The sequence below is a fragment of the Nelusetta ayraudi genome, unplaced genomic scaffold (assembly GCF_046127955.1).
Source record: "Nelusetta ayraudi isolate G7.1 ecotype Tasmania unplaced genomic scaffold, CSIRO-AGI_Nayr_v1 ptg000160l, whole genome shotgun sequence".
NCBI lineage: Eukaryota > Metazoa > Chordata > Actinopteri > Tetraodontiformes > Monacanthidae > Nelusetta > Nelusetta ayraudi.
The window spans coordinates 1,080,933-1,144,911 of record NW_027466210.1 but is presented as its reverse complement, the minus strand read 5'-3'; the positions used below and the strand labels follow the sequence as shown (position 1 = coordinate 1,144,911).

The following is a 63,979-nucleotide window of genomic DNA, read 5'->3' as shown; positions in this document are numbered from 1 at the left end:
AACGTGGGAACACATCCAGTGGCTGTCAGGAGGAAAACAGTTTTGATGGGCTGTGTTGTTGTTGTTGTTGTTGTTTTTCTTTTTTTTTCGCAGGATATTTCATGAGCTAATTTCACTCATACGGCCATGGAAATATTTTCCATTGTGCAGCTTTATGAAGGAGCAAATGAGAGAAAGCGTGGACCCCCGCTGCCACCCTGCTGACTTTCACAAATAAAAATAAATCAAACGGGAGGCACAAAGTATCTGGACGGCTTCACTGCCAGGAGACGACAACGGAGTTATCAGCGTCGCTGACCTTGCAAGTGCGACGCTGACCACCATAGCTCACTGTCAAGCTCAGGAGGGGGAGGGACCGTGTAAGACGCCGTAATGTGAAATGTCACCCCTTGATGTTCCTTCTTCAAAATCTCCAAATATTACACATTTAACCTATACATTAAACCTCAATACAAGACCTCCTTAAAAAAATAGCGATGCAAGATGGAAGCTAACTTGGAGCAAGACCTTTGCTCTATGTATATTCTTATATAAATGAGAACTGTTCTACACTTTTATTCATGTATTTATGGACGGTATGTTAAGCTATTACCAAAATAAAAATCATAATAAAGCCAAATTGTAGAAACTGGGTCTTTAACGGGGGGTTGTCAAGCTCGTAGCAGGCGGCTAATGTGTTGCTCAACGCAAAGCATCCCGTTGACGGGTCGGGAGATTTTTCTCGGTTGTGCTTAATGGGATTTAGACAGGAAGTCCACCCATGTTTGGCATGAAAGGAAACAGGAATATTAAACAAGGTCTTATTCAAGCCCAGTTCCAATGTTTTGTTTTTTACCCATCCCCCCCACCCCCAGGCCTTAGCGCTGAGTCATAAGGGGTTAATGGTTTGACACCCAAGTTACTGTAGGTCACTAGTAGCCTTTATTTTTGAATTTTTTTCCCCTCCGGGTTCAACACGACAACATGAGCTGCGTATACATTGTGCAGCCTGTGTGGGTTGTAGTCGAGTCGGGTTAAAAGGCACCATGTGGGTTTTTGACAACCCAACACAGTCACTAAGTGATCAAACGGTAGCTTTGCCCTTAGCTAGCATCAACCTCATCTCATTTAAACACGTCAAATAAATGATTAAATAATCCGTCTTCATTTTAAAGCTTTCATTCTATTTTATTTCACTGCCGCTCGGCTTCCTGTTGGTTGTGAAACAGGCGAGCCACTGCTACTAGCAAAGGCCGAAACAGGTGGCGACTTTTAGGTTAGCTTCGCCGCCGCCGGACAGATTTGCTGAACGCAGCGACAGCTAACAGGGTTTTTTTTTTTCTCCCCCCCCCCCCTTAGTGGGAAATGGACGGCATTTTTAAATTGAAAGAATGAAGAGTGACACGGAAGCCTTTTCTCAGCGGCCGTGCAGTTTGAACTTTACTCCCGGCCGGCTTTGGAGAGAGTTAAGTGAAACGCGGCGGTGCATTACCGCTCTCCTTTAACAACGGTTTGCTACGGGCTCCTCACCAGATGGGCGATAAATCCACCGGATTTGGGAAACGTTCCGTCGGGCCTTCGCGGGTTGATTGAACAACTTGGAGACTAAAAGAGTCGCAAATCAGGCAAATAAAAGCGGCTTTCCCGAGCGCTGCATCTATAGCAGAAGAAATATTTGTTTTTCGAGCTGAGCCTTGATCTTAACCAACCTTTCTGGGAAAAAAAAAAAAAAAAAAAAAACTCTCACAAACAAACAACTAAATACATCCCTCTGGTATTTTTTTTTTTCTTTCCTGACCATTAAAAAAAAAAAAAAAAAAAAAAAGACGAAAAAAAATGATGAAATATTGAGGAGCTTGTGAGTCAGATGGAGAAACAGAAAAACCTGTGCGGGACACTCTGGGATGCTGCGAATGCACTCCGGGCCACTAAAAGAGTAATACCACATGCACACAATCGTACATTCAATCTGAAACTTTTACATTTCGCTTCTGTGGCTGAATCGAATATTTGCGGAGCAGATCGCAGTCCGTGGGGTAAAAGCCACCATTTGATAATGCGGCTGCACGCTGCACTCCCGTATATCCGCTCTCATCCAACATTCATGGCCGCGGTCATTTTTAGTCCCTTCCTTTTAACAAATAAAATAGTAATAATAGAAGGGATTACCCTAAGCTGTGAGGCTGTATTTAAATGGCGTTTCTTCTTCTTCTTCTTCGTCTTCGTCGTCTTCGTCGTCTTCCTCCTCTTCGTCTTTTTTTTTTTCTTCTTCTTGTTGCGGGAGCAGGTATGCCGCATGCCCAGCGGATTACTTTCTTTGAGTGAGGGGCTTGTGCGTATACATATTTCAGCGTATTTACGTATGACTGGGTGGATCTGCCGGCGCACATTGAAGACACATTTTGAGCACGGTGGCATGCGTGCCTCTGTGATTAGATGCATGTGCTCTTTTAGCAGTGTTTCCCCCCCCCCCGCAAAAAAAAAAAAACAACAACTCAGTTTTGCTCTTTAGGTAAAAGGCCTCTTGTGTCGCCGCCTGTTGTTGAAATTTATTATCATGATGTAATCGCATTTTCATGAATCTGTTGGTGATTTTCCAGCTATTCTTTGGGATCTTGCACCATTTATTTGTGATAAAAAATAAAATATATATATATATATATATACATATATTTATATATATACATATACAACCTGCCTGCTGCTCGTGCACTAAAAACAAAAGAGAGAAAGAAATGTTGGGCTTCATCTTCCAGTTGAAACGAATGCATATTTGTCAATTTAACAAACTTTTCATTCCATCCAAAGACCCCCCCCAAAAAAAAAAAATCTTAAAATAAAGACAGCAAGCATATTTAGCCCTCTGCTTACAGCCTCCTGCTAAAACAAACAAACAAACAAACAAACAAAAAAGCAGGCCTTGCAGCCTCCTATCACACTGATGCCTGGCTCCATTGAGGTAAATGTGTTGGCTCCAGCTCCGGCAGGAAGTTTGTCTCAGGTCAAGTTCCCACTGATTGCCAAGATATTTACGCTCAGCCAGAGTAATTACAGCTTATCCAGCTCAGCCCCGCTTAAGACGCACGGCTGAGCTCTCGCTTGAATCTTATTCAGGTTCACCGTTTGCAGGGAGGACGGAGGAGGACGGCTGCGGAGTTTGATCGTGAAAAAAAAAATAAAAATAAATTAAAAAAAAGCGCAGCGCTGGTTGTGCGACTGTTGGATGTGCAACCAGCCGACGGATCGAAGGAACGAAACATCTGGCTTCCACTGGTTACTTTCAACCACGTCCTGCTGCTCGGTAGAAAAATAAATGCATTTATATGTGATTGATGAGTCATTGCTGATATGTCTATATATATACATATATATATATGTATATATGTATATGATTTTTTTCCCCCAGTGACATCATCAGCATCATCATCTTCTGCCATGTTTTCACCCTACAACAACCTCAACTAAATATAAATAAATATAGTGTGCGAACACACACACACACACACACACACACACACACACGCACGCACACACACACACACACGTACAGAGTTTTTTTTTCTGCGCTTCACTTCTGTGAACCTGCCAGCTGTGGTGCGCAGAGCCCCCGGGTGAGACTCGCACTCAAAGTCGTAAATATTCTGGAAAGTGGCGGCGCGGCCGCCTTCATACTAATGAGAGAAGTGAGTCGCTGGTGGCGACGGACTGTCGGACTGGGTTGCCAAGGAGCCGGCCCCTGGCCACCCGGGTTTTCACGCCACACCTGTTTTCGCAAGTGCCAAAAGTATTGTGCGTGCGTTTTTTTTTTTTCGGACAAAGTCGCGCTGACGCTTTGTGCGGGAGAACGCGTCTGGCGGGTGGTCGCGGTGCTGCGAACGTGGAGGCTGGCGTCGGGACGGCGGGAATAAATGTGAAGCCACGGCGCCCGTGGCGGTGCCCTCCCCCGGGGGCTCCCTCAGAGGGCAGACTGCATCGCCGGTTGCGTCAGGATTCACGCCTTGTTCCGCCTCGCTCGTTTCAATCTCATTCCTTCCTTTTTTTTTTTTTTTCTCTTCTCTTATCTGTACGTCTTGCTGTCCTTCCCTCGCCACCACCCTCCCCCCTTTCCTGCGGGCCCGCCTCTTCCTCGTCCTCCCATTGTGTCGCAGTCCCTCCCTCCCTCCTGTCTGCGGCGGCGGGATCCTCAGCTGTCGCCGCGGCTAAGTATGCTAATGAGGTGGCAAACATATGGCTCATTCCTTATTTAAACCCCGCTGTCAAACACGCAGTAAGCCACTCACTGGGAAAGAGGATACACACCCTCTCTCTCCCCACCCCTCCCCCCACCCCCCCCACCACCACCACTACAGCCGGTTGCATAGCACGGCGCTGATCTCTTAACGAGGCCTGAGCGTTAGCGCGATCGGCTCAACGCACCTGGCGGGATGAGCGAGCAGGCAAGTGTAACGGGATCGCAGCGCCCTGAGGCGTGATATTCTACCCCCCCCTCCCCCGTCCCCTCTCCCCTCAGCTAGCCCAAGGTCACGTGACACTGGGCAGAAAATTCTGAAATGCAGCGTTTCACTCAAGCGTTACTGAGCAGGGGGGGGGGGAACATGCGCTGGCGGTGTTGTGAAATGAACGACCACCTCTGGCGGTCACGAAACAGACTTCAAAGTCATCAAAGGCTTTTTGTGTGAACCTGAACAGCCGACTGACCCCCCCATATTGTTGGTACTCGAGATAAATCATCAGCTGCCGAGTCTGACGTCGATCCGGCCGCTTTGAAAAGTCACGACGCCAGCCGGGCTGGACTCTTCGACAACAGGGGGCGCCAACCGGAACCGAAAGCTACTTTGAGTGACAACTTTTTTTTTTTCAAAGGCCGGGGCCCCCCCCCCCCCAGTCGCGCTCCGCTCCCGTGACGCCGTTATTCATGTGGGACAAAACCTCGGCGTCAATGAAGCGAGCACCGTGAACCACCGGTGGGAAGACTCGGAATCTCGGTGCCTTGACCTGCATCTTCTGTTCACTTTCTGCGAGGAGAAATAAATAAAAAAAAACCAACCCACTGCCGCCAGAGACTCGCATTTATTTCTTTCTTTATGTATTCATTTATTTATTTTAGATCCAGGAGCAATAGCGCTCCCCGAAGTCTTCTCCAGAACAGAGGCAAACAAACTCTCACCCGTAAGCGTGTGTGCGTGCGTGTGTGTGTGTGTGTGTGTGTGTGTGTGTGTGTGTGTTGCTAGCCTTCAAAGTTAAGAATAAAAAAAAAAAAATGAATAGAATAACAAAAGAAAATACATAGAAACCGCAAATAACTTCAAACGGCTCCGCCGTCAACGTTTGTTCACCTCGCTGTCTCTCACTCCCGGAAGACGCCATCGCTTCCAGTCGACGGGCTCACTTAGCCGGCTGTGTTTGCTTTAGCTCGGCCAGACAGTTGACAGATGTTTGATCAAGGGAAAAACACCCGCCGTCCTGATTCACAGAGAAAAAGTAGAAAAATTTGACGCGAGCGAGCGGAGACAAGGACGCGGATGAGTCGAACAAAGGTCAGGCGCTGCCGCCTTTTTGTCGTTTTTCGGAGTTTTTCGCGAGTTTGCAAACAGGGGTTTTTTAATGAGGCGGCGGCGGCACGTTTTAGCCCCCCCCCCACTCCTCCCGCCTGGGTGTCGGCGAGAGCGTCTTGCCGTCAGCCGGCGCGTTTAGAGCTCCATCGGATGCAGCTTTTTTTTTTTTTTTTTTCTTTTTGTTTCTCAGCCTCCGCCTATGCAATTATAATGCCACTTAGCCAACTAGACTAACGGAAAAAAAAAAAAAAAAAACACAGCTCCGTGACTCCCCCCCCCCCCCCCCCCTACTGTCTCCTTGCACCTCTCGGCGCTTTGTTTATCCAGCCTCCTCTGCCTTGAATCACTCGCCTTTAAGTTCTCTCTACCTGTTGTGTGACTAATGTGGCTAATTAGAATGCCCTCTGAATGCTTCAGATAAAAAGGGAGTTGCAAACAGTAAATAATATTAATAATTATAATGGACTGCCTTTTATCAAGTCCTCTTGAGATTTGCTGCAAGACCTCTTCTCACCTTTTTATTTCTGTTTCTGTTTGTTGTTTTTTTTAAACGGGAAGAACACAGACTTCACAGTAGCTTTAGCATTGGCAGTAAGAGAAAAACCAAGAGGGGTAAAAGGGGCTATAATAAAAAAAAAAGGCAAGCTTTGTCCACACTCACATTCGCAGTCCAAGGAGGCTTCCCTTTGATAGTTAACGACTGTGATAATTCATCACTGTTGGTGGCCAAAACAAGCATCCGAATGGTAATAATCAAAACAAAACGGAAGCTGCAGGCGTGAATGAAGTGAAAAGTCCTTCCTTTCAATATGATTCCTCCCAAAATAAATCGTATTGTCCTGGACAAATGAATTTTTCATGTTTTTTCCAGACATTTTTTTTTTTTTTTTTTTTTAATGATAATTGTATTTTGTTGTTTTGTTTTGTGTCTTTTATTCTAATTTTTTCCATTAGCGAGCGTGTTGTTCTTGTTTCTCATGCAAGCTTTCAACTGCGAGTGCTAATATGGTGTTTTTGCAATCAACGGTATGACAGCATTGGCAAATTAGCACCTTTGTCCGCTGCCTGGAAACTTCTCGTCTATGTTTATGTTGATGCAACTTCCGCATTCTTTTTTCCGACTGATTCCTTGGTGGGAGGGCGGTTCTTGTTCAGGGACAAGACGATCCGCATACGAGCAACCCTTCAGGAATATTCTTTCCGGATTAAAAGAAGAAAAAAAAATTACACTTTCTCGGAAAAAAAAATAGAATTTCCGTGAACAACAATAATAACTTGGGAACATGACGGCAAGCCTGTGATTGCAGGAATTGCAGGGTCCTGTGATTACAGCTGCTCTGGGACTCTGTGTGTGTGTGTGTGTGTGTGTGGGGCTGTGAGTGTGCCTTCCGCTGACTCACCGTCCAGCCTCCTCCGTCTGTCGTCATGTCGCAGTAGACCTGGAAGCCTGCAGGGTGGTGCACAGGGAACACAGAGTAGATGCCGTCCTCTCGCTGGCCACTGGCGTACAGATCACCGCAGTCGCGGGGACGGGAGCCTGGGGAGAGGTCAGAATACGGAGGCATTAAATAGATGAGGCGCTGATATGGTTCCGATAAAACGCCGGGGAAGGGCAGGATAAGGGAGGGGAGGGGAGGTAAGGCTCGAAGCCGCGAGCTGAAGTTCTGATAAAATAAGTAAAGCGTGAGACAAGGCTTGCCACATCTGTCATCAGCCAGCAGAGGAGAGATAAAGGAAGACTTCTGTTTATGCGCCATCAAAAGTGTGCGTCTGTTTTCTACAGGGAGAGATACAAGAGTTGGGCCGAACGGCAACGAGGAGATGGAAGTGTGGCAAACACACGCATAGCAACAAAGATAGATTGGCAACAAAAAAAAAACATGAAAGGACTCAGAGAGGAAAAAAAAAAAAAACCTCCAGTCAAAGCATCGGTTTTCTCAAATTGTGCCTTTTTATTTTTGACACTTCACGGATCAGACGACGAGATATTTCCGTCTGTCGCCGCGGTCACTGTGCCGGATTAAGCAATCGCAGCGGCACAAATTCCAGCCCAGACTTGGTCGTGTCCCGTAATGAGGACTGGCAACGGTACAAGCACAAACCCCAACTGATTGGCATTTCACGAGGCCGACAGTTTGTAGGTCGCCGGGTGGCGGGGGAGGGTGGAAGTGGGGTGGGAGGAGGACGGGGGCGGAGCAAAAAGGAAAGTGCCTGAAGGAAGTCTGAGCAGCAACAGGAAGGGTGCCAGGAGCGGCAAAACAGCAAAGAAGATAGTAGCTGTCAGTCAAGGCAGCAGGAGCTCAGAGCTCAGAGCACTCCGCCGTCCTATTGGTCGATGTCAGCACAGAACGTGGAACATTTTTTTTTAGGATTCGCAAAGCGTGTTGGAAAGAATCCCAGAAAATAAAATAAAAAAAAATCAGTTTGTCTCTCCAGATGTTGATAATCCATGTCAATGATGCTGGAAATGTGTGATCGTCTGCCTCAATCAATGCCGTCTTGAGTGTCAATGTAAAGAAAGATAGCAAAAGAATGATTTATCACCTGACTCACTATTATAATTACTGTATGACAACAATAGTATAAAGAATACTTCCTTGGAGCTCCTTGGAGTTGTTGTTCTTGGCATTTCTAACTGACTTTACCGGGCCTGTTGGTTTGATCGCCTGCTCAACACTGCCCCAAAAGGTTGCCAGTGGTTTTGCACTGCCGCTCAGAGCTGCACGCCATCAGACGGAACGGTTTGTACGTTGGTTACTGTCATTCATTTTTGCACGTTAAAATACACAGAGCGTTCAAAACGAGTCGGTGGACGAAAGAGCGTTCAAAGAATGAAGCGGAAGTCGGTCATAATAATCGCCGGGGGGGGGGGGGGATAACGGGCATGAAATTGGACTTCAGGAAGCCGTGTGAAGGTCCAGACTTAAAGCGATACTACGAAGTGTGTTGGCAGGGGGGGGGGGTGGAGAACTAGATGGGGAGCAGACAGTTGGGGAAGCAGGGCGAGGACTCCCTCATAGATTATGCGTGTCTGCCTCCAGCGGGTCAAAGACACCGGAATGCAAAAGAGCCGGGAGGGTTCTTGAACAGGCCATTGAACACTCCCCCCCTGCCCCCTCCCCCCCACACGACACGTCATCCTCACACAGTCGCTCCCTCTCTCCTCCGACTGGAGTCGTGATCACAGGGAAACGGTGGAACGTACCTGTTCGTCCCCGTTCCAGGGTAAGGGTTAGAAAAACATGCGACGGCCAGAGTTAAAGAGTTCATTGAAAAAATAAATAAATAAATAAAAAAAATCTCCACATTACAAGGTCCTTCATGATCCCTGTTTCCACGTTTGTGTTTTGTTTGTTTGTTTCGTGAGGGACCGTAAACACTTTGTCTAACACGAAAAAATATCATGTAATTATGTCGCCCCCCCCCCCAGGTTCTGCTGTGCGTGGCAACGCGCTTGGTATCTTGGCTCGCTGTTTTCCCGCCTGCCCGCACTTGGACAACACATGGGCCCCCGCACCTGCTCCAAATCCTCTGATCATTTCTCCGCCGAGCGTCCGCGGCCGTTTTTATTCCGCTTCCATGCATTGGACCTCATTATCCAAACCCTTTGCACTCCTCTTTCCATTCCGCCTGCCACAACCACCGCGGACTCATTGTTCTCATTTACACCAAAAGGTTTGTACGACATGGCACTTTTTCACTCTGACAGTACCCCCCCCCCCTCCCCACCACCCTTCACCCACCGCACCATCCCATTTGCGTGAGCCGAGCTTGACAACAGGCAAAGGGAGCCTCAGTAGGAGATAATAAGTGCTGAAAATGGTATTCACGGAGGTTTGTAGTTTGGCGTAATGGAGTAGGTTTGGTGCCACGTTTGACCCTTGGTTTTTCACTTCAATGACACGGAGGCAGGCAAAAGACTTTCAGGTTGTTATCTTGGAGGACCAAACAGCTAATTAAACACAAAAAGGTCACAGTGCTCCAGGAAAGCTCCCAGAAAAATGCTTTAGTTTTTCAGATTAGATTTTTTTTTTTTTGTTTCAAATCTTTTAAAAATTCCAATGCTCGAATTAATGTCAACTGTCCACTAGGTTGGGCCTCAATACTGATGCTTTGTTGAGCCTTTCACATGTTTGGGAGGCAACAAAACAAAGCTGTTGAACCATCACCTCGCTGGTTGCTGAATTAAGCAAAGGCGGAGTTATTTCTGGGAAGCCTGCAGCTTTTCTAGAGACACAGATTATAGTCAGAGAACGTCGGTGTACGCCATCGGAGAAAACAAATACAGCCTGCTAATAGTTGATTTAAAGGTCAGGCAGTTAGAAAAGCACTTGTAAAGTGACTTTTCAATAATACAGGACTTTGAATTTAACTTCTCGTGATTCCAGCGTTCAAAACTAGGACGGCATACATGTCATGTCACATTCACGAGCGAAACATCAATTTTGAAAGAAAGTGAAAGGAGCTGAGTGTCTTTCAATGCACCATGTCAATACGTCTCTCTCGCAGTGGCCTCCAACCATTCAGCGTCCTGTATCTACGTTTTATGTATGATATATATATATCTATTTTTTTTTCTCTCTCACTAAATACACCATTGAATTTAATAATGAATGCAAAAGAAGTACAAGTATGACATCCATCAAACGGCACGCAGGCACTCTTGTTGCCGGCGGTAGAAATTGTCTTCGCACTGGTGGCTGCTCGACGAGCTGCAGAACCGCAAAGGTGCAGGGTGGGGAAGTCAAGAAGGTCCAAGAAGAGGGAAAGTCGAGCCTTGCCGGCGGATCCGCCCGGCTCGGAGAGACTCTTCCTGTCAGCGCTGAGAGCAGCTTCCCTGGTGTCAGCTTTGGATTCACTCGCTTTGAGATTCCAACGTCTCTCCTCTGGGAATTCAATGCAAACAGTACAAAGAGGACGACTTCAAATGCTCGAAAGGCCCAGTGGGACCAACTGGCAGGCCCTTTTTTTTTTTTTCCCCTACCCACCCGGTAGCGTGTCGAGCTCCAGCGCAAACACATGGACACACACAGCTGCGCAAACACACTGATGCCCGTATTGACACATGCAAACATTTTGTAGCATTCAGTTTCTATGTAATTTGCCAAAGAAACACCGGGCAGGACGGCGTGAGCAGGTCACTGCTCATCCAATCTATCCAAAAACCATTAACTGCCATTGACTGTAGATCGAGTCGGGAAACAGTTATTTTATTTATTATTTGTTTTTCCTTTTTTTTTTTTTTTTTATCTTGAATGCAGCTTGGACCTCATCAAAATCCACCAACTTCAAGTGAGATATGCTTCTTTAATACCACACTTCCATCAATAGATGGAAGTTCCAGACTCTTCACTGGCAAGTCCAGGGAAGGGTTCTAATCCCTTCTAATCTACTTGCCAGTGACGGGTAAGTCTGCTGACAGGACACTTGTCCAGAAGACAAGGCTGACAGCCTCCACGAGATGGCTGAGCCACAGAAGGTCACTGGCTGTCCCCTGAGTTCTGTATCAAAACATATTCGCAGAGGGCTGACTGGGGAGGGGGGAGGGGGGGGGGGGGGGCTGTGCAGGGAAAAGGTGCACAAGCTGCAGGGAGGACCGCTGTCTTGAGAAGGCTGACAAGCAAAGTTCATTCAAGAACTTGCGGGAGCGTCAAGGGCCACCGCGTACGGACACGGCCCGGGAAAATCGGACGGAATTGTGGCGAAACCTTCCACTCGATGGGAAGGAGAGACACTCACAATCCAAGCTGTTTCCGCTGAAAGCCATTCGGGGCGCGTCACGCGTCCGTCTTGCCCACAAGCTTCGTGGAGATGTTGATTTGCGCCTTCAACAGGACTTGGCTCACTGAGCCGGAACCATACTGCGAACTGCTTTGCTGAACGGAACACTCGATTGGCCTTCTTAACCTGAAATGGAGAATGTAGGAGAAAAGAGGGCTTCTAGGCCAAAAACCAACAGTACAGGTGATCTGAAGGCCGTCGCCAAAGCAACTTGGACTCCTCGACAGGCAGACTGACTCAATGTCAGTATGCAGAAGAAGACGCAAGCAATAGAGAGCGCATCAAACAACGCACTCACCCAAATTGCAATATCCCCTTTTTGGGATGCACCTGTATGTCCAAAGGACCTGGCTGTCTCCGAGGGGACCTCCAGGCTCAGGACCCCGGGGCGTCTGCCTGGTTTAACCCTCTTCCCAGGGAACACAAGCCAGGCATCCGAGGATTCCACAGCAGTGTTTAAAATAATGCAAAACAAAAAGACAATCAACCCACACTGGCAACCTGTGTCTGTGCGTGTCTAAATCAGAATGATCTTTACTCTCTTTCATTGCTAGCCTCCAGTGGATGCGTATGCCTTTGATAAAATGTCACGGCTGTGCTTCACAAAAGCGGCGCCATGCCGCGGGGCTGTGTTGCCTTGGTTTGTCCGCCTGTAGCCGCGAGCCTCGAACAGAAGAAAGACACGTCCATAGGGATGCGACAATATGTGACAGTTTACGACACTCAGCAACAAGGAATCCTTTCCGACCTCATTAGTCACACGTGTTTTCCAAAGTGCCCGCTGCATGCATTTGTTTAGTTAGTTTTATTGAAGCTTCGCGCGGCGCCAAGAGAGAATTTTGCAAAAGTGCTTTCATGTGGATTCCACGCAGGAGAGCTCATGGCAGCAGAGTTTATTAGGTCAGAACGCTTCCGCTGCGAAGAGAAGAGTCTGTGGATTTGAGAATATATGTAATAATGATAAAAAAACAAAAAAAACAAGAGCGAGGCGCTGACTCTGCGTTTAGCAGGCGTTAGTGTCAAGTGTAGCAAATACATATTCACAGGTTTATTTGAGCTGTCGCCTCTTGTTAGGCGCCGAAGAGAAATCAGTCGGGTCGTGAAAGCGGCCGCGTTAAGCGATGGAGTGAAGATGCTCCTGCATCCCCTCGCAGAACTGTCACGGACTATATTAAGTCCAAGCCTCAGCCTAGTTTAGTAAACTGTCAGCAGGTCTGCTTTGGTGTGATGACCAATAAAATATTTTACTCTCTTCTCTTCTTTTTTTTTTGCTTTCACCAGTGTGGGGTAAGAAAAAAAAAAAAAAAAAAGAAAATCTTTAATCCATTTTTTTTTTTTCCCCCTCTGAGCTCTAAGTGAAATTCCTGCTTAATTGGTTTTATCGGAGCTCGCGGGACTTGGCCACCGCGGAAGGGAAGAAACTGCTCATGTAGGGAAAATATGAATAATGAACTGGAATCCTCGAGAGGCGGCCGACTGAAGGAGACACCTGTTTCCAGGAGGCTCGGCGCACCGTAATGAGATCGGGAGCAGCCACTGCAGGGCTGGATGTCATCACGTCACCGTCACCGTCGTCGTCATCCTCATCATCATCATCATCATAAACATCGCCACTGTCACTGTGGTGCATCGGATTGCTGATCGTTGCAGGATTCGTTTTTTAATAACAAGACAAACAAAAAAAACAAAGCCAGTATATCATCACTGTATCTGTGGACACTCAGTCAGACATTAGGATAATATTAAGTGCCGAGGTGTGTGTCCTCTGCACAATGATGTGTTTCAGATAAATAGCCTCAGCTTCAAACTTGACAAATGACTTGCCTTGTATCCTTCGCTTCCCTCCTTAATGGGGACTCGGGGGAGATATTATTCCTGGGTTGAGATTTGATACAAAGAGGCCCTATAGAATGTTGTGATTTATAATTCATAGCTGTCCAGAATTGTTGTGCACTTCAAGACTGTCGTTGCGTCAGATCATGTGGTAAAAGCGCAGGAAGCCGGAACGAGGAGGATTCGTATTGAGAGACATTTGTTTTCAGCACCACGGACAGCTCCTTCACTCCCTCTGACTCAGAGGTTCATTTGCAAAGCAAAATGACTCTTAGGGCTCCCGATTTGGTATTTTCACACCTTTCCACGAGCTCCGTAAAGGTCTTCTGCGCACTGAAATAGGACAACGCAGATCATTAACAGAGGAAAAGAAAAAAAAAAAAGGAAACGAGGTGAAATCGTTGCACTTGGCTCGAGAAGCTGCGTCCTCAGGTTGCACGAGGAGCAGCGCTGAAAGGTGGTGAAGGATGGCGGCTATCGTCGTGAATTCCACTCCGAGAAAGGTCCCTGATGAAAATTCTGGCAGTGCAGAACATTGTTGTCGCAAAAAATTACGCCTGTGGCGTTTCGTATCGATCCATGATGTGCTATAGGTTAGAACTGGGTTGTACAATCTGTACAAAGCAAACCTTCAGTGAACCAATAGGGAAAAGGCCAACGAGACACCGGTGAACAGCACAAGTGACAAAGAAAATTACATGGTCGTGTTCATTCACACGCGCGCTAAATCCAAGTTTCGACTCGCCTTGCACATTTTTATTGACCTACACTGTCCTTGTCCCGGTATTGAAACAAAAAAAAAAAAAGGGGGGGGGGGAATCGATTCCCTGACCAACGCCGCTTCACTCTGCTTGGCTGCCACCGTTAGCGTGTCTCAGTTGGGCTTTTGTCGACTGCATCTGCAGGACCAACTCAAGAAACCCTTCAGACGAATGCGGAGTGACAACAGGCGGAACACCCTGCCACCACGAGCCAATGGGACGAGAGCTGAAGCGAGTGGCAGGTAATTTTTGCATCTTTTGTGGACTCGACCGCCATTCAAGAGCACTCGGGTTTGGATTTTCCCGGTCCATGACTGACACGGCCTTTGTGTTCCACGTGGAGAGCATCCTCCAAATCCTGCAGCCGATTATTTGAGACGCGACAACTGGCTTTCCCTCCGCTGAGCGGGCATGATTCTGTCTCCTCGTCTCCGGCTCCAACATGGGAAATTGTCAAGTCCTTCCCCCGACGCTATGAGCGCGTACCGATTAATTAAGGTCAGAGATATCAGACATCGTCAGACACTTGATGAGAAGTCTGGTTCAGGGCAGGTTGCAAAAAGTCTTGCAGCCATCGCGGGAGCCAGCTGCAGCAGCTTGAAGAGCTCACCCCGATATAGTTTATCTCGCCACTGGGTGAGAGATGGAAGGGAAACAGCTGAGCCACGAGCCCCAGGGAAAGTGGGGGGTTGAAGATTTAAAGAACAAGATAGTTGTGGGTGACAATAAACGAGGATAGGAAATCTGCGCCACCACGAACCATCAGAAGCAGGTGAGCAGAGAACAACGCAGCAGCGACGGCCACGGCACTCCACTGCTGCAGTTAACCTCACAGCGATGTGCAACTGAGCAGAGTAAATATTTAATGCCTTAGTTTAAAGGTACAGTGTGTAAAATTCTGCCGTCTGGTGGTCAGATTAGATGGCCGTACTCATTCGCTAAACCTTCCCTCTCCCAAGCTCGCCTGTGAACTACGGTGGCCTGTGAAAACAAACCTGAGTACCTTGCCCAGCTTCTTCTTCGTTGGTTATTTTGAGAATGGGAGCATTCACCTTAAACATATGGTGGTGCAAGATGGCAACCAACTGGGAGCAAGACCCTTGAGCTATGTATATTATTATACATATACATAAGAACAGTTCTATGGGGAGGAAAAATAAATTACTTTGGATGGTACTGTGAGTATAAACCTTTCTGAATATATTTAAGTAAATAAAGCTTCAACCAATAGAAAAATCCTGTATCAGGCCAAATTATACACACTGGACCTTTGGAAGACATAAATAAAAATGTCTGGTCCACAGAGCAAGCGTAAAACCTTGAAAAGCACTTCTAATTCTACTCCCGCTTTGCGTCCATGTTCCACGTCATGCCTGCGGATGTATGAAACATTTAGAAGGTTTTCCAGTCGCAGGCCAACACATGTAAAAAAAAAAAAAAAAAAGGAAAGAAAAGAAAAAGAAAGAAAGGACGGGAAAAGGAGAAGGCACAGAGGCCCGAGTTCCCCGTCTTAGTTGAGTATGCTTCACACGCCAGCGCCACTCGCTAGGCTCTCCGTGGCTACCTGTGCGAGGCTTGTCCAACAGGGGAATGCCACGGGGTACAGCTTGCCTGCTTGAAAGGCCTCCAATGGGATCATGCCTCGGGGCCGTTTCTCCACCTCTCAGCAAGGCTGCCCGCTGGACCGGCGGGCCACTCCTCCTCTTGTACGGAGGAGAGAAGGAGACGGAGGAGAATCCACACATCTCCGCCAAGGCCACTGCACAATGTGCATAAGACGTAGCAGCCCTGAGACGCGGCGATAACGCGTCCCCCGCGACAATCGATGGCACTTGGAACGGAATTCTATGAGTCACTTCTTCTTCTGTTTCTCACGCAATGTTTTCCAGCCACACTCTGTGTCTCCAGTCTGCCAATAGAACTCCCCGGGCTACACATGCAAGCATCACTTTTAGCTGGAAGCTAAAATAAGGAAAGGCGTAATAAGAATCTCTTTTTATTTATTTTTTGGGATAAATTGATTGCTCGAGTCTTTGGTTTAAAAAAAAAAAAAATATCTGGAATTGGGCAGGACAACGGGCCTTTTGTTAACAGAGGGCTGAATTAGTTTTTTTTTCAGAGAATCTGTAAAGGTTTATGGATATTAAATCACTCCAAGCTACTCCACTAAATCTGAATGAAAAAATAATGACCCGAAAATGTGCAAAATACAGAAACTTTCATTCTGAGACTAATTTGAAGCACATACAAAGGCGAAAAGCAAAAGAAGAGGAATCGTGTCTTACCGTTGGAGCAGCCCTTGAGGCGAGCCCCTCTCACCGGCGCCCTCTGCAGGTCGGCCTTGACCCGCGCCTTCAGGCCCACGTTCTCCTTCTGCATGGCGTTGAGGGCGTCGCTCACCGAGTTCACCACCTTCACCATGTTGATCTGGCTGTCTGACAGCAGCTGCAGGGTGGCCGGAAAGAGCGGAGGAGGATGTCAGCTTGATACGCAGTCACAGCAACACAGTGGAAGCACGGAAGGCTTTATCATCATCATCATCATTATTATTAGCGTTATTATTTTGTGAGACCAGTAGGCAGGTGTTGCTCTCTGTTTTTTCTCCTGGCGCTAGAAAAAGAGTGAACATCTGCCTTTATGGTTGATATTTATGTCCTTCAACTATAAGGGGGTAAATGTGTTTGCAACCGTGCCTTATTGTTCTATAGCGTGCGTTGAATATGTGCGTGGTGGGATTCTGCAAAGTATTGACTTGGAAAAATGAAAAATCAATAGAGTCTCATAACACAGGCAATTCTCCGCACAAGAAAGGCATGTTACCTCTTTTTTAAAAAAACAAAAACAAAACGTAACATCATAATCTTTGACGGCTTTGACGGAAACACATTTACGAAAGATTTATTTATTTTTTTGGGGTGGGGGGGTGGGGGGGCTCCCAACAATAAGAAAATAACATGGTTTGCTCCGTTTAAGGCCACCATTCCCTCTTTTGCACAGGGAACAATACACAGTTTGCAGCAAAGGACATTGCCGCCTGCCTGTTATGTCAATTTCGTCACGTTAGGAATGAACCACGCGGAGACGCCTGTAGGACGACGGCTGTCCTTTTTGGAGGGAGCGGCGCCGCGTCCCCAAAAACCTGAAACGACTCCCCATCTGCATCACAATGCCCATATTTTGGGAATGTAAATTTCTGCGTCGTTAGCTGGTGGGCGGAAATACTTTTTCAGTGGCGCGCGTTGTTGTCAGAGCACCCGTGCACAAGCACACACCGTAGACGGTTCAAAGACAACAATGCGCGCTGCCATAAATGTGCAAGAATTTGCATTTGGAACATTTGCCCAGAAAACTTTTTTTTTTTTTTTTTACGGAAAACGCAAGCGATGGAATAAACTTTCCCTGATTTGCATTAGGTTTCGTTTCGAACGCTTGTCTTGAGGTGGTTCTAGCTCCTCTATCGCTCAGCGACGCTCCCCACCTGTTTCCTCTCCAATGCACGTGGCGCACATTAAGTTCTTGCTGTTGATGGATTGAGCAGAGGTGAGCAGGTGAGCAGAGAACAACGCAGCAGCGACGGCCACGGCACTCCACTGCGGCAGTTAACCTCACAGCGATGTGCAACTGAGCAGAGTAAATATTTAATGCCTTAGTTTAAAGGTACAGTGTGTAAAAATGCTGCCGTCTAGTGGTCAGATTAGATGGCCGTACTCATTCGCTAACCCTTCCCTCTCCCAAGCTCGCCTGTGAACTACGGTGGCCTGTGAACACAAACCTGAGTACCTTGCCCAGCTTCTTCTTCGTTGGCTATTTTGAGAATGGGCGCATTCACCTTAAACATATGGTGGTGCAAGATGGCAACTAACTGGGAGCAAGACCCTTGAGCTATGTATATTATTATACATATACATAAGAACAGTTCTATGACGTTCCTCGCCTGTATCTTCTCCAATGCAGGTTAACGTTAGCGTCGCTTCTAGCATCGATTCTATTTGAGATTTCTATTTTCTTTTGTTATTTAACGCTAAGGATCAGCACTATGGACTTTGTTATCTTATATTTTCTTTTCTTATCTTATTCATCGTCAGTCGACTCTGGATGGCAGTAAACATCACCACAACAGCTGACACATCAGAGCAACCACCCACTGGGCAAACTTCTCTTTTTTTAATCGAAAAAAGTCCGTGGACGAGAGCGAAGTGACATCAGTGCGCCGCTAAGTGCTAGCATGCATCGGTCGCCTAGCAACCGAGCTGGACCTCTGGTGAAGCCACGCGTCACGCGGTTTCAGCAACACTGATGACCACACCTTCTTACGTAAGTGCACTGGAAACACGGCCAAAGAAATTTGACAGAAAGTAACACAAATGATAGTAATAATAAAAACATGCTGGGATGAACTATTTTGAAGGTGAACTAGCCCTTTAAGAACCCAATTACCCTACCCTGAAAATAAAACACACACACACACACACACACACAGGTGCAGTGCCAGCAGAGGGACGAAAACACTGCCCTTCTCCCATGATGCACCCTGGTGCACGCTCAGGGCGCCCTGCGGGCAGGAAGGTGACCAACGCGTGTGATCTCTGATCTCCTGTGGTCACTTCCTGTCCCCGCAGCTCTTTGTGTGCCATACGCTGCGAAAACAAAAAAAGAAGGTCATGTTGATCATCACCCTCGCTGGGCAACACAGCCTAATGTTGGCGCTGCCTGTATAGTGCAAGCACCCGTGTCCATACGCGTCCACTTCCTCAGTTGTGTGTACACATACCGTGCTGGTTTTTGTTTTGTTTTGCTTTGCTTCTTTACAGGCACAGCAGCTGTTCTTGTTCCGCCTCGCGCTCACGGAAATTTTTTTTTTTCCGTTCCACTTTTCTTTTTTTCTCCCCCCCGCCCCCCTTCCCTATCTTGGCTCCGCTCTCTTTCATCAAGTGTGTGTCTTTCTCTCACTCACCGGTGCCTTCATGCGAGCAGCAGCGCTCAAAGCCACATCCATTATAAAGAGGGCCGGGGTCTCCTATCGGAGGTATATCTGTGTAGCCGTATTCAGGTATTAAAACTGCATTAGTCTGAACTGCCGGTGGCCTCCCAGGCACCAGCAGCTGCGCTACAATCCTACGGGACAGGTGGGACGGGGCGATAAGGACGCAGGGGGTCGGGTCTTGTACGACGCAAGGTCATCTTCACGCACACATGCTCAGGGACACAGGAAAAAGCAGCGCGGATGCAAGAGGACCCGCGTGCAAAACCGTGTGCAAGTGAAGGACGTTTACCTTTTTTTTTATTCCCTCATTCGCTGATATTTCAGAACCACTGAATAGTAAATTATTCTTCAGTACAGTCGGCCATGTTGTGGATCAGCTCGGGGCTTGGTGATTTCACCCTGACGTCACAGCTCATCAGAGAACGATATTCGCAGCAGCAGCAGCAGCTGCTGCTGAATCTTACACAGTGGGCCAATTTTTGCTATTTTCCGCTTGTTTCTCCAGTTGCTCCTACGCGATGTGGCAGTTTCTCTGTCACCCGTGGCCCATCTGAAGGTCTCAGTGAGACTCGTTGCCCTTTCCCTACCCTCCTGCGGTACAATCCTTGCAAGTTAAAGAGAAGAATTTAAGCCCCCACAGCACATTAGTTTTATTCCAATTCAGCAATAATGTGCCAGGTATTATTCCCTGATTAATACCTGGGTTACCAAAGGCTTTGAATATTTTATTTAAAAAAAAAAGAGGGATGAAAAAAGAATCATCAAAGAACTGAATTCTGACTGACCCCGACCGACACAGCCTGACTTCAATAGGGTTGCTTAACTTAAAAAAAAAAGAAGCATTGTTTAGGATCAAAACATTTGAAAATGGATAAATCTTGATGTTTGCGAGTTTTCTTCCCGGGAGGTAAAGAGACCCAACACTTTCAAGTTTTAATTGGCTTCCTAGCACCTGAACTTCCCGAGGTGCGAGGGCGATGGAACTGTGAAGGAAACCAAGTCTCCCTGAGCAGAAACGCTTGGATCCTCACAAAAGGGCGGCGGCTGTTTGACGAAAACGCCTGTGATCCCACGCCGCTTCATTCTCACCATTCTGCTCCCTGTTGAACGCATTTAGATTCCAATCTCCCACCACTGTGCAGACTCTGAACAAACTGGCTCTCAATTTTTGGACAATTTTGTCTTAAGACTTGAATGTTTAGCTGTGTACTCCTAATTTACACTGCAAAAAGTGGTCAAATATTTGAAAGAATTGAATCTTTTTCTTTTTTTTTTTTTTTTAGTAACAAACAAGTAGAAGTTCAAAGTGCAGTAAAAAAAACTATGTTATGATAAAATCTCAAATAAACTAGAAATACAGTCAACTCACACTTTGAAGTACAATGAACAAAAAAAGCAAACAAAGAATTCAAATTTCTCGTTAAAAACTGGCAGCGTTTCGGCCTTGAAGACAAGTTCAAAAAAAATGAATTTAGTGAATAAATGCAACCAGCCAAACTGACTGTTGACCTCAACACTGCGCGCTGCCAGTCAACCAGGCCAACTGTTGTATCTGACACAAATGCACATCTTCATCACGCTCGCCAACACAACACTGAGGGTGTGAGATAATTCCCATTCTGTCCGCTGGCTATTTTATTTTTCATCCATTTCCTCGGCGAGAGACTGAGGGCGTAAAAGGAGGCTGGAATCAAGGAAGTGAACCCCGGATTGCGGTTTGAATCACCGAGCACACGACTTTAGTTTCACTGTTGACGAACAGGAGGCCTCCGGAATCAAAGAGCCGGTGAATAAAAGATAAGTTCGCTGACGGACAGGGCGATCGCGCATAAAGGGAATATTTTCACGGCAAAACAGACTCCTATCAGACAGTCTAAGATCTTTGGGATTTCTCCGTGTGTGTTTGTGCTGAGCAGGACGGCGGTGGCTGCGGGAAGAAATAATTACTATTGAAAAAAAAAAAAAGATTTGGGGGCTGCGCGTTCAATATTTCACAGCAATGGACTCATTCCCCTCCATGAATGGTATAATTTCCTTTAGAGTTTTCTGGCTAAGAGCCAGAGGGGAGTAAAAGGCACCGCACTGATGAAGGGTAATTGTAAATCAAGATGGTCAATAAAAATAAATCCCTTTAAAATGTGTTTGGCTTGTTAAAGCTCTAAGGGTTTGCATTATGGTTCATGATGGCCAGTGCCACTCCAGTACCTAGAGCTTAACAACGGGTGTCCTCACTTTAATAACTAATTTGTCATTTTAAATATCTGCAAGCTCAACCAATTGTTCCCTGTGTTCACCAACATATTAACTCAGTTTCTCGAAACTGTTCACTCCACTCAACGATCTGCATACTTTAATTTAAAGCAAACGAAACAATCTTGTTTCCCTGGTTAGAGAAATTAATTCCTTGTTTCAAAAACAAATTCCCACTAGTTTAAGAAATTGTTTGCTTCATTTTGAAATCCGGTCCCCCCCTGGTTTTAGAAACTGTTCCCTTCTGGATTTCCTCGCGCTTTGCCTCAGCTAAAAAGTTTGCTCTCTTCAATTGACTGATCGGTTTCGGCAGTTTACCAAGCCTTTCCCGCGGTATGACAAATCATCCAGCCAATTTAATAATCAGTTCCTTCAATTAAACAAAGTGCTCCCTCAGTTTAATTATCTGATCCCTCAGTTTAACAAATCATCGCCTCAGTTTACTAATCCAGGCACTCGGTTAAGCTGATGACAGCAGAGCGGACGATCCCTCCGGGTGCAGCGCCTCAGCTATTACGGCTGACAGTGCGAGCGCTCTGTCATCCAAAGCCGTCACTGGGTGTGGAGCAGATGTATAACAGCCATTGTGGTTAATTAATTCAACCGTAAACACTCAGTAGCGACGTTTTTAAATCAAACACATACATATAAAATGATGTCATCTGCATACGCTTTATTTTTTTGGCTAAAATGACACACCGCATCTGGAAAGCCGCGGGTTGTCCTGCATCCAGGCGCAATTTGTTACCAGCAAAGAAAATTGTCAACAATTCCACTGCTGTGGTTGGCTTACTGAGTGTTGTGTTTCATTTTCAGTTGCCAAAATGTAAAGTGACAAATGAAGTTAATAATATTGCACAAGAGAACATATTCTTCTCTCAGTTGTTTTTTTCTGTATCGTCGTACACTTAGCTCTGACTAACCCATTTAGCCCGTTATATTAGCATTAGATTTTAGCAGTGTCGGTTTGAATATGTATCTAGATTTGATGTTCCTGCCTGATAATTACAATATCAGAGACAGCCCCATTTAGGGGGCCTGGGTGTTCTTTGGTCACTAGTTCTGGTCGCACTCGCCAAAATAAAATACCCGTTACTATTTGGAGTACGTTTTGTTCTATATACAAAAGACTGTCATCAGAGGTCACCTCCGTCAGTACTCTAAAAAGGTTACATTGTTCCTCAAGCCACTTCTCTCGAGACTGTGACCTTTGGTTCAGAGGAAAAAGTATTTTTAAAAAAGCTGTCTCGTGTCAGTTAAATATTGTAAGCCAACCACACTCTTTTTCTGGTAGACCTCTGCCACGGTGCTGGCAGCTTTTCCATTTTTAATACACAGGTGTTGACAGAGTGCCGGCCCTGACACCTCCACACTCCCTCCGGGAATAAGTCTTTCCGCACGTCACCTATATTCTTAATGTATGCATTGTGAAGTCAGGGTAAGAGCTTAAAAAATGCATCCAAAGGTTCTACATAGCACTGGGAGTTGTTGGCACTTTGGCGATGGGAAGGCCACGGTACGAACCCTAACGTTGCAAACGGGGGGCTGGGATGCAGCCATAGCCAGTTTCTAAATAACCAAAATGGGAATTTTGATAAATAACAAACACTAAAAGAAAAAAGTAGCTATGATGCAATCGATATGGGAACTGCGTGTTGGATAAGGCTGGTTGAAGCTCGGAAGCAAGCACGAGCTGGCTGGCTGTCGGAAGTAGGTCGACATAATAGTTCAGTGTTAAATATATATAATATATTTTTTTCATAGTTTCTTTGTACATTAAATATAGAAGGAAAAAAAAAATATGAAACAAGAAATTCCCCCACACCCATTGCTCTCCTTCTTGTCAGGTACTAGATATGCACCTGCCCAAGGTTTCCACATACATACGCACATGTGCACGTGTGCCGTCAGTCCTGCAAATTTAATGACACTGTGAGATGTTTTACTAACGACTTACTAAACGGCTGCGTTGAACCAAGACGTGCTGTAGGCGTTGCACCTGGATTTCTTTTTCCCTTAATGCCAAGGCAGTTGATTGGAAGAACGTCTGCGTTAACGCCGTTCAAGTCTGTCTGTGTTTTTCCTCAATATTTTCGCCATTAAAACATCTTTGACTTTTCTTGCTACAGTTGGATTGAGGCCAAAATGACAACACATTTATTGGAAATCAGCAGGGCACTGCCTCACTCAGGCACACGGCTTGGGAGACCGTGCAACTTCAAATAGGAGGTAAAACAGGTTCAAAAGTCTAAAATACAGTGTGTTCAGTCCACTTCAACTTAGAAGCAGGCAGAGGATTCAAATGGGGTACTTTTCTTCGATGGAATCTTTCAAGTGTCGCAATTTCTTTTATTGCAATTGAACCTTCAGTATTCCTGCGATGCAAAAAAAAAAAAAAAAAAAAATGCCCACCAGCGCACACAAACCATGCAAACGAGCCAATTACGCTACGGTTGATAGACGCCTGGTGACACGACTCGCAGCGAGTGGATTCCGTGTCCTTGCTGCGTGTGGTCTGGAAATATTCTTCCTGCCTATCCTAATCCTCAGCCTCACTCCACGACAAGATTAATAAAAGGTATTCCGTATCACTTGCTGAGAAATGCCAGGTTCATCGGCGGTGAACCTCCTCCTTCTGCTGAAATTGTTTTCGGGCTATCGTCAAACTGAGTGAATCAATTCGCGCAGACGCCCCCGCAGGACGAATCCCAGCGCCCGCTCACTGGTGACTGGATGGAGGAAAACGCAACGGGCGCAGCGTCGTGCACAGCAGCTTGGTAAAAAAAAACAAAACAAAGCAAAACAACAAAGCAGGACGACAAACGCGACCACGTTAGCGGGCCAAACGGTACGAGAGCCTCGATTTACCAACAGTCACACGTCTCGGGGTAAAAAAAGACGGCGGCGGGGACTGTTGACTGAAAACAAACAGAGGTGCACACAGTCCATCAGCCGCAAGCCCAACAGCCGTCAGAAAAAAAAAAAAATTGCATTTTTACACCCACACATTGTACCGCCGGTTCCCGTCAGCGGTGTTCAATTGCACGTGCGTACCGTTCCCTCTCGCAGGGCTGCAGAGTGAGCGCAGCCGTGTGAAAAATGAACATGTCACTGCGCGAAGAATAGAAAACACGCCGCCTCCGAGCCCCGCCGCCGCCCATCTCCTCCGGCGGGTCGATACAGAGGGTTACTCGCTATATTGGAGGGCGGGCCTCGCCCGTCACACGGGCGGGTTGGTGGGCCTTTGCCGTGCATACTGAGCATATCACCAGCAGCAGCGGCACAGTGAGCTCTGTGTCATCTTATAAATCAGAAGTCCTGGCCACAGGTGGCCCATAGATCACCGTGGCGGCGCCGGCGCCGGCGAAGGGACAGCGGAAGTGCGCGACACATGCCTCGTCTCCCGAGAGGGAAATCAATCACCCGAAGTGTCCGGACTGCCAGGAACTCCGCCCTGGGCGCCACTGGCGGCGACACCGGAAGAGGAGTCCCGATTTTTCCCGCACGTTCCAAGGCCTCGGAGCCGAGTGGATCTGGCGCCGGAGCGGACGAACGCGGCAGGCAGGCAGACAGGCAGGCAGACAGACAGACAGACAGACATCCGTTTGTCGAGGGGAATGTCTTTACTGCAGACTTGGTGAAAAAAAAAAATAAATAAGGGGCGTGGCCAAAATGCAAGGAGCATGCAGATTGAAGATTCACCAATGTGGAGCGCGTGAGGCTGAAATGAGGCCCGATTGTGTTTTCATCCCGAGGGCTTGCAGAGAAACATTGTAATGCATCTTGGAGAGCCTCGGCTCCTGAGGTTGCGTAACCAGGTGGATTTCATTTCCATCATGACACAACGTGTTAAAATAAGAGCCTGAGCGGAATTGGATCTTTTGAGGCGTGGCTCTAATTACACGATACACATATTTGTCTTTTAAGTTCAGAGAGCCAAACCCACACAAAAGCTCGCGGGGGCCCGTCTGATGTCCCGAGGTGGCGTCGCAATCAATAGGTATTGATGGTGTTCCACAATGTAGCCCTCTAACGTCTGCGTTCAGTAGTTAAGGTCAACCCATAGAAAATGTCTTTTTCTTCTTGCTCAGACGCCGCAGCGTTATTGGTTTTTGTCCGATGGCTCTGTCTCTGAAACTCAGAGTGCATTCGAGCTGCCGCAAGAAAAAAAAAAAGCCCAAAATTTTCAGGCGGGCCGGGCCCACTGTGGGTGGCGATGAGAATGACAAACACGATGCATCCAGCATGCACATCATGATGGGTTTGTTTTCACACCTGAACGCTCTTGGTTCCATCTGAAACAGGCGACTTGTTCTGAATCGGCTCGTCTATATTTCCCTCGGGCCGATTTGCTGTCGGTGCACTTTTTCCCCGAATCCGGAGCCAAATGCACACGGCAAGGCCTCGCGAGCGCCCGTCCATCATTATCTCTTCCCAAGTGATCGCAACCCGAGCCGCTCACTTCGGCAGTGCACTCCGCTCACACGTTCGAAAATGAACTGTGAAATGCCCTCAAGTTTCAGAACCACATCTCCGACTGAGCCATGTGTTTTGAAGCCCTTTGGCATCGTGGTGTGTTTCTTTTGCTTTAACTCGTCTTGTCTTGCTTGAGTGTAGGGCTGCGGCTATCGAGTCGTTCGGGAATCGGTTATTCTATCGTTTTATTCCATCGCTCTGCCGTTGCCAAAAGGCCGCTTGCGATTTCTCCCGATTTGCACTGGGCGCATGGCCTGGCCTGTGACGGAAGCACTCTGTGTCACACTGAAAAGAGTCGCCAGCTTTAAATTTAATTAAATGACGCCTCGAGCCGGATGAAATTCCTCCATCATTTTTTTTGTAATGGAGTTACGCGAATTGCTTGAGGAACTGTTGCAGCCCTAACTTCAGTGTCTCACGTTGTTTCATTTTTTTTTGAGCAATTTGCAATTTTTGTTGTTGTCACTTCACGTCCATTCTGACAACGTTTATTCGTGATTCTGTTTGCGCCGTTGCTACTGTTGATACTTCCACCAAAGCACAGGGCTTCGAGAGGTCGAGACGCCGAGAGTCTGAGTCAGCGTTTCAAGATGAGGACAACGACTGTATCGTATCGTACCGTACTGTATCGCATCGCACTGTATCGTATCGTATCGGCCTTTATCATATCAGCACGTCCTGTATTGTATTGCATTGTCCTGTGTTATATCACATCGTCCTGAATTGTTTTTCATCGTCCTACATTGTATCACATCTTGTACGCCCATTGGATTGCACTGCACACCGTACAAGCCGTGCTGTATTGCATTGTGGGTGAGTGAGACTTCAGCGTCGTCAGACTCGCCTCAATCAAATCACACCCGAAACGTGTCTGACCTGTATGAGACGTCCCTGCTCCGCCTGCAGCGTGTTGAGGTCCTGCCCCAGATTGCCCTGACCCCTGCGCAGGGCCTCGTAGTCCATTTTCAGCTGGCCGGCGTGCGCCGACAGCTTGGCCACCTCTTCGGCCAGGTTGACGAGTAGCGCCCGGTCCTGTCCCTTCACCGACTTCAAGTCCGAGTCGTGGTCGGTCAGCGAGTGGAGCAGCGACGTCTGCACGCCCTCCAGCCGCAGGAAGTTGCTGTTGTAGTCGGGGCAGTTGGGGTCGATGAAGATGTTGATGCGCGAGCCGTCGCCACGCTCCACCGTCACCAGCGCGTTGGCCTCATCCTGGTTGGTGGAGATGTGGGGCAGGCCGTCGGACATGGGCGGGGCCTGGTAGTGGTTCATGAAGAGGATGGTGCCGGTGACGGTGACGGCCAGCAGCACGGCCACGAAGAGCAGGATGGTGCAGAGCAGGTAGCTGCAGCTCATCCTCTGGACAATCGGGAAGGATGGAGGGATGGGACAGAGAGGTGAGAAGGCTCGAGTTAGTATCACAGCGAGCGCAGGAGGGGAGAGAGAGAGAGAGAGAGAGAGAGAGACAAAACAAAACATCTGCTTTGGCCCAAAACAGCAGCCACATCCATTCATCCGTCACCGGGGATATCGCTGTGAATGCCAGATGCTCTCGCGCTCACCAACATCACCATATCGCCCATCTGTCAGCATGGGATCCCGAATTTAATTATACAGCGAGAAAAATCACACTCCTTCACGTTTGCCGCCGTCGCGGAGGAGCGCAGAAAGCATTTTGGATAACAAAAGAACCGGAGCGACGGTTCCTGTTGCAGCAGCAGCGAGAGAGAGAGAGAGAGAGAGAGAGAGAGAGGGAGAGAGAGAGGAACCGTTCGGGGCATCTTCAAGGCCAAAGAAAAGGTGTGTGAGAGTGAAAGAAATGAAACAGGAGCCACCGGGAGTAATGATGAATGAACAGACGGAATCTTTTAAGCGGTAATGGGCTCGGCTTTTACAATTCGGCTCCGTTTCCTGCCCCCCCCCCCCCCCTCCCCGACACCCTCCCAAACCACCCCCCACTCGGCTGAAGAGGCACAACAACGGACAGCAGGGAGCCGGCGATGCATTATGAACGGCGGCCAACGCACTTGAATGCCGCCAATGAATGGGCGGGTTATTATTGCACTTATTCAAATACAGAGAGAGCCTCTCTCTCTCTGCGGTCTCGCACTCCAGCCGCTGCCTGTTGTAAAAAGCGCGGTGTGGAGCGCGCACGCGCTCATAAACACGCAGGTAAGCGAAGCGCACCGACAGGAGGCTAATGGGCCGCGTTGCACTGGAGGGTTTATCGATGGCGCTGTTCAGGAAGCAGTCTTATCCCCAACCTCCTCATGCAGGAGAGAGGAAATAAACTCGTCAGTCCGGTGTGGTGACGTCACTTAACTCGGAGGAGAAGGAAAAAACCCGGGGGGGGGGGGGGGGGGGCGGACGGCCGAGACGGAGACGTTGTTTCTTCCTCCCAAGGACCGACTTGTTATCCATCTGGTTGTCTGAGCAAATATCCACGCACTGTTTATCCGACGGCGACTGTCATCATGACGGCAAACTCGCAATTAGCAGAAAGGCCCGCAAACGCGCGCGAGCGACAGCGGCGGCAGGCTTCACCAGCGCACACAAGCACACACAAACACACACAAGCACACACAAACACACACAAACTCAGGCAAAGCAGGCGCACAAACAGGATTTCTGACAAACACTTTCAATAGCAGAGCGAGAACATGTGCATTGCTTTGCAGACTGTTCTCACGTCTCTGTTACCCCCCGCCCCACCACTCCCCCCCCCTCCCTCCTCCCTCAAACACGCCGTCGTGACAGAGTGGAGCTGGAGGGAAACACGCTTCACGAAAGACGCTTCTCCCTTTCTTTTTCCCGAACCCTCTCCCGCTTTGACGAAGAGGCCGCGGCTGCGCTCTGGAATGCACAGCCGTTTGCATATCAAGAGCGTTGCACAGCGCCGCCGCCGCCGCTGCCGCGTTGGTGTGTGCCGCCGAAAGCCTGACTGACTGAAAGGGAGGGCGCATGACGAGCACAATGGCCTGGCAGGTGCGGAGTGGCCACAATGCAAACTCTGTTGAGGCGGGACGAGGCGAGGCGAGGCGAGGCGAGGCGAGGCGAGGCGGGGCGAGGCGAGGCGAGGCGGGGCGGGGCGAGGCGAGGCGGGGCGACGCGAGGCGAGGCGGGGCGAGGCGGGGCGGGGCGAGGCGAGGCGAGGCGGGGCGAGGCGAGGCGAGGCGGGGCGCTCATTGTTGGCGTAGGGATTGGTAACATCTACGGGGCTGCGATGTACACGCCGCAACAACGATGCGCAAGAAGAAAAAAGAAAAAAGAAAAAAGAAAAAAGAAAGAGGTAAAGCCTTTTTGGAAGAGATCCTTCGAGTGAGACATCCAGAACATGCAAAATGACGACGGGTGGTGCACGGATTACTGAGATCTTCTTGGCAAGTGGCAACGTTTTACTTATTCAAACACACATATATATATATATATGTGTGTGTGTGTGTGTGTGTGCATAAATGGCTCGAGAAGCCTTTCACAAAGTTCTGGCTGTCAACCCTTTGAGGTGTGACAAACGGCAATGATACCTCACCATTGTTGGGTTTCGGCTAGCTAAAAACGAGCTAAAATCCAATGTTTTTTGTAGGAGGAACCTGTAAACACAGGGCTAATGACTTCTCTTGGGTTGATTTATAGAATTCCTCACGACTCCTCGCCTCGATCCCTCACCCTCCACCTTCATCATTATCCTCCACCCAAACCCCAATCAGCGGCGAGTGGAGCCTTTGCTGATTCTCTGTTTCTTATTTCACGGGATCGCCGCTCACACGTAGCGACCCAGTGATGACTTCAGCCAAAAGCCCTACGCCGGTTAATAGCGTCTCCTCTGGCAGCGGGAAGGGGAACATCATCGGCTGACACGCCGGCGCATCTCTAAAGACGACGCCGACGCCAGGTGTAGCTATTTTTAGCCTCTAAGGGAGAGAGGGAAAAAAAGGCGGCGTGACAGCGCCTGGCTGCTTATTTATTTTTGACCATCGGTGACTTAGAATGATACTACCAGTGGTAATATGATGCGGCTACCCGCTCATTAAACCTTCCCTCAGCCCGAGCGGCGTTGAGGCGCTGCGAGCGGCCTCTTTTCCTTCTCGAAAACGAGTCTCTCGAACTCGCAGCAGGAGCCAATCCTGTAATTAGCGGCCGACTCTCAGATCCGCTCTTGTCTCCGCCGGAGCTGCGCTGCGGGACTCCGGGGTGGGCGGGTGGAGGGGTACGAACGACGACTCACGAATCCTGATGCGAAGACCGGCAGCGCTGCAAAAAGCGTCGTCCCGCACTCAGCCATTGGACGAGACAATATATGCCGCTCATTAGGAAGGCGCGAGCCCGGCGGGGAGTCTCGCGGGCCTGAAAGTCTTTTCTCACGCCGACTCGCCGTCTTTTTTCCGGATCCCAAATGCTTTTTTTTTTGTCCGACTGGGCGCCTGCTGCTTGGATAACACGGCAGCATCGCTAAACAAATCCCCGCGTCCGAGTTCTTCTTCTTTATTTCTTTATTTATTTATTTAGCTTTCCTGCCGCAGACCCGGATCTCTGCACTCAGTGCAAAAGAATCTCCCGGGTTTAATCCCTCCTAATTCTCGTTTGTGCGGTTAAGCTGAGGTTGTGCCATCTCTGCAGCCCAAATGTGACGCATAATATGCAGTAAGCCCGCAGAGAATGTCAGCGCCGTCGCTCGCGGGGGAAGGAGCAGATAAAGATGACAAAAAAAAAAAAAAAAAAAGATAGCTAATCCCATCCCCAGGTGGGTGGGGCGCTGTTCAAAAAGAGAGAGTAGGGGGGGTAGTGGTTTTGACTTGAAGAGTGGGATAGCAGTCGACGAGAAGAGGTGGCACGACAAGCTAAAGCGAGGTTAGCGAGTTTAGCGCAGCTAGCAAATTGAGGTAACACAAAAACGTCCCAATCACTGTGGTATGGGGTTTTTTTTTTCTTTTTTTCTTTTTTTTTTTTAAGATCCCCCAATGCCGTCAGCTCTGTTTCAGTTATGTAATGGGCAAATAGCATCTAAAAATAAATTGCACAGCAACTCGGGGCTGATGGAACGCAAAGATAAATGAAGGTTAAAGAGAAAGAAAACAGCCACGAGTATCAACGCTGCTCTGAAATGATCCTTCAGAAGAAAGTTGACGCTCGCGTGACATCATCGGTGGCAGATGGTTCCAATTATTAGGATGCCGGACTAAAGTTGACTTTATCCGGGCTCTTTCGACGACACTTTTCACTGTCCTGTCCGTGAATGCCCCAGGGTGTATTTAGGACTCAATATGCCGCACTGTGGCGAGACTTTCTCGGCTAAATTTCACTCAGAATCAGTCACACGCGGTGGTGGCTCCGCGCGAGTACAGAACGGAGCCCTAAAAATTGTGTTGGTTTCTTGCATTGAAGACCCAAGAAATGAAAACAAACGTTTTGTCGCCATCTGTCAAAAGCCACGGGACGCTCGGGTGACACAGACAGGCGGCGGGAGGGAGGGGGGCCTTACCTTGGCCGGGGTCTCTCTGGCAGTTTCAGAGTCTGACCAGCGGTGCTTGAGCTGGGAGGAGCTGGGCACACACTCACAGAAATTCTGCATGGGACAAACAGACAAGGGGCAGCGGCGTTGGTGTTTGTCTGGAGGGACATGTGCGATGGCGCATGCAGGCACATGTGCAAACACAAATTGACACGCACGCCGCACGCCACACGCCACAGCCACACGTCACGAGGGTGTGTTGGGGAGGTGTCGGGGGGGTGGTGGGGTCGTGTGGAGAGACGCCTTTGGAAGAGGTGAAACAAAAAAAAAGGTGCATTTCACGTTTTTCAGTTTGACTCGACAGGAGCACACCAAGGGGCCGCTTGTCATCGTTTCGCCAGAAACAATGCCGCCGCGTTCGGCGGGAGCGCGTCTCCCATTGTCTCCACGAGGCCCACGGCTGGTAGGGAGGGGGGAGAAAAAAAAAAGGAAAAAAAAAGAAAAAAAAAGAAAAGAAAAGTGGAACAGAGGCACATTTCACCGCCACCGTCTCCGAGCGACACGGCTGACATTTCCGTGCCTGTTTGTCACATTTTTTCCGAGGGAACAAAATGTTCTCGCGCCGTCCTACCGAGGTGTTTCTCTTAAAATTAGGTGCGGCTACGCACGCACGCACGCACGCACGCATGCACACACACGGTGAGAAAATTGCCTACTGAAGCTGCAGAAAGTTGATGGTCGACCCAAGTCGTCCACCCTTCCAATCACAAGTCAACAGCACGGAATTTGAAAACCTGCGTCATTCAAAGATGGAAGACGGGCGGCTTGACGAGGCGCCCGCTCTGCTTGTTTCGCTCGCGGTAATGTCACAGTTGGAGGAAAAAAAAAAAGAAAAAAGAGTGTTTTTTTTTTTCTTTGTTGGCACAGTGGCAGCAATCACAAAACAGCAGAGTTTCCACTCCAAAAAATAAACTTAAAAAAAAAAAAAAATCGGAAAAAAAAAATCTGCCACGACTTCACCACCAGCAAAACAAGAAGCTCTCAAGCTGGTGCGCAGTCGTGGCGTTGAAGATAAACCGCGCCGGCGTCGATGAACTACAACCACCTAGATGTGTAGGGTAGCGGTGACATAGACAAATGTGAGCGGCCGGATTGGATCGTTTGTGACAGGCGGCGATGCGTCTTCGACGGAGACGCTGAATTTCCTCCCACAACCGCGTTACGCCCATGACGAAGAGAGAGAGAGTGGGAGAGAGCGAGCGAGAAGAGAGGTGGGGGGCGGGGGAGGTGGGGGAGCGTGTACAACGTGTGTGTGTGTGTGTGTGTGTGTGTGTGTGTGTGCGTGCGCGAAGTTACCCCGCGGACAGGTGAACTGTCTGTGTGTGGGTGCTTCTATACCGACGGATCGTTGGGCAACTGTGCTGCGACCCCCCCCTTCTGGCAGCACAGTTGCTGCAAAACAGACGGAGGCAGCGGCAGTAGCAGCAGCAGCAGGAGGAGGAGGAGGATGGAGAGAAGAGGCGGGGCCATGTGACTGCTCCCCGTGAGCCCATCACGATGTGGCCTTAAACATCTCACAGCCGGCCAAGGACGAGGACGGCGGTGCAGAGTTTTACACACACACGCACACACACACACACACACACACACACACACACACACAACCATCTACTTAAAGAGGCGTGCAGCAAACATCAGTAACACACCACCGGCCACTTTATTAGGTCCACCTTGTCCGATGCTGCAGTGGACTAGTATCACTAGTATCACTAGTATCACTAGTATCACAAGAGGGAATTTTAGCTCAACTATACCTGGAAAAAACAGCACTGGCGGCACACTGCTTTTTTTTTTTTTTTTTTTTTTTAGCATTTAGTTGCCGCGGTGTTTACGTCCGAGCTCGTGAAACGAGTGCTCCGCTCTATCATTATTATTGCAATTTTGTTATTCCAACAATGCAGGGGAAATATTTTAGCCTCTAATTATGCAGCATACACTTTGTCTCCGAGCCACTTGGCGTTTGGAAAGCGGAGCAAAGAGGAGTTAACGAAACAGGTTTTGTTTTTTTGGGGTTTTTTTGGGGTTTTTTTTGGTTTTTTGTTTTTTTTTCAATGAAGAAAACGTGGCCGTCTAAGAGCAGCTCGCAGGCAGCTGTACAGGAATAAACTTTAAGGAAAAAAAAAAAGAAAATAGTCAAAGAAAGTAACCAAGTTTACAACAGCTCAAATGTGCGTGGAGGACGCAGCAACTGGAGATTATTTTTCTGTGATTCCAGCCAATATTAGCCAATTCTTTCTCCCCCAGATCCAGTGAATGCACCGCTACTATCAAAAGTGCACCACACGCACGCTCTCTCGTCCTCTGTTTGCGAGTGCACGCCCGCGGCTGGCTGTCTGACGGTGGGGGGGAGGGGAAAGGGGGGGGGGCTTCGTACGTGTTGCCTGGCGTCAGAGACTCGGCGAACCCCACTGTTGTTATGATGGCTGACCAACGGTTCACCCCTCTGCGCTTAGGCGCCGTCTTCCAACGGGTAAGAGTGGGAGGGAAAGTGAAAAAAAAAAAAAAAAAAAAAAAAGAGGGTGGCGAGGGATGAGGGAAAAAGAAATTAAGGGAGGGCGGGTGAGAAAGAGATGGAGGGAGATTTGAGAGAGGTGCGCGGAATTCTAATGAACAGCCTTGGGGGTCAGTGATAGAAATCTATGTCTGCTCTGTGTGAAACACTGCAGCTGTCTGTGGCGGCTGCACACAGAGGAGACACTCAGCCACCAGTGCAGAAAGACACACGAGGAGTGACGAGCAGCTCGCCGGCGAGACAACTGCACACACTTTGCTGCCATTCTGCGCTCACCGGTAGCGAGGACGGCTAACGCTAGCGGCTGCGTTACTTCGAAGAGTGCTTCTACAACTTGTCAGGAATGAGATTAAACATCTCGTGTAAGGTAGGATTTTACAGCAGAGGCAAGATGTCATCCAACGTGAACACAGAGAGGTGTTCATGGGGTTAGGCGGCTGTACTGGAGTTGAGGCTACGTTAGCTAGCTGGCGGACACCGATTCTAGCTAGCACATGAGTCATAACGGACGCTCGTGGTTGTTGGACAGTTTTGAGGCAGAAAAAAAAATCATAAAAGTAAACGAATAACACGTTTACAGGACTGTTAACATTAATCAAGGTTTGCATACTGAAAACGTGTATCTTAAATGAGTGATATGAATATTATTTCACAAAAACAAAAAAACTATTTGGGCCCCGATTGGGTACAACTCCGAAAAAAGTAGTCACACAAGCACACCTTTGGGCACGTTCAACCACGTTACCTACAAAATGTGCTGCAGTTCTACACACACACACACACACACACACACGCACACATATACGCGCAGGTCTGACATTCCAATATCTGTGGGGCTTCTTGTCCCACAGCGTCATAACTGCTTTTCTGCATTTGTCTGTCCTCTAATCTGCCTCCGCAGGCTTCAACAGCAGAGGGGATTTACACTTAATAGAATATTTGGGCTTTTTATTGGTTTGGACCTTACAAGCAGAATCCTATCTGATGAGCCGCTCCAGACTCATCCGGCCTTGTGACTGGATGTGTGCGCCCGCGTGCTTCCTAACCGTGGGCACCTTGCGTGAGTGCGCGCTAGGACGCAAGTCTTCAAGGCAACCACCGGCAACGCTAAGAGAATTTGGATTGTCGGAATCTGTTATTCACTTTGTTGAGGGGATGTTCAATATCTCGAATGCTGCCTTTCTCCGCCTCCGTGTGTATCGGCGTGTGCGTTTGCGTGTGTACGTGTGTGTGAGAGAGAGAGGGATTTCAGCAAGGTGTGTTTAAGACCTGCTGCTCACTAAGCCGGTGGAGTGGAAGAGGCTTTGCATACATTCACTCGTGGGCTTACTGATCATTTAACGGGACTTGCAGACGACTAAATGAAGGGGAGTCGGGGCTGACAGAGGGATGAAGAAGGAGGAAAACAGGGGGGAGCAGAACGCAGGGAGAGGACGCCGCCGTCTTTCGAGGCAACACGTTAGTCTGGCACGCGTGAGGAACTTCACAGTGCATTCAGATGAAATGGCAGTGAAAAGACTCAGAGGATATTTTGGGTACTTGTTGAGCACGAAAATTGCTAAATAATAATAACAAAAAAAAAAAAAAGTTGCTAACTTTACAACCCTGGGGCAAGAAAGGCAAAAGTGAGGCAGGCTAAGATGAATGCTTCAATATGCTGCTGCGCAGGTCTAATGAGCAGAATTGCATAAAATACTTAAAATGTAAAATGTAGCTCCTCTTTTTTTTATTGGAACCCTGACAATAACTCCCAATAAAATCCCTTGAAATGGTGTGAAAATATTATTTCTATAATGCGATTAATGCGTTTCATTTTATTCCTTCATGTAATAATAATTATTATGAGCCATCGCTTTTACAGATATTTAAATTGGAATTCATTGAGCGTTGTGCTCCGGTAATCAGGCTCCGTACCTCTAACTGGAATCTCTGTTGTTGAGTCAGGTTGGGTGAGGACGATGTATAGCAGCCCTGAATTGGACCACCTGTGTATAAATCATTCACCAACTCTAAATCCAAACAGAATTGTATTTTTTTTTCTTCCCCCCCCCGCAGCCAACAGTGACGAATTGTTGGGGCTGCTGAATATGATAACAGGGTATTTACTATGCCACTGCCTGCTTTGTATGCTACAGAAGAGAAGAAGATTCGGGTGGGGATATTTCAGAGGACACTTTCATTCATTTATATGCGGATACGTGTGTTGTGCTGTATTTCAGCTCCTGCATCGCTGTAACGGAGGTTTTCCCGTTAATTAATCCTGTTGCACTTAAGAGCACTTGAATCTGCGATACACAGTCCGATACAGCAGGTGGCGATGTGTGCCTGGGTTGGTTCGAGAAAAACCACCAACAACCGAGAAGAAGAAACCAGCCACAGCGCTGGTTTTCGACAAACCCAAAAGAACTTCTCTATTGCTATTGACTATTTTTCTTATGACGACTGTCCAAAAACTTTGCGGCTTCTTCTTGACCCAGCAGAGTGAAAAATGAAATACGCAAGGGCGAGTCAGGAATGCGGAGGCTGCTCGGGATTCCACGTCACGATGATGATTCCGAGCTTCGGCTTTTTCCTCATCTGCATAAAGATTAGTTATTTCCGAGACGCCACCTTTCGAGGCACCTTAATTGCATTCGGGCCTATGGAGAATTACAATGGGGGGGGGGAAAGCACTATGGCATTAAGTGAGGCATTGAGCTAAGCCTTTTTCGGGGCGTTTGGTAATTTGCAGTCTAATACAGAAGAGCATTGCTGCGTTGCGTTGTTTGCAGGAAGTCAGAACACAATGCAAATGCAAGCTATTACTACTAATAAATAGGAGTTCATTCAAATCAAAATGACCGAGTCAGACTGAGGTAGTTTATCAACACCACTCGTATCATGGACCTCCCACCTGGGGTGGGAGGGCTGGCGGGAGGGGGAGGGGGAGGGGGAGGAGAAGGCGGGGTTAAATATTACCCGACATCATCAGCTTCATCGCCTCAAAGGGACGACGACGAAACGCAAACAGGTAGAGGAATGATGTTCACCTTCAACACTGCAGCGGTGCGCAGAGAGCGGAGAGGCCTGTGGGAGGCCAGGGGGAGGGATGGTGAGGGAGGGTGAGGGAGGGAGAGGGAGGGCGAGGGAGGGGTGGGTGAGTTCAATCCTCAGAGACAAATCACCCGCTCTACCCTCCGTCGCTCGTCCTTGGAGCTCGCACTGGGGAGGGAGTCCGGGGCGACGTGCACGCCGGCGCGTGGGAGGAGCATAAACACGGCGGCTGTGAGGTCAGGGGGCCGCGGCGAGGCTGAGCGAGGGAGTGAGATCCTGCAGGGGGCGTCACTGCGTTTCATTGTGTCCTGACGATGCAACGCGACAGCAGGTCCGTTGCGATTACTCCCATTCATTTTCTTTCATTTCCATCTATCCTGCACAACTGGAGCTGGAGGTCGGAACCTTCAACAAGCCGCCGATGTCAAGACACAAGCAAGCCTTCCTGTTCCCTGCACCTGTTTACACTTCAGAGCTACGAGCACACCTAAAGTGCATGGCTGTATCGCTGGATGACGGAAAGAAGCAGCACAGGGACACAATACTGCTCACATCCCACCTTAGTTTGCTTCCTTACAGCACGACTTAAATCAGATCATTGGACTCCGAGTTTGGCAGTGCAGAGGCAAACAAAATATCATCGTGTGGTTTTGCAAGAGGGGAGAATTTTTCCTACGACATAATTCTTTTTAATTTCTTTCTTTTAAAACCTTTTCTTTTGTAGCCAGTCAAGCAAATAAGAACAGATTCTTATTTACAAGTGTAGCCTGAACAAAAAGCAAAGGCTCTTTGAGTGGTGGAGAGGATAATTATTCTCGCCATGGCCTTTTGGGGGCACTGCACAATCTCACAAGTCTGTTGCTAATGACAGTCGAGCTCATTTCTCCGACTGCCGAGCGGCAGCGGCGGCCCCTTCCATCCTCAGCCATCAGAGTCTCTTTCACGGCTGTCTGACCCTGGCTGGCTTCACCTTTTTTTTTTTTTTAATGCTTTCGAAGGTATTTATGGCGGCCGAGGCCTCGTCTAGCTCGCAGGGACTCGGAACGTGTTGTCAGGCAAAAAAAAAAAAAACTTGCTCCCATTACACGCTGAGTCAGTCTTGGATGTGCAAATATCGCGGAGCGAGGGACGACAACAGAGACGCAGCCGGAAACGTGCCAGACTTTTAGCACAAAGGATTGCGTGGGCAGTGGCGTGTCCAAATGACTTGTTGACAATCGTGGATCCGTCGCCTTCTTTGGGTTGCTCCTCCCCCCCGCACCGCGAGGGTCCTTGGAAAAGCCCACGGCCAAGGCTTACCGAGACCGTTCTGCCTCTGGGGCGAGCGCCAGATATCCATGATCCAAATGGGACACCACTCACTTAAAATTGCTGTCGGAAACAATTTAAGATACGCCGACGACTCCTGTGGCAGTTACGCGGGGTGCGTTCAAGACATCGTCCCTGCGCTTAGTGCACAAAGACGGCGCGGCAGTCGTTACAGCTCTGAGATCTCCCCGCCGCTCTGATGGCTGTGCGCCACGAAGGCAGGCACTCCCTCTAACGGGGAGGAAATGAAGAGCCGCCTCTCCATAATGTACACATTTGCATACCGTGCCTTGCGCTGACGCTCATAAATAACGCACGCGGCGTCACGGATACCGCCGTCTGCGCTTCACGCCGGCTGCCGCCGCCTTGCGTCTTGGCAGAGTGACTTATTGGCTGTAGCGCGAGTAACACATGGCGCCACACCGGGGCGGCCCTCACGCACTTGTGTGCGACGCCCCATGTGTGTGTGTGTGTGTGTGTGTGGCTGTCACTTTATCTGCCCCCTCCCCGCCCCCTTTTTTTTTCCACGCCGCTCCCTGGGTGTCTGTGTTGGTTTGCAGGGAGGGGGGGAACCCTCCCTCCTGCCTCTCTGACCTTGGCTGAGGGATCATATTTTGATGATGATGATGGAAGACAAACGGGGCTCCTCTTGCCGGAGCGTGAACGCGTGCCCGTGCCGCGTGTGCACGGCACTGTGTGACTAACGAGCGGGTTGGGTAAGTGCTATCGGGTGGTAAGTGCTGCCACTGCCGCTGCCGCTGCTGCCACAGAGGATGTTGGTCCTGGTTAAACACCAGATGATTATTAAGGACTTAACCGCCTCTAAAACGGACATAAAGACAGAACCAACACCCTAATCCTTCAGATGTGCCCCAGCGTGCATCGCCCGGCTCGGCCGACAAAACGAATCTGCTGCAGGGACACGAGGTTCTCTCTCAGATGCTTGTGTGATCAAACGGAAGGCAAGCAGAAAGTCAAGTATTGAGGACAACCGCGATACAACTGAACTCAACCACTTGACAAGCGTTTGGACCAATGACCACGTACCATAGAATCTCGTTCAGAGTACGCTATAAATATTTGAAAACATTTCATTCATGTCAGTGTGAACAAAGCAGATATACCTCTAAATGTAGAAGTTAAAGAAATGATTATTTTGCTGTTATTGGCTTGAAAAATGCGCAAAAACAAACAACCCCAAAAAAAGAAATGACAGGGACAACCCTGCAGAGGGATGAGTAAAAATAATCCCACTGAAATGGATTTTAAATCATTTATATATGAATGTGACCTAAGCAGCTTGGATAATGGCATCGTGTCTGAACAGCCTACTTTGAAACTGAAAATGTTCGTTGCAAATGATCTGCAAAGAAACTGTGTCTCAGAGCAAAATTCTTTTGCTTCCAAATTACATTTTATACTTGCTGAACATCCATTCAAACTCTCTCTCTCTCACACATTACCCTACCCACACAAACCAGTGTTAGTCATATCTGTGTGGAGAAAAAAAAAAGCGTCAGGTGTGGAGAAGACCTCAGTCTTGACTTGACACCGACTTGACTTGACCCTGTTGTCCTGTTGTGCACTGAGTTGAAGCATAGATTACTGATGTGAAGAAATTAGGTTAACATCAGAACTCTGGACAGAGTCAAAGATCTTTGAGTAGCTGCATCTCATTTTCCACTGACAGATATTCAAAAGTGCCAAAAATACAGCTGAGTATTTTAGCAAAGAAAAATATGGACTTCAAGAAATTCATGTCCTGTGCCTTGATACCTTCGCCTGCTGTTGCAGGATTTTACCTTCAACACGCTACCCTCAACGTTAGTCAAAGCGACACCGTAATTGGTTGCGTATCAAAATAAAAAAAAAAGGGCAGAAGTTATCTTGCACTTGAAATTTGAGGCACACTTGAGCAATGCCACTATGAGGCAGTCAGCGAAAGCTGAGCTCACGAAGAAACTGCGCCCTCGATGTGAAGAGCCTTTGTTCAAATGAGGCTTTTTGGCTGCTATAATACGAGATAACTCCAGGGGGGGAAGACATGTAAAGCGAAGGTACACTTTCTTCCAAAAATCTTCAATCCTGAGTCAACAGTCTGAAACCTTGGGATCGAGGAGCTGGTACAGACAAAGGAGTTCTCCTCCCTGACTGTTCATGAAAGTGCCAGGGCCAACATGACTTTATTGTCCATGAAAGCGCTGGGAGGTCAGCGGAGATGTCGGAGCAAAGAGACGGCAGAGGACGCTTTGAAGTAGGCGAGGTCTAAATCAGAACGTAGAGTCCCGATGTGGCGCACGGTGCAGGGGGTAGCAGCTGGTTCCACCGAATGCTCACGTAAAAGACTATCCAAAAGACCAAACACATCCACTGAGAGAGAGTAAAACAAATTCAGTCTTAAGATGGCAGCAGGAGACATTGCAACAAGACACTGCTGAATCAATTAGCACTCTCTCCTGAAATAAGGGGTCGTGAACTTATCTTTGCGGTGTTTAATTTTATGTGATAGTAAATGTTGGCACACAACCTTAGGTGGAAAAATGTACCCACCATGCTATTTAACTTTATGTAAGTCGCGTAAGAAAGTCGAGCCGGGCAAGGTTTTTTTTTTTTTTTTTTTTTTTTCCTTAATGCAAATAAGGGGAAATTTTTGAAAGGCATATACAGAGGAACTTAATTAATTCCGTCCTCTGCTGGCAATGCCTCCAGAGTTTAGAGATTAAACCACTTCATTAGTGTCTTGAGAGACAACAGACACGAGATGAGAAAGGCAGCGGCGCCGACGGGAGACGACCGCGGTGAAACGGAGAAAGACGCGCAGATTCCTTTGTTACCGTTCAAAAGGGAAACTTTCAAGGCGGTAATTATGACGCGGGAAGAATGGAATTATTTTGCCAGAGTGCCCCGGAGCTGAGAGTGCCTCCTAATAGTGATAGGTGACAATCTAATGGACCGTAGATGTAAGTGGTGCGCCAAGGCCTAATTGGCATTTAAATGGAAGAGGCGACGCTCGCCAAAGCCCCCCCGCCAGACCCGCCGAGACGAAGCTGATTGGACTAAAAACTATCGCTGAATCTACCGCCCACCCTGACCACCTCGGGGACGCCCGCGCTACTTTGCACCAAATCCACGTTAAGGGGCGACAACAGCATCTGAATGAAGATTGCCGCAGGTTACTTGAGGATGTCTGACTGCCGGCTGCTGTGTGCCTCGCTTGCGTGTGTGTCTCCCCCATGACAACGTGAAAAAAAAAAGTTGGTATATTAATAATATACACACAGCAGACACAGAAACAGGTTTGTTTTCTTTTAGTAATCGAGTTTTCAGCTCTGTTCGAGTAGATAAAGAAGAATTTTGAGTTCTTCCAGACCTGGTTTCCAACTATCCAGTGTGCAAAACCAGGAGTTGCACTACTTACACAAAGCTCATGTTTATGTATCACAGTAATACATTGGGTTAAGCCTGTAGCTTTGCAACTACCAACTACTTTATAGCCTGTGAATCTTTGATGAGTCAACTTCTCAGAAGAGACAATATATATATATACATATACATATATATATATATATATATATATTTTTTTTTTTTTTTTTTTTTTTTTTTTTTTGCCCTAACCTTGTAAAATGAGCTTGAGATTGTTCAGATACATGAGAATCAGATAATCATCCAAAGGATTTTAATGAGATGAAAAACAGAATGAAAAACAATGGGCGTCCCAGTCATTCTGAACTCTGAGTTTTGCCATTTCTGCCTTAATGGCCATTATCTCACTTGAAATGGCGCTTTTTCACACCGGCCAAAGTGACACACAACTGATCCACTATAATGGATAAACCACTTTGCACCTTGCGGCAGCTTCTTTTTTTTTTTTTATTCCCAGGCCGCTGGTGTGACGGTAGAAAATGAAGCTTTCTCTGTATAACTCCTGTGGGAGGACAGCAGTGATGAGTTAAAGCGTCTGGACTCGCTAATGGAAGTCTCGGTGCCGAGACGCAAACCGCAAAAGTTTTTTTCTCTCTCTCTCTCTCCCGGCTACTACCCCCCCCCCCCCCCCCCAACCCCCACCCTGCTTCCAAGCTGGTGTCTGCTTATGTTTGTGCACTCCCTTCACACAGGCCACTTTCATTACTCGCCGCCGCCTCAGTCGATTCAGAAAGCTTAGCACTGTGATTGAAATCATAAATCCGTTTTATTCATTTTCAGATTTTCATTTTGCGAGATCTATTTTTCTAGTAAAAAAAAAAAAAAAAAAAGGGGGGGGGGGGTGAGGGGGGGTGGTTGTCTTGTTGAGGGAGGCGAGCGGTGGCATTTAAAGGGAGACGCCGCCACAAAGTAGCTGCTGGCTGGTCGTAATATTCCTCACAATTTAAGGCCTTGTCCAGACAGCCAGCGTGGCTTTATGTGCTTTTCCGTGACTGTCAATGGATCCGGAAAAACAGTTTTTTGTTGGACATTAATGCATGATGTCCTCCAAGGGTGAAGATTTTCCGAAGCCTCCGCCGCTACTGTTTACACACACATATATAAGAGAGTTTTTTTTGGCTCAAGCCTTGATGTTCACCAATAATTTCTTACAGTCGAGTCTCATCTCCTGCAAATTTTATGTATCATCTGACTGCAGCTGTGAGCCAGACTTTGGGAGACGCGGTTCAACAGTTCAGCACTGGCTCGCCATCCCACATTTTCACACTTCTGACTTTTCACATCAACACTGGTAGGGAGAAAAAAAAAAAAAAAATCATGTATTTCAATAAGAAGCAGTCATCTGTGAAGTCTGCATTCCTACGCAGAATCATTCATCAAGTAATGATTTGAAATTTCAGCAACTTTTGCCTTTCAAGCCCCAGGGAATTTGTTGGATTCAGTATTTTCATGTATTTATTTATTTTAGGAACTAAAATGAAATAAAAAAAAGTAAAGAAATTAATAAATAATAAATAAACAAACATTCCCAGTTTTCCCATAACCTTATCTGGGATCCACCGTCACCAGTCTGCAGCGCTCGGCCACAAAAAAAAAAAAAAAAAGTTGATTTAGAAAGCTTAGCACCCTGATTGAAATCATAAATCAATTTTATTCATTACCGGATTCTCATTTTGTGAGAAAAGAGGTAAAAAAAAAAAAAAAAAACAGCCACCGAGAGCAAAGAGAAGCGCCGAGGGGCGGCACTTGGAGCAACGGGTTGCATCGGAACCTCGAAGGAGTGTCCACTGGGGCGGGGGGGCGGGGGATGGGGAGTGTGGCGTGGGGGCGGAGAGTGACAGATGCGACAGAAGCCGGAACTTTGTTCCGGGAGCCGCCGCCGGGGTGTGTCGGGGTCGCCGACATCCCCGGCGCTCTGATCCGCGTTTGACCCGCGACCTCGCTCGCGGGCCGACATCTAATTGTGACAAGACGCGTATGGCGGATAATTATTCCGAATAATCTGTTGCCGTGGCGACGGGACGACGGGACGACGACCCCCGGCGCCCGGCGAACGTCCCACCGTGGTCTGCCCTGTTTGAGGGCAGATTTTCCCTGTTCCGCCCTCTCAAAGTGGCGGGGATTAGCAGATGTACATTATGACTTTAATCTCCTCTTTAACCCTTTCAATCAGCCCCCCGCGGACCCCCTGCTAAGACCCCCTGTGGATCTCAGAGGGCAGGGAGGCTGAGGAGGAGGGGGGGTTGGCGGGGGAGGGGACTCGGCTTACTCACAAACATATTTTTTCCTACCCCCCCCTCCCCTCCCCCCCACCCCCGACATGCCTGCATGTTTTATGAAAATTGACCGTAAACACAGCATTCCACTCTCTCAGTGGCGCTATCCTATCTCTGGTAATCCACTCCAATCCTCATCTCCATCACACACACACACACACACACACACACACACACACACACACACACACACAAGCGGAACACTCCCCTTCACTGTGTATAACTGTAAGCGCGCGATATAAATACACTGCGTGAGGCCGGGCCGCGATTGCTGCTTTTACTTACTCCACATCCAACACTCATCTCCTCCTCCAATTATACGGGAGAGGGGAAAAAAAAAAAAAAAAAATTAGATAAACAAGTCCTCCGCCATTAAAACGGTATAAAGCTGAATGCGAAAAAAAAAAAACTAAACAACAACACGCGGGCTGAAGCGTCCCCACACATGAAATATGAAATTGCCCGGAGCCATAATCGAGTGCCAACGGCCGGATAATTTGTTCATAGTTTAAAGAAAAAAAAAAAAAAAAACAGGTCGCACGATTGGCAACAAACAGCCAAAAAGCCATTAGAAAAATGCATTAAGGGACAAATTACCGCTTTAATATGCTAATTATTTTTGTTGAGATGACAGCAGGCATTCCCCCCCCCCCCCAAAAAAAAAAAAATAGAAGGGATGCTCATAAATCAGCATCAGCCTTTTTTTTTTTTTTAAAGGCTTCAAGAGGAGGAGGTGACTCAGTGGTGATGGGATGGATAGTTCAGTCCTTCAACCTGAGCTTATTCAAATAAGTCGGCATAGAGAATCCGATTCATCAGCAATTTGAGTCACAGAGTCAGTCATCGAGAGAGTGTGCAGAAAACCCATGTGCGCGCACGTGCTCCACCTACTCGTGGAGTGGAGCACGTGCGTAATTCATTTGTTCTGTGGGTGAGGCTGGACGGCCGCGACCGTGCGCTCGGTTAAAAATCACACCGGGCTTTTGACTTTCGAGAACAGTTTGTCCGGGACTCACACATCACTGCAGCTCAGCCGTGAGGAATTTACACCCGTCATGCACCCCCACCACCACCACCACCACCACCCCCACCAGTAACTACGGCCGAAGACCATCAAGATAAATAAAACCGCCGATCGACAGTGTCGTCCCCGGGCCAAGACGGACGCCGGCGCCGACCCCGAGGCGACGTGGTGTCAGCCGGTCAAAGCGAAAGGTCAGCTGATCGAACGTCCCTCGGCTTTGATGGCCCGCCACCCCCGCTAACACCTGCCACCGGAGGCACTGCTTTCTATACGTCCACGTCCTCCGGCTGGCGCTGAAGTGTTTTTCTCTTTATCTTCAGTGCCCCCCCTCCCCACCAGCCCCGCACCCCTGTTGCAATCAATGCCAGCTGAGGGCCTGCAGAAATATTCGCATTCTGATTGATTTCTCATGTTTACCGAGAGCGCGGATGCCTCGAAGAAGCATGTCAAAATATCCAGCCCCCCCCCCCAAGAGAGGGCCGGAGTGGGAGGGATTAATTAAGGGCGCTGTGAAGAAAGACGATTAAGAGCAACTTGTTTTCATTCGGTGGGTTGTCATCTCGCAATTCTTCATGTTTGCCATCCAGTTTAATCCTGAGCCACTGGTGCAAACATGGCCCTCACCCACAGAGATTCTTTCTTTTTTTTTTTCCTAGGGAGGTTTTTGGGTTAACCACAGCCCGGACTCATTTGATTGGTGACTGCAAAGTCTCCCGCTTCTCCCTCCAGCGCGCCACCTTTGGTGGCTCAGGGATAATCATGTGGATAATCTGCGCTAGCCGCGCTACAGGCATAGGGTTCACTTTGAAGTACGGGCCATTTCTTCACTCTTGTTTTTGACATTTCAGTGCTGTTATTCATGTGCGCACTGTCTTGAAAGTGTTCATATATATATATATATATATATATATATATATATATATATATATATACATATACATATACATATATATATATATATATATATGTATATGTATATGTATATATATATATACATACATATGTTTTTATTGTTTGATGTTCTTACTTTTCATTTGTTCTTTTTCCTGTTACACTCTGTAAAGCACTTTGAGCTGCATTTCATGTAATGAAAGGTGCCATACAAATAGCTGAATTATTATAGTAGTATTATAGTAGTATTCTAGAGTACTCTAGATTTCTTAGCCTGCGTATGTGGTCTTTTCAATGTGCAATCCAAACCTCCAAAAGTGGACTTTCAAAGTCTCCGCTTGACAACTTGCCATTAGGACAAAGTGTGGCAGGTGTGGCAGGTGTTAATCCTCAGTCTAAATGATGTACTGTAAATGACTGCTAGGCCGCGCACTCGATGGGAAAACAGCACAAGATGACGCAAAAGAAGAAGAAGAGATGTTGCAGGGACCAATCAAAACAGTTCGGGGGCATGGTTATCCCCCCCCCAAAAAAATAAAAAGAATCACACCAAAATGGACTTTGTAAAGATCAGAAAAGCGGGATCTTTCCGAGAAGCCCCTCCAGCGTGAAGGCTTCTCGGAGAACTCCACTTCGTATCTCCACGCCTTCACGTTGCCTTCAGCGAGGCGGCTTCAGCGCTCGTTGAAGGCAACGTAAACACAAATCAGGACACAGTGGAGCTGGACCAGATGTTCCTTTTGCTCCAGGACAAAATAGAGACGTCGCCTTGACCCGCCCGTCTGTGCTTTCAGCATTCAGGTTACGTCGGAGGCGCGGAGAAAGGAAGACGTTGTGTTCAGGGTTACTTTTGACAGCGGAATATGTCGGGTAAAGGGAAGAAAAAAAAAAAAACAGGCCTTTGTTTTCTTGTAAAGAAAACAAAAAAATCCGACAACATCCATCAAACCCGTTTAGCGCAGATCTAGCGGGCGCGTCCACACCACACGACGTCGAGCGGTGCGGCCGCTGAACGGCGCAGGCAGCATGCGGGCTCTCGCCGTGTTTCCAATTACGAGAGAAAAGGCAACCCCGGGTGAAGTCTTGACTCGTTGATGAAAGAAAGTGCGATCAGGCGTCCTTCTCGAGCTACGCCATGCATCGTTAACGTCGGGAGCGACTGCGCGGCGAGCTTGACAAGCTGGCAAATAGGCAAACGCCAACGTTGCTTTGCAGTCAAAAGGAAAGGAAAGAAGGAGAGGAGCTTTTAACGCTCGTCTTTTTTTTTCTTTTTTTTTTTTAGTGACTTGACCGCAAAGGTGGGCCGTTTACAGCCAGTAAAAGCAATAAAATGCAGCCGCTTTAAAGCCAACGCTGGTCAAACTGAAACTATTTAACACACGCCCCCCCCCAACAAAAACCAAACGACGACTCACAAGTCTGCTGCGTTAGGCTCAATTTGCAGCAGTAAAAGTCCGCTGATAAAATCTCTCTTTTAAAATGGTCAAACAGCCACACTTAACGATAAACACCACTGGCCAGACGTCTCCAGACTAGCGTTGGACTCGGGCGGCGGCAGCGACGGCGGTGGATGGACAACGAAGCTCGGAAATGTGATTAGCAGTATCATTAAGTCAGCGTCGTCAAGGTGCCAAAAGGACCGTCCCGAGGCCTGCAGACTGTCGACGAAGGTAGTTTCCCTATTAGCATCAGCATCACTGCACCCCTGTGTATGATAAACAGCACTGATGAGCTTTTAGCTTTCTTTCAGGTCAGGGCCATCAAGATAAATGAATACATTTTGATATTTCATGCAAAATTCATTAAGCCCCCCTTTTAACATGTCTTATCCACTGCACTTGGCTTTTATGATGTCCTATATCAACCCCCCCCCCCCACCCAACCCAATGTTTATGTGTGTGTGTGTGGCCGGTTTATGTGCTGGTAGGCCTCGTGCTTGTTTCCTCCGCGGGACATGTCCCACCGCCAAGTTTCACAACATCAGCAGAAACTAGCGATCTGCAGCGTTTGACATTTCCATATCCAATCTCGCACAGACACGGGGTCTTGCAGAGGAGGTGCAGAATGTGCAAAGCTGGGCGGGGGGCGGGGGGAGAGGGGGGAGAAAAACAAGTCGAACCAAAAACGGGAAATATTGCACGCCGTCGGAAATTGTCCCGAAATTAGATGCAATGGGAAAGTGTGCAGCTAACATCATGTTTTCTCCTCCCTCCCGCTAATGAAAAGCACGCGGCAGATGGCAGATGACATCGCCACTTCCAAGTGTTGGGGGTACTTCTGGCTCCTTTGTTTAGATGGACAAATCATAAATGCATATTATTTCCTGCAAAAAAAGAAATGGAATTGGAGGGTGGGGATTTTTATTTATTTATTTTTTTTCTTTCCCTCCTCCAACATCAATCAATGCGGCACTTTTTTTTGGATTGATTTAATGCTTGAATAATTTAAAAATGGGATTTTTTTGTTTTTTTGAACAGCAGAATGCCAATGGGAATGAATTGCCACCATTCCTCATTTATTCAATTGTGCCACTTTTCTCCCGATGACTCTGAATAATGGCACGCGCAGGGTGAAACTTTGATGACCAATAAATATTGGATGTCGGCCGCTAAGTATGTTAATGTATTAGCCATGAGTTTTGTCATGACTGTTTAATGGGACCGCTGCGATAAATGCATCTCTTTCATGACTCTTTCTGCCCGAGCGGAAGCGGCGGCGATATGCTGGCGAACGCAACAGAGGACTTCAGAGGCTCGCTAACTCCGACGCTTGAGCGTCTGCGCGGCGCGCATCTGAAAAAAAAAAGGGGGAGCTTGGCAACTTCATCGTCAAGCTCACATATGCCGTCTCCCTTTTTTTTGTTTGGCTGCAGCCAGTGGTGCCACCCGCACAATTATGACACAGACGCTAAAGCATACAGACACGGTCAAAGACTGTAGGGTACATCACAGCATCGCGTTCATGGCGAATGTAGGTACAACGCTGATGCTTTGGACTACTGATACGACGCTAGCTTAGTTCGCAACTAGCCAAACTGGATCTTACCGATCTTACCTGCGAAAGTACACTTTTTATGAGCAATTTGCATGTGAGAGTATATTTTTATTCTTTAGTACTGTATACATATATATATATACATATATATATATATACATATATATATATATATATATATATATATATATATACACACATATATATCCTTGTATCCTATACAGACGGAAAAGAACTCCAACATGGTTCCACAGCACGGCGACCCTTCATCCATCACCACCGGTCCACAGATCAACAAGTCCTCTGCTTAATATGGACAACATGAAATCCTCCGCGCTTCATCCCTCTGGGCAATTAATGCCGCTATTATCCTTGAGACACCTGATGGCGCCCGCCCCATAATGATGCTATTATGTTGTCAACGTTACCTTCAGCATGTCATTAAGCAGGTAAACGTATGAAGTCGGGTTGCCGAGGAAGCCGCTCCATTCGGCTCAGAGGAGGGCAAACAATGTGAGTTTTGGGGGGGTGGGGTAAAAGGAGATAATAGGTCTGCGGCGGGCGAGACGCCACAGTCTGGCATCAATGAGGTCCAGAATGTGCGCCAGACATCCCCTACGTGAAGGGAACTGCACTATCATCTTCGTGGCACACTTCCTGCTCCAGATCCGGCGGCGAGCTACGACTGATTGCTTGATTAAATCTTTTTTCTCGTTTTCCCTTACCCCCGCCACCCTCCCACCTCTCTCTTTTAGCATAAATTATTCACCGGGATTTTTCAGACTCTAATTAATGACCTTATTATTTACTGTTGGTCCGACACGCAACCCGTCACCGCCCGCTCCCCTGAGAGCGAGCGAGTGCATGCGTGCATGCGTGTGCGCGTACGTGTGCGTGCGAGTGCTTGTGCGAGTGAGTGCGAGTGCTTGTGCGTGCGTTTGTTTTGCTCATGCGCTTGAGTGCACAAGTGTTTGGCTGCGTTGATTAATGACAAGTGGACCAAAAAAAAAAAAAAGGGAGAAAAAGAAAAAAAAGAAGAAAGGCCCATTAAGAAGTTTATTCCCTTCGGAGCCGCCGCCCCCTTAATCTCTTGTCTCGATTTGATCGGGACTCGATGGTCGCGTGAGTGCGGCGCTTTAGCTCCCGAGATTGGAATCGCCACGAGGAAATTGAACACTTCTGGCCGCAATATGGCGGAAGGGGGAGGGGTTGGGGGGGTTGGGGGGGGGGCGCTCACTCTCCACCACTTTTCCAGCCCCGCTCCAGCCTCCCCTCGGCCTCACAGGTGAGCTCTCCGCTGCGTCGTTTCGGCTTGATTTAACCGAGCAATGAACGGGCAAGTCATCAACACGGCCCGCCGCCATTAGCGCAGTCCAATGAGTGCAATACAATTATTGGCCCTGATTTGTCAAACCAGGCCCAGAGCTGCGTGCAGAAATTATTTTCCCGCCAGATGAAAACAATCCTCTATTTAATCACGGTTCAGTCTGCCGGGCGTGCAAAGTTTTCCGACGCAACGACGGAAAGAGGAGAAACTTCTGTGAGCTGGAAAGTGGATAATTATGTTGGGCGACCAAAAAAAAACTGGAATTAAAGGATATCAGATGCAACGTGATGTGCTGGAAATAACGACTGCAGCCAAATTGGTTCCAGTGTGGACTAATGCTGGACGGACGGACGGACGGCGGGTTGGGGGGGGGGTACATAATTGCCGATTATTAACATTCAGCTGAAACTGGCGGAATAAAACTAAAGCTACTGGTTCAGACTCGGTCTAGCCTTAACGTTGTAACGTGTGATGAGAAACACTTCCCTTTCAAAACTGATTCCAACCACACTTTTAGAGACATCCCGCGATAAAGGCCAAGCTGTTGACCTCCGGACGTCTCAATTGGTTGACGTCTACGACAACTGAATACGGCCATTCCGAAAACATTCATTTACGAAAGCAAAAGTGCAATATTCACAAAACCCCCCGGCTTCCAGACGCACGACCAAGGAACATTGGAGGTAAATACATTATTTGCCGATATTCTGCTTGCGAATCCTCGACCCTGGGTCTGCCTATTTCAGCAGCCACGCCACCACTGTGATCTCATGCTTCTTCAGTTTCTTCTCGTATTACACCGCAGTGCAGTGTCCGTGCCGGTCTTCAAAACCCTGCATGCACAATGCAGTGCGTGCGATTAGACTGCGCTCACTCCCACCTCCAGATTGATAAATAAAAGTCTCTGTGAGATTGCTCTCACATTACGGAGTCGTCCCGTTGCAATGACACAACGTACGATAGCTGATTTTTTTTTTCCGGGGTTGTGTTTTCTTCTCGAGTACTTTACAAGGACAATAGGCTGACACACACAAAGCGGTGACATGACGTGCCGGTGTAGGAGAGTGCTTGTTAGCTAGTGATACTGACATTAGCAAGCGCACCAATGTTAATTATTATTATTATTTAATTTTTTTTTGAAAGTTTGTCATTTTGGAAAATAGTGATCATGCTTCCCTGAGTCAGAACACCAAGCATCCAGTGCTCATTGTCTGGACCTTTCCGAGTTATATGGCTATAAATAGCGAATTGTATTGAAAGTCAAAAGAACAAAGTGTTGCTCCACGGAAAGGAGCAATGTTGGACGGGACTGGTGGAACGGTGTTTATTGTCTCCCACATTGAACAAGAAGCGGCGAACAAAGAACATTTATTTTGGAATGATTTTCCTCTTATGTTCACAGCCCCCCCCCGACCCCCCACCCCCCTTCACAACAGACAGACGGAAAGAGGCTGAATCTCGCCTCCCGCCGGTAATTTAATATCTCCGCGCCTCCGTCCACTCTCTTTCTCCTCCTCACTCTCGCACTTTTAGCCCCGTCCACGCTTGAAAACCAGACTCATCAGGTCAGCTCACTGACACTTTTATCAATACACACCCGGGGGAGGGGGGGGGGGAGGAGAATATAACCTTGCAGCGCTGCACTTTCCTAATGTTTCCTTCCAGGCTTCACTTTCTTCTCATCAACAAAGGCTGAGAGACGCAGCCGGAAGAGGGACCGCCTGCATTATGCGCACTGTGCGCCGCCACCGCGAGTGCATGAGTGCATTAGGCCATGAGAAATGCCAGGTATTTTCTTTTCTTCAGCAACATTTTAACCTCAAATGACAAAAAGAGCAAGATATGGTGATGCACAGCTGTTTTTTCCTGTTTCTAATCTTTTTTTTTTTTGGGGGGGGGGGGGGGGTTGGTTGAACATCACCACCATTGTTGCGAACCTTTTAGGAGAAGTTGTTCATTCTCAAGCAATAACATCATGTCCATGCTCATATACGCAATTTCAAAGGTCGCACATTCTACTCATTCTCGAATCCTACACCTGTTATTCACCTCCAGAGTCCAGTGAAAGAGCCTCACCCAAAGTCACAGTAAAAGCAAAATACATCAAAACTATTTCTAGATCGAGATCTCCTTAAAACACTGTCTATTTAGAGCCTTACTGTTAGCAAACATCGGCGCAATTAGCGCAGTGCGGGACCTTCCAGCACGATCCCAGCCAAAGCCGCGCGGGCGCGCCGTCACCCAGTTGTGCACACCCCAAAAATCTATTTTTTTCTTTTTTTTTTTTGGGAATCAAACCGTCCAATTACTTCCCACTCCAGCTGTCTGCTTGCGAGCGAGTCCTCAGCGAGCGTAAGGCCTCTCAGCAGGAGGCCGCCAAAGGACCCGAGGGCTGAACTGCACGGGAAAGGGAAGAATCGCTCTCAACCTGGCAGCGCCATGCTCCCCCCCCCCCCACCCCCCCGTCTATCTGACGACAACGAGCCCTTCTTTGAGATATTTTGGATCGGCGCGCCTGGATTCCATCTGTGTCATCTTGCGTAAGGTGCACGCGCCTCTGGCTAGCCCGCCGCCCTGCTCGCTGTGATTCATCCTTCCTTTTCATCCCTCCCTTTTTGTCCTCTCTATTCAACTCGCCCCCCCAACCCACCCCAAAATTCTGTGTCTCTCATTTTTTTTTTTGTATCAACCCATTCACTCCTGTCCTTTCGCTCTGCCCCCCCTTTTTCGTCGCCTTCTCTCAAGGCTTCCCGATCGTCGTTCAACTGCATCACTTTTTTTTTCTCTTTTTCGAGAAGGAATTAAAGAACCTGCGTCCCTTTGTGCCGGCGAGAGACAGGGTTTGTTAGGGAGGGAAAAAAAAGAAAAAAACAGGGCAGAGAGGAGTTTCAAGGGTCAGACGACAGCAGCAGAGGGGGAAGTTTGATAACAAAGAAAAAAAAAAAAACTTTTTCACGTGGCTACCTAGCAGGCATATTACACAATACGGCTCGATCTGTCTGACGCACGAAGCTAAACAAAAAAAAAAAAAAAAGAAAGAAAGGGAAAAAAAAAACCCCCTGCGCTGCCCTTATTAAGGCGCCGGGATCATTTGCCATGTGAAAAGCGCTCTTCACTTACACAACGACTTGACAGTAATGGCTCGTCACCGCTTTGATCCACCAACACTCGCACTTCTCTCACGCGCTCGCTGCGCCTACGTTCCCACCGCGGTCCCACACTCCAGGTTCCGACCTCCGCGGTTTCGACAGCGCCGGAGTGATTGGAGAGGCTTTCGCTGCTCACGAGGCGCGTGCGTGAATCTGCCAGCGCGCTCGCGCTCCTCCAAAATGACCCCCCCCACCCCACCACCGCCCCACCACCACCACCCCCCAAACGCGGGACAAGAAAACAGCTCATTTGCGAACGTGTGTATAAATAAATGATCAAAAAGACGAGAGGTGATTAGAAAAGCGTCGGTGCCGGAGAGCTCGCCCACTGCAAGATGAAAAGCGGAGCGCGGCGCGGAGGTCATTTGGAGTCATTACGCCGCGCGCCTGTTAAAGAGGCAGCGTTGTTGTGAGGCAGCCCGCGCAAAAGTGAAATCAATGACAATGAAGGATTGCGGGGATGTTTTTTTCTTTATCTTTTCCTTTTGACAAACGGCCCGACTGCCCCCCCCAACCCCACCTCGTAGCTCGAGAGAAGCCGTCGAAGGAGCGTCGCAAGGACGGCACGTGCACGCTCACAAAAGTAGTGCACGTTTTTGTTTTTGTTTTTTTTCTTATTGGTTCAAAGTCTGAAAAGATGGGAATCGATCAATCGCCGCTCTGGGACGACTCCTTTCTCTGGACGGCAAAGGATCGATGAGCGGCACTGTATATAAACACACACGCCGCTTCTCTCACGACTTAAAGCTCCCATGACACATCCATTTTTCAATGTCACGCCGGATTCCAGCGGCAGGAGACTTGCTGGCTTCCTTTGATGCCAATGGACGTCCAGAAAACGGCGTGAAAACCCCTCCGTCTACAGCCGTCTGCAAAACACACTCTGGTTTAGCTTTTTGCCAACACTGACTTGTGTTGGAGATTCTGTGTGTCCAGAAAGGGGACAAAGCGAGGTGACCTCAGAGGGTAGGATGGCGGAGAGGATGAAACCTAGCTGGAGGCGTTGGAAGAGAGCCCAGAAAGGCACTGTCGGTCGCCCAAACCTCAAGCTTTAGCTTCTAAATAGTAAACAGACTCTTCAATAATGTATTTTTCTTTTTTTCTGCCCTTTTCCACATACATGTATACATCTCGCTATCTTGTCCAAGGACACTTTGACATGTGGTATTCTACATTGCTTGCAACCTTGCCAGCGGTGGACAAAAGTCCAGCGTGCATCTGTGCAGGTGGCATACACACACACACACACACACACACACACACACACACAGTGAGCAAACCAATAAGCACAGGAAGCTCTTTGGGGCTTGAAAACTTTAGCTGGTGGGTGTTTCCTCGACTGCCACCCCGGCCGGTGCCGGGGACACACCAGCTGAGCGAGGTTGTTAGAGTTGCACTGCTGCCTCGCAGGACCCCCGCAGGGAAATCACAGGCCCACTGAACCACAGAAGCCTCGCTGCTTTCCCTCTGCTTGGGTCCACGCTGCCGCCTCCGTCTCCAGCCAACTCAGCAGGTTCATTAGTTGGACAAGGGTACCTCAAACCCTCCTCCCCGCCCCCCCCCCCAAAAAAAGACGCAGCCATCCCATTACTCACACTACGTACAGCGGGAACATATGGACAATCAGTCTTCAATCAGCAACACTTGAAATAGTGTTTAAACCACTGTAAAGTCTGAAATGTCCGGACTGTTAGGACGGTGTCTTCAGGACCGGGTGGTTGTCCAAACTGTCTGGTGTTCAAGGGAGCTGGATTCCGGGATGCTGAGGTGTGAAAGCTGCTCTCAACAGTCAACAAAGTTCATATTAGGTTTGAAATAAACACTGTGGTGCTACATCCAGGTGCGTCTCGCTGCCACACATAGTCTCTCACCTCCCATCAGCTGTGTTTATGTACCTTGGGAACTTATTATTACTGATCAAATCTAGTGGAACACTGAAGCAACACTCCTAAAGCTCTCTCTCTCGACACAGTCAAATATAAATATCTATATACATTTGTCTTTGTATATTTATATACATATACATATACCACACGTGATGGTATTAGCGTGAGTTAGCGCAGATTAGTAATTCCTAGCTAGATGACGTTTCGGTGCGCGTGTGTGAGCGCAGATCAAAGCTGGCGTGCAACCCAACATCATTTCGAGTCGGGTCACCACAGTGCGCGCTTTCGACTAGAAGAATTCTCTGCTTTATCCAGCCGTCTGATATGCTTGAGATGAACAAGTATCATAGAAACATAAAAAAAAAGAAGAAAAAACCCGCTATGTTGCTATGTTACAATTCTGCGGCTTTGATCCTTTTATGTTCCTCCACTGAGCTACAGCGAAGCTTGACCGATAAGATTCCAACAAATCGCAAAAAAAAAATATAAATAAATAAATCCTCCGCTATATTATGTAGTGTCTGTGCATTTATTTATTTATATTTTTTTTTTAGTGATTTAGCCAACGTGGTGGCGTAGCGAACCATGATACCCTGCTCGTGCACAAACAGTACTTTCAGAGCTTTGGAAAGTTTGCAGTTTCTCAGAGCGTTATTGATCACTAGAGCGGGCAACCACGCTGCACTCCGATGGCTCCAGCTATTCCTTTGTATGTATACGCGCTCGCAGCTCAGGAAGTCGGACTTTCTGTGCATGCGTGGTCGTGTTATGAATGGGGATATATGGCAGGCAGGTATTGCACACACGGGGAACACGCTGTATGCGTGAAAGTGTGGTGAATGTTGCCATGGCGATGTGGCTGTCGTTAAAAAAAATAAATAAATAAATAAAAAAATACTTTAGAACCATCAGTTCCATCCCATCAAGATGGTCACATTGAGAGAAGCTCTCCTCGCTGCGGCTGACAATGAGCCAACTCGGCAGCATGGCCGCGTTCCATAATTTTCTCGAATACTTGAACGGCCCAGCATCTTTCATTAGTTTCAACATTTTGATTCCTTTTTCCTCGTGCCCTCCTGTGCTTAAGGCTTACCGTCGCTATCTTTAGCCTTTAGCTTCCCGAGGATGGCGTCCCATCTAGGGCAGTAGGGCTTCAACTGATTTGCCAAATTTACTGGCGCGGCGCGTGTGCTGCACGGCCTCAATGCCCGGCACACTGATGTAAGTAACATTCCGGGAGCACAATGCAAAGGACTCCACTGCACGACGGGCCCTTCCAGCGTGATCGCACATTTCCCGGATTATATTTTATCCCGAAAGCTTTCTTCAGTGTTGATATCGTGCCGTATTTCCGTTGCGAATCCTTTCTGCCGTCTCCCTGCTGAAGAATCATGGTCTGACTGCAGAGGACGTCGGCTCAGCTTGTGACCGTCGCTACAACGCCGACGTTAAGGATGAACTCCTGCATGCACACGCTCTCATTGCTACTTGGCTCTGTGAACACGTGTTCAAGAACTGACCTGACCATTGCGGACCCATATAACGCCAGCAGAGCATACCGAACTCCGGCACAGTTGTCGTGGTCTTGTTCCAAGCCACGCGATGGCTGAGATATCCTAAGCGTCCGTACCACGCACAGATTTCAAGTCAGAAATTGTCTCCAATTAGCAGAAGCGCGAGGGAGCAAGGCTGCAAGAAGATCAACTGTGGCCAAAGTCCTTCAAACATAAGACATACAGCGACAGAAACGTCCCCAAAAGACTTCCGTTCTCCAAGCACGTCCCAGGCAATGGGCCGTTTACCTCTGCAGGTACGAAGAGAAGCAGATGGCGGCTAAGCTGTGAGGACTGCATCCTTTGCTTATTCGGGCTCTGGGGCTGCGGCCAGCTGTGCAGCTAGCTGGAAATTGCGTCAGAAACTCCAAGTCTCTGTAACACGCGGTCCAGTAGAAGCGCTGGCACGGGCAAGCAGAAGACTGAGGGAGCGGGGGGAACACAAGAAAACACGGTATGCCCGTCCAAGAAGGCTCCATTTGGCCTCCAAACTCTGGCAATAAGGCCAAAGAAAATAAAAAATAAAATTCTTCTCTTCATAACATAGTTTGCGTGGCCAGACGTAAGTCCAGCATTTCTCCATAATGCTTTAGTGGGTTTGCTAAACAAAAGTTACAGCTGTCAGCTTAGTTTGGCGCTGGTCTACAGTGACGTCCTCACTCAGGCAACCAAAATAATCCCTCCACTTCTGTCGATTTTGGCATCTATTGTTTTATTGTCCCCATGCGGACTGAGCAAACTTTTGAAAGATCTTTATGAAGTAAACTTGGCATGGCGAAAGGAAAGAAGTGATTGTGTGTTGAACATCACATTGAGGGTAATCACAGTAATGCTACAGAGAAGATGTTCTCTCTGCTCTCTGTGAGTTAAGGGTTCCGGTGTGAAAGTATAAAACCTGCGGCTTCACAGAAAACCTGGCGCGGGATGTAAAATGCAAAATACCAATTTTTTGGGGGGGGGGGTTTTTACAGCGCACCATTGCCTCCTGCTGTGCGTCATGTATGGAATTATGCTCCTTCGAAGAAATCTTGGGTAAGAGGAGAATAATTAACATGTTTAGAGGCCCTGCCGTCCTCATCACTATGCAAATAGAGTCAAATCGCAATTGCTTTCCAATGGATTCAACGGAGGTGTTACTGCTGCAGCTCCTCGTTATGCGGTGACTCAGGGAAATTAGCTGATATTTTTCCCAGGGTGATGGCAACCCCGGCAGCCGACTCTTCCGCCTTGTGTCCCTTTCCGATCACGCGGAAGTTTGGAAAGAAAAATAGCTGGCACAGATGAGGAAGGCTGTATGCAGAGGGCTACACATGCAGTTCTGTGGATAATTAATCATTCAAGGGCTGTCATTGAAACAAATACACGAGGCTCTTAAATGTCATGATATCCAATGAATGACAACCCGGGGGTCTGATTTTCTTCTCAGCCGCTGTAGAATCTCAACTTTACCCAATCTGACACACATGGGATGACGGCAGCTCGCACCGTTTCACGACAAATGAAATGCAACCTAGTTACCGCAAAGAAAAAAAAACAAAACATAAAACACAGGAACCAGGCCAGAATTTTTTTTTTTTTCCCCCCCGTGTGTCTTGCCAAAACAAACAGAGAGCACGAGAGATCTCTATTAACCGAACCAGCCCACCACCCCACTGGGTCGGAAACCACTGTGTCAATAGCACAACGCTGGAGATAAAGGTCTGCTGTTAGCGCTCAAGATTACAAAGAGGGGCCGGGATGTCTCACAGATCACGCACGCACGCTCAACACACGCGCACGCGTTGTCTATTTGTCTGTATTCGACAGCAAAATAGCAACAGCAGGAGAGGGAGGCAGATAGATGGGGGGATAGAGGGATAGCAGGGCAGATAGCGACATTAAACATCCCCATTTCCCACAACCACTCATCTCTTCCTGCTTTCCCCCTGATGCCTGTCTGATTCAGAGCGAGTGCTGGGGTTATGGGACTCTTTTTTTTTTTTTTTTTTTGCCTTTTCATCCTCTTAGCATTACACTCAGCACATCAGAGCATCATTTAGTTGTTTGGAATTTTTGACCTCTGTCGATTCTCCCTCTTTCTTCCTTTGGGGCTGCTCTCCGCCCCCTTCCCACCCTCCCTCCCCTCACTGCCAATCATCTGCCTCCATCTAACCCTGTCCGCTGCACCTTCTTCTCTCGCAGCAAATAACTTCATGTGCTCTTTCACTACATCCATAAATCTTCCCTCTGCTCTTCCTCCAGGCCTCCTTCCTGCCAGCTCCAACCTCCGATATGGTCGCCTCCCCTCCTCTGGAGATGTCCAAACCATCTCAGTCGGGCCTCTCTGTCTTCATCACCAAAACACCTAGCACGCCTCTGATGTCCCCATTTCCCGATCCTATCCATCCTGGTCACTCCCCATGAGAACCACAACGGTTTAATCTCTGCTACCTCCAGCTCTGCTTCCTGCTGCTGCTCTTGCCATCGTTTTTTTTTTTCCAAGCATTCATTTTATCCTTTCTAAAATAGGAATAGGAAATAGGAAATGATTGTCTCTTTCTGTACACATAAACACAGCATCGACACAGCAACAACATGCAAATGAAAACCACCGGTTAGATGTATTTGCAATTCACATGGCCTTTAAGTGGATATGAAAGTGGCAAAGCAGCTTGCAGGCAGGAAGCTAAATGTTGGTCACATCCTCTTAAGTCATTGATCAGTCAGCCCCACCTCTAAGTACAGATTAGATTAAAAAAAAAAATCATAATAATCCTCTATCCCTCCCCTCCGACTGCAACATGAAAAATTAATCACAGCTCTCTGTCAATTGATTCTAATGTAACCCGACCCCTGAGAGAGGACTCCATCACAGTGTCTGGCTGCCACTGTGTGAGTGACTCACAGAGTGAAATTGGCAGACAGGAAGCCACATCTGACAATTTGAAAATAAATAAATAAATAAATAAACGAATGAATATATACATACATACAAGAAAGGTTTGAAAAATAAAATCTTCATTATGAATAAGTAGCGCCACCTCTCCCACACCAGCCCACATGTTTAAGTGCAGCTCTTAGGGCAGCAGAAGCAATGAGAAATATGGATCTGTTTTCCTAACCACGCCTGAGATCAACATGTCATATTGAATCGCGACACGCAGTCCCCGGTGCTCTCCTGTTCAAATAGCAGCAGCTATTTCAGTGCATCGCCGTGTTTTCGCTCCCCCCCCCTTTTTTTTTTTTTTTTAATGTCAAAACCTTCGGAGCAAATGTCACCCCAACACATTTGCTTTGCGTGAGGTGCGCAAAATCCAGCCTCCTAAATGTGGAAGGTGTGTTGGGAGTTTTGGGGGGGCGGGGCCGGGGCGGGGGGGGGGGGGGGGGGGGCGTTTCTCTAAAAGGTGTCAATCTCAGTAGAAAATCTGATTCTGTATTTCCATGAGTGGGACTTCTCCCCCATGGGGGACGCCAATAACCCTCTGCTGACCTTGCCAGAACACACTGACCAATCTCCCCACCCCAACCAACCAAAGTGAGCTGGCAGGGAACGCGCGCGCACGCACGCACGCACGCACTCACGCACTCACGCTCCTGCCTTAATTCGTTCAGTGGCCTGGGAGACAGTGTTAATGACGTGCAACGTTTTCGGTCTTTCACAAGCACCGATTGTCTTGTTTTGTTTTTGTTTTGTTTTTTTGGTCTTTCTTTCTTTCTTTCTTTCTTTAACCCAGACACTCAACCGCAAGCCAGAAGGAAATTTGCAAAGATTTAGCGCCCCCTGCACGCACACACACACCTTAAACCCCCCCGCCACCGCCGCCGCCGCCTCGCGACAGGTATTCCAATTAACACAACGAAGAGCCAACGGATTGCACCCATGGGAACTTAGACGTCGATCGGAAGACTCAGAATCGGGTTTTTCCAAAGCTCATACTTTTCCGGCGTCCCTCAAAAAAAAAAAAACGAAAAAAAAAAAACGAAACAAGAAAAGAAAAAAAAAAAATCAATATCATCCTAATCATCGAACCAGGAGTGGTAACACTGCGCCAAGCAACTGCGCCAGCCGTGCCCTTAAGTGGAACATACCTGGTTCTTATGCCGAGTCCCATCTTCGAGTTCAGAAGAGCTGTTCATGGTTCCCCATCGGTCATTTACCATCCTACGGAGAATCTGCTCATGTCATCCGCCCGTTCGTTCCAGGCGACCGAAGAAATAAAGGTTGGGTGGTGGTGGGGGGGGGAGGAAATGCAGGCGAGGAGAAGTCTCCGGCGGCGACTGAGCACCACTCCACTCGCAAAAAAAAAAATATATATATATATATATATATTAGTTATTCGACGCAAACAGCGGCGGCGGGGAGACGACGAGCAAGCTGCACTTCTGCGGCACGCGCCGCGATAGAAAGAAATTACGCACCCAAAAATGCCCCGTGAGTCTCCCGCTTGTTCGCGCGTTATTCCAGTCAGACGATTTAAAAAAAATATATAAAAAAAAATGAATGAGGGGAAGAAGAAGAAGAAGAAGAAGAAGGAAAAAATCACCGCAGGCTCCGACGTTTGTTACTTCAACCACGCTTGCAACTCAATTTGCCGGGGGGTGGGGTGGGGGGGGAATAAAAGGAGATGTACATCGATGAACCGTGATAACCCAATCCCAGAAGCGATGGGCGCAGTCCTTTAAAAAAAAAAACAACAACAACAACAAAAAAAAGAACTCCACAACAAGGGGCACCAGAAAGATCTTCCTCAGACCCGATGGCGCTCACAGCATTCCAACGTCACGTTTCCAGCACACTTTGAGCCAGCCGGGACACTGTTCAGTCCGTGGCGAACAGGTGAGGACGGGACGGCGTGGGATAGGACGGGATGGGTGTCGCGTTCCTTGCGTTCCTTTGAAAAAGAAAAAAAAAAAAAAAAAAAAAAAAAAAAAGAACAACAACAACAACAACAACAAAACCCCCCCACACACACACAAAACTCCAATTCCGAGCGCAGGGTGCGGATAGAGACTCCTTTATCTGGTTGGAGGTGGCCAATTCCCCACAGCAGACGCCTTTGACGGGAGATTTTTCTCTCTCTCTGTCTCTCTCTTTTTCCCCCCCTTCCGCGTGCTCCACTTCTCGTACCGCACGAGGCGCCTCCGTGCCGCCGACTGTCAGTGGGAACGTCGCTCCGCTACACGCGCCGCGCGTCACGGCAGCCTTCCATCCTTCCTTCCTTCCGTCCTTCCGTCCTTCCTTTCCCTCCCTTCCGTCCTTCCTCTCTCAGCCTTCCACGATTAAGAAGAAAAAAAAAGGAAAAGGAGGAGAAGAAGCGGAAGGAGGAGGAGAAAGAAAAACTCACACCGCACCGCACCGCAATGTGCGTGGACTTGGTTCCTCCCCGCCCTGCCGCAACTCCAGACGGGAGCAGATTACAAGCAAATGTGTGCGGATTAAAGACTTGGAGCGGTGCGACGCAATCCCGAGAGTGGATTGCGGTTAAAAGATTCCTGCGGCTCCATTTAAACATAGAACTATAATAAAGGAATACAATTTAAAAAAAAAAAAAAAAGGGGGGGGGGGGGCCGTGGGGGAGATCATCATGCGTCAAATTACACAGAAACAGGCGTTTCACGCCAGGCATTAATTAGAACTGTCAATTGAGTGCTATTTGTCACTCAAAGCGGCAGCGTATAAAATCAAGGCTGTTTGTTTGACAGCGGGGAGGACAGGGGAGGAAATCTCGCCATTAGAGCAGGCGGCGGGAGATGAAACGGAATACTCGAGCGTCTGGTGTGTGTTTTTGAAGCAATCTTATTAAAACGCGCACCAGGAGTCCTTTCCAAGAATCGCAGAGGTTTATTCAAGGTGAGCGCTGTAAACTGTCCTGACGGGCGAGACGTGGGGTCAACAAGTCGGCCCCCCCGTTAAATTCTGTTGATGAAAGAAGATTGACATGTAATGTCTAGCGCGGAAAAAAAAAACCTCTGCATTTGCATCACATTGGATACAGTAAAAATCCAAAATGGCACAGTGCAGTACAGTATGATACAGTGCAATCCAATACGATACAAAACAGTGCAACGTGATACAATACCAAACACTTTCACAGTCCCCCATGGCATTTTCCAGAGGCTCGAAGGTCCCATCCAAAGTATGGGCAGTTGTAATTAATATCAAGTCAATAAATGGGGCGCTTTTGGGAATTCTATTTGTGCAACGTTATCCCCTAATGCAACAGTGCTCGTTTTAAGCTTTTTTTTTTTTTTATCAGGACTTTTCACGTGTTGCGAGGATTGTATCTCCTCTGACACCGAGGACGAGAGCGTCTGCGTGACATTTTCCAGCCTCTTATTAACCTGTCGTAGAGCCTTTTAGAATGTTCCTCCACCCTCTGATTGACAAACGTGTCACAGCACTGATACCGCGACCTCTTGCATAGGCGCCCGCTTGACATCAGCCTGTATGTGCTGTTGTATGCGGGCAAGGTTATTCTAAAACGAGCGAGTGCAAACAGGGAGGATCATGCAAAGTGGGGTCACTGCCACACAATGTGCCTCATCAGCAGATCCGACACCAAGCAGGTGGATTCAAAGTATGTTGAATTGAAAGGTAGAAGAGTCTATAAAGGTTGGCAGCCGGTCGATCGAATTCCCGAAAGATGTTATGTAAACGGTTATGATTTTGAAAGCTCCGACCTTGGAGCGCGCGATGCGGGAGAGCGCTCGAGTTGGCGCAAGCACATTTTTAATTGCTGCCAAGTTGCGTAGCGTGTTTCTGCAAAGGTGATATAAAGTGGTGTGTGTGTGTGTGTGGGGAGGAGGGTACGGGGGGGTAGCTTACAGAGCCAAACACACAAGACAGGATCAATACTTGAGAATTCATCGGAGATAAAGGGCAAATCAAAACGGGCGACCCCAACAAAGAGCAAACTCAGAAGTCGGTGCTGAAAAGTTGCAATCCACACCGATGAGGATTAGTGATACGATCTGAATACATGTCAAAGCACTGCGCTATATGTCCTTAAATGGGCTAAACTGGATCAACAGAACAGAATTAGGAATCAAGAGCTGTAGTGTGAATCCAAGCTCACATTGTGCTGTGACTGCTCACATGGACGTCTTTACTTTTGTATTTATTTATTTTCAACTTTCCTGGCTCGTGATTACCGACCATTAAATACGAGACAGCCTTTTTCAATTGGGTGTCAGTTGAACCTGAAAATGGAGCAAAATTGTCACAATTAAATACATGACTGTGGACAAGTAAACCAATCAGCTGGCACCGCGGTGGGTGAGAAAAGCAATTTACAAATATAAAAAGACTGCCGTGGAGCCGCGAAAAGAAAGCATCACAGTACCAAAACACCAACGCACACACAGACACACACACAGACACACACACACACACACACACACACTAACACCATGTTATTGATAAGAACGTGTGTCTATCTATAGGTCAGTATGTGGGTGCTGTTCATCTTCATGGTGCTTCAGCGATGACGTTCTGGCTG

At 48.0% G+C, this 63,979-nt stretch overlaps 1 protein-coding gene across 1 annotated transcript; it reads right to left on the bottom strand.

Moving 5' to 3' along the window:
• Window positions 1-6,919: 6,919 nt before the first annotated feature.
• Window positions 6,920-60,941, bottom strand: fibcd1b (fibrinogen C domain containing 1b; the record flags this gene model as incomplete). The annotated part of the gene is made up of 5 exons (XM_076013867.1): window positions 60,570-60,941; window positions 31,096-31,179; window positions 26,496-26,975; window positions 16,195-16,354; window positions 6,920-7,071 (listed from the first exon to the last, which is right to left on the bottom strand). Coding segments are annotated over exons 1-5 (948 nt in total), but the record flags the coding sequence as incomplete, so codon positions are not given.
• Between the last annotated feature and the right edge of the window lie 3,038 nt (window positions 60,942-63,979).